We start from the raw sequence: 66,731 nt of genomic DNA on the forward strand, positions 1-66,731 counted from the left end.
GGGGGGGGGGGGGGGGGGGGGGGGGGGGGGGGGGGGGGGGGGTGGGGGGGGGGGGAGGACTGGGAGGAGGAGGATTGGGATATCCCGGGGGTGGGTTCGTGGGGAGTCGGTTTCATCGGCCGGGCGTTGGGTATGCGAGGGCACCGGGGAGGGGGTATGGAGGGGGATTGGGGATGCCGTTGATGATGCCGTTGATGGGGGGGGTTATGTTGGGGGGGATGATGGGGTCTGCTGCTTTTTAGGTAGCAGGTCAGGGTATGGTTGGAGTAAGAATTTGTTTATTAAGTTTATGCTGAATATTAAACAGCCAATTATGTGAGTATTCTATCATTACTCTACGCATTCGGCACCCAGCCGGGGTCTGCCAGCTCGAACCCGCCGTTCGGATCAAAACCAGGGGCAACTGCTCGTGTTAGCATCGCTTGCTCAGATCGTGAAAAGAACAACTTAAGAAAGAGACAAACGTACCAGTCGTCCCAACCAAAGTCCACGCCCCCCAACTCCTCGCCCGCTGCCACTCTCCCTTCGCGACCACCGCCTGCGGCCTCTGGGTCGTCCCATCCCCCGCAAACAAATCCGGCCCGAGCACGACCTCCCTCACAGGACTGCCATCATCCAACGCCAGCTCCAGCGTCAGCGGCGCACCCGCATAGTAATGCCACACCTCGGCGGCATCCGTCACGCGGTGCCAGTTGGAGTGGCCGTCGCGGCCTTCGAGGAGGTAGTAGATGGCTGTGCTGGCTGCGCGCGGGGTGATGGGGGTGGGCGTGTTGGTGGTGGTTACGTTGGTGGTGAGGTCGCGGAAGGATTCGACGTAGTAGCCTTTTTCGGCGTTGGGGATGAGGTTGAGGTGGGTGATGATTTCTTGGGCGGTGCGTTGGTTGATGGGTTTGTTGTTGTGGTTGTTGTTGATGTTGATGTTGACGTTGTCTGGAGAGGGAGAAGGGACTGCGAGGGCGGTTGAGAGACCCAGGCAGAGGGTTAGAAGTGTCTGAAGGGGGGCCATTTTGACGATGTTTTCACCAAAGAATTACAATGGAAGGAATGTGATTTAGGCCATTGTACAAGAGACGTCGGCGTCAAGCTCGTATTTATCATAATTTCGGCAGCGGTGAACACGTCCACGGTCCGCGTCGATCCGTCAGCTTACTGCGGGCTGTGCAATGAAATTACCAATCGAGCCGGAGTTAAGACAATTCGGGCAATCGTGGGATTCGCTGTCTTGGATTAAATTTAGAATCGGGTGGGGGCAAACCATTTAGAGTTAATTCTTGACATGACTTCAGGTGTGTTGAGTTTTGGACTTATTTATTTCCATGACGGTGATTCAGGTTTTCAGTTGCAGGAAGGCTCGATGTGAGTAATTAGGTACCTAGGCAAGGTTGAGTTGGGCAATTCATGTTTAGATTACCTTTCTCATTTATCAACGAAAAAGTAGCATCGCCTTGGACTTGGTTCAGTATCAAATGAATTTCAGTAAATTCAGTTGATGAGGGAACTGCCATGGCCACTTGGTTTGCAAAGCTCAAGAAAGTGTGCAGCAGAATTGCCGGACGGTCCGGTCCGCAATTTTCCCCATCTGCTGAATTGCATGCCCATTTCCTCTTTGGGACCATCATACGTCCCTCTGAGTGTATTGATCTAATGGAAATGGGTTTCTCGGATTCTATGACTAGAGTATGTATGTCCCTGACACTGATGCCTATGACGGCAAAATGTTCTCAGTACGGATGCAATTTATCCTGTCAATGACTGCCGTTCATAGTGTTTCATGACGTTCCAAAAATTAATTAGGTAATTACTGTCCATTAACCACATCAAGTCATTAAGACTTGACTGTGGTACCTACTCATTCGTTCTCAAAATTCCGGGTTGGGCAACATCCATACTGATTTGCATTCCCCAAATATCGAGCATCCGAACCGGCATTGAGTCACGCCGATGCACTCCTTTCCACTTCTCCAATAACATTTCGTAGCCAATAAAATCATTTGTGAATAGCCACTCTCCACAACTCAATCCAACTCTCAACTATTGTTAAGTTTCTAATGTATTCGGCCTACATCCCAACAACTCAAATCTAGAGATCCAACATCACCCACCAAACCATCGAGTTTCCCTAATCAACCTACCCGGAAACAACAAAATGTCCACCCACCACGACCCCGCCCTGTTCGCCCTCTGCGTCCGCGCCCTCACCCACATCCCCCTCACTGACGACAACCACACCGTCGCAGCCGCCGTCCGCAGCCGCCGCGACCCATCCCAGACCTTTGTCGCCCTCAACGTCTACCACTTCACTGGCGGGCCCTGCGCCGAGCTCTCCGTCCTCGGCGCTGCGGCTGCGGGGGGGCTGCTGGCTGATGATATTGAGACTATCATGGCTGTTTGTCGGCGGGTGAAGCCCGGTGCGTCGCCAGGGGTGGATGGAACGGCGGTGTTTAGGGTGATTAATCCGTGTGGACGGTGTTGTCAGACGATGTTGGATTATAGTCCGAGGATGAATGTTGTGGTGCTGGATCGGGAGGGGAAGGAGGTGAGAGTTGGAGTGAGGGAGTTGTTGGTGTATGATTCGGTGTGGGAGGATGGGAATACGGGGAGGGAGGAGAAGAGGTTACGGGATGAGACGGCTTAGGGGTTTTTGTAATCAGGTGGAGAGAGATGCCACCTCGTTATTGTCCCCCAGGTTATTCGATGCTGTTCTTGTTCTCTGTTTCGGCCCACTGTCCCTGGATGTAGCTTTGTCCCGTTAATTTTGATTAATGAAATGTAGCATTTGCAAAAGTCCCCAGACTAGGAGCGCCATTGCAGTCAATTTGTAATCGGAAAAGCTGCATTGGAATCGCTATTTCCGCCGTGATTGACTAGATGCGGACTATGAAAAAGGCCGTCACTCTGCATATTCCATCTGCAAGGTTGACACTGAAGCCATCACCAATGTCGATAAATGGGAAAGAGAGCTCCCTCGCCTTGCGCTATGCAGAAAAGCGCTTTGTCGGTGCCGCCTCCACAACTCAAGGCCTGCTTAGCATAGTGGCTAATGCGTTGCACTTGTATCCTCGACGACATGCAAAGATCACAGGTTCGATTCCTGTAGTAGGCATTTCTTTTTCGCTCCACTTCCTGTTTTCCATGTGTCAATCTCAGTTTATTGCACCGAGTGGTGCAGGTAGAAGCCTGTTATAGCTGGCTAGCTCGTACAAGGGTCCTCCTGATCGAGGCAAGCTAACGTGGGGACAACGACTTCGATGCTCGACACATATTTTCTGTCAACGACCACTTCAGGGGGCCTAACTATCCGGCTATCTTTAAGTATTTTCGAGGGGGCTGGCTGTATGGATGCTTAGTATGGGACAATTGTTTTCGCTATGTCTTTTTCGATAATTATTAACATCTTCCTACACCCTATAACTTGTTTGCCGATGACGTTCTCGAGTTCGGCTCGTTGAATCTTCGAGAACTTGGGTCCTATCACAGTAGAGGTTGGAGAGGTCGAGATGCATATTAACTAGCCGACTTGGATCAAGTCAAACTCCTTCGACATCTTCGGCGCTTCGCGATAGGACCAAGATGCAGCCTGGACCAAGCTGGACGGGATCGGGTTCAGCCGTTCCGACGAGGATCGTCCCGGATGGAACCTCGCTGCAGCCCACCCCCAGCCACAGGATGCCAACAATCCGTCGGCTGCTGCTCGCGAATGACACGGCCGTCTAACGGAAAGCGATACGTTTGATGCCATACAGCGACGACAGCAATCGGCATGACTTCATCGAAATTCTCGCGCTTGGTGGATCGAACGAACCGTTTGGTGGATCAAACGAAGCGGACACTCTCCCGAGAGCCCCGCACGCTGACTCAGACTGTGGAGCACCCGCAAGGCCTGGACGTTGTCTCTGAGGGCCACGATCCGATCATTGAGTACGGATATGTGCCATCTCTGTATATTCCTGTTCCTTTCTGGCTCACAACGGCAGCATAGTTACCATTCATGGCCTCAATGGCCACCGAGAGAAAACATGGATGGCGGAAAACGGCGTCCACTGGCTCCGAGACCTCCTCCCCGAAGACCTCCCACAAGCGCGCATTCTCTGCTGGGGCTACGACGCGAATACCCATACTAGTAGTGACCGAGCGAGCTCACAGTATCTCCATGACTACGCGATAACCCTGGTGTCGGACCTGTGCAGGAAGCGAAAATTGACGAATGTAGGTGTGCACCGGTTGTCATCTTGCGCTGATACTAAAGCGCCGTTTAGTCTACTGACCGGCCGATCATTTTTGTGGCTTACAGCTTGGGCGGGCTCTTCCTCAACTAAGAGTGTAGGTCAATCCGCTCGATTGCACACACAAGCGTTCATTGACCGATCCCGTAAGGCTCTTATCCATTCTGACGCCGCTCGGCGGGGCGCCTTGCCCGAACACCGATCCATCAAGTTGTCGACACATGGAATTCTGTTCATGGGGACTCCCCATCGGGCGGGCAACTTCTCGCCAATTTAACGTCTCTCTTTGTGGCAACCGATGACCGGCTTCTGAAGCATCTCGAGTGGGATTCAGAATGGTTGCAACAACAGCAGCAGCAATACGCACCGATCAGCAACGACTTTGTGACAAAATATGCCTACGAGGAGTATAAGACTCCAACGGCTCTAGGACGTAGCATCATGGTTCGTGATTTCTACCGCCACCATCACCACTGGTACTGATAACATTACGTGGTTCCAAGGGCATCAGCGGTGGTGCCAGCACACGCAGACGCCGAGCCGATCGTCATGCACGCAAATCATACATCCATGGTTCGGTATTTATCAAAATAAAACGGTGGGTATATAACGATATCACAACACCTCCAGATCATGGCCAGGGGGGCCACAGGCAATATCCGAAAGCGATGGGAGGCGGAAGCAAGAGTTGATCACGGTAGGGGCACCTAACCATGGGAGTACCCAATCTTACACTGACGTTGTCTATAACTAGCACGCGGCAACGTCAACCGTTTCACCATTTCTCGAAACCTGCTAGGAACGACCGAAACGAGCCATTTTGTTCCCAGAGAAGACGAGGCTCGCATGGATGCACCAAAAGCTCTGCCGCCAGTCAGGGCGTTGCACTCTAGTCGAACATGGTCTGCGGGGCATGGGCAAGACACAGCTCGCCATCGCATACATGAAGTGGCACAGGAATGATTATTATGCAATGATGTTGACTGAACGCGAGAGACGAAACATCGTTGAACCACAGCTTCCGGAACGGGGTTATAAGGATCTTCCGGGAGCACCCTAATTTAGAATACATACAGGTCGCAGTGTCGGACAAGGCCGCCGATGCATCGATGGCTGTCAGGAGGTGACTAGACGAATCTAATGAACGACCGATGGCTGTTGATTTACGACGATTATCACTCCAAGATGTATGGCGACACCAACGAAGCTCCGGTTGGAAACGGCGGTAATTCAGGGTGGCATGATGAGGCGGGTCAGTTAGCGCTAGAGGGCTATGATATTCGCCGGTACATACCTCCCGGAGACAGATCATGGAATGGTTACTGTGACGACGCGATCATCAATAGTTCAGATTCTGCCGACCATATCTGGTCCGAGTCAAGTCCAACGCATGCCGTCCTTGTGCCTCGAAAGCACCTGAGGGAGCGTGGCTACGAGGCGGATAGAAGAATAATTAGGTATTGTGTCGCCGGCTTTGGCCCCGGACAGCGGCCAGTCATGCCTGTGGTCTTTGTGCGCCTATCGAAGACAGGGTCGAGGCGAATGGTATCCCGCACCGAGCGATGCATGGAATTAATTACTTCCAATTAGCCCCGTGAGATGTCTGCTTCCATGCTGATTGGCCAACACATTGGCGTTTGTGATGTCGCAGCAGGTAATATCAACAGTGCTGACTGCCAGGCTGCCCCGCATCACGCCTCAAGCATGCAGCATGCTGCATACCTGGTAACATCGTAACGCCGTCGTTCGTAACATACGCCAAAAGGCGCCCAGTGATTTGGAAATCGAGGCACGCCCCGGCCTTCAAACATTCAGTAACTGATAACCGCGATGTCAACCTGCGAGCCTCTCCAGGGCAACTCCGATTTCTACGGCCTTGGGATCCGGTTGGGTATCTACCTTCAATGGGCTTCGGCTTGGGTCAGCCTGCTGCTGAATCCGGAGTCCGCGCAAGGCGTACTGGACGCGAACTCGGTGTCGTTGTTCGCCGTGGTCATCGCCACCATCGTCGCCGCCCGCCAGAATGCACCCGCCATTGAGTTGTACATCATGTTGCAAATTCTCGTGGGCTTTCCCGTCACAACCCTGAGCACGTTTGGCATCCGCATCTGGTTGACGAACCCCGCAAGGCTGGAAGAGCTGTTACGAAAAATAGTCCAGGCGAAGCAGGCAATCCGCCAGAGCGCAGGGGAGGAGGTGAGGCAGACACACGATGAGCTTGGACCGGACGCTGGTGAACACTCGCCTGCCGCTGCCGACGGTGTTATTCCCGGCCAGGTTTCAATTTTCCGCACCTTGCCGGTTTTTCCCTTCCACACGGTTCGGTTCTTGTCCCCGCTCAAGTTTCCGGGGCTCTCGTGGTCGGGCGTGACCTGGAGGGTGATAACAGTGGCTATGGTCGTGGGATACAGCGTCGCCTACTGGTTTGACCCGAACGGCCACGGCGCGCACGAGCCGCCCAGTCCAGGTTGTGAGCAGGCCCTTGTTTTCATGTTCTCGAGACAACTACTGGAAGGGCCCATAGTCACTCTCGGGCGCATGGCGGCGGTCTTAATGGCTGCTATTATCGTCATTCCGACTGTGATTCTGATAGTGCTTACCATCCGCCTCACTGAGGACACCGTGTTGCGTCTCTACCGCGACCTTTTGTTTTCCCTCACCTCATCGGCGCCTCAGACTTTCAACGACAGCTTGCGTCGGATCAACCGTGTTCTCGAGAACAAGTCGCTGTCGCTGGGGATTCCACGAGAGACCATGGCTGCGCCCTTGATGACCGCGAAATCACTTTTAGATTTGATGGAGTTTATGTCGGCGCCTAACGGTGATAAGATCCGATTCTCGGACGTTCTCAAGGTTGCGGTGTCGCTGGGTATGGGCAGACCCCCCAAGCGTGACAGGCAGCAAGACGGCAGCGAGCACCACCCGGATCTAAGCAGGGCGAGGAGGATGCTGACGGGATGGAACTGCGAAACGTAGATGCTCCCTCCTACCAAAATACAATTCCTTGTTGGTGAGTGGCTTTGTCGCCGGATTAATTGATACTAATCATTCCTCCATTGATAGGCCGAAACAGCGGCGTCTGGGCCGAATCTGCATCGTATGGAATGTCTTGAACGTGCTCAGCATCGTGTGGTTTATCACGAGCATAGAGACGACCATCCTCTGGAACAACATCCAGGGGGTGCACACCATCGATTCCACCGGCCAGCTGATCCCCTTTATCATTGGTGTCGTGAGTGCCTCTCAGGTCCTCAAGAGAATTGCCCTTCTGGCCTTGGCAAGGGTGAGTTCGTCTGTCCTCCATATTCATCCCCGCCATCCGTGATCTCTATGCCGGACTACATTTCATGCACAGTACTTACGAGACTACAGAAATATCCGGATTGGGCCGAGACACAACTGGAGATCCACGAGGACGGGAACACCTTTGCCTTCTTTCGGCTTGTGAAGCCCCCCGAGGCAGTACAGACTCGGGAAACCCAGGAGGGGCCCATCGGAGAGGAGACTAAGAGGAGTACCACCACCGTGTAAAGCGAAGTAAGCAAAGGCGTAATGAACTCTCTTTTTGAACATTGGACGAGACGGGAGTCTGGATACACAGGTTGGAGCAAAATGTCCCCCAAGACACTCCAGAGGCCTTACAACTAACTGTATGGTGGGCCCGCGGGGCTTGGGCAGGCTCACCTCTAGTAATAGCATAATTACCAGGTTGTTCCGCGGGCTACAACTTCAGAGGTCTCGAATAGTAGGTAATTACCAGGTACACGGTGTCCAAGTAACAGTCCAAGGCTACAAGCGACAAGCAATGAGACGTCACTCCCAAATGTTTATGTGGGTCAGAGCCGGTTCATGCTTGGCACGAACAAACCGCACTGCCACAGCAGGACGACATCGACAATCGACTCGAAAAAGTAAAGCGGTGCCGGGAGTCGGGCCGCTAACCTGGTACCCAGCGGTATGCCAAGCGCTCGGTGGGATTCATCGGACCTTTAGCGTTCAATTGGCAGCGAGAGAAGCAGAAGGGGGACGCTGTTTTAGGTGAAAATATTCCTGAATCTTTCACGACCGCGGACGGGGCAGCTCCTTTGGGTAGGTGGGTGGGCTGTCACTTACACCGGGCGGCCTATTCTCCGCCAACCAGCCATGGGGCTAAATGTTACCCCTGACATTCGATGTCGACATGGAAGGCGATTGCTAGGATGGAGCTAAAGCAGCAGTGCAGTTTTGAAAGCTTGATAAAGACTTGTCTCGCCGTTCTCATTCAGCGCCGCTGATCGTGCTTCACTTGGTACCCCTAATTCATAAATCAGTCACCACTGCAAGGCCATCTACAACCGGACAAATCACCAAAATGGCCCCCTTGTCCACCACCCTACTCCTAGGCTCCCTTGCCAGCCTGGTTGCAGGCCATGGCTACCTCAAGAGCATCACCGTCAACGGCGAGAACTACCTTGCGTGGCAGGTCGGCCAGGACGACTATGTGACGCCGCCTCCGGTACGATACGCCCGCAAGCTGGCTGACAACGGACCGGTCCCTGACTTTACTACCGCGAACATCACGTATATCCCCTCCTCCTGCTAGAAGAGTACTTTGGGGCTGGAGGATTGTCACTAACGAGAATCATAGATGCGGTGCAGGGGGTAATATCCCCGCTGAAGGGGTTATTGAGCTTGCGGCTGGCGATACAGTGTATGTATTCCCATCTGCCGGTCTTGTTCTATATTCGCTAATCGGTTCTTTCAAAGAACGCTCAACTGGGACCAATGGGGTAGCAGTCATTCCGGGCCAGTCATGAAGTAAGATCTCTTTTCTTTTCAATACCCCATGTCGTGTGTTTCTCTTCTTTCTCTCCTTCTCTTCTTTCTCTCCTTCTCTTCTTTCCTGTTTTTCTTTTCTTTCTTTCTTTCTTTTTTCCCCTTTTCCTTTCTTTCTTATTTTCCCTTTTCCTTTCTTTTCCTTTTTAGACTAACATATCAAGCTACCTCGCCCACTGCACCAACGACGACTGCAAGTCCTTCGCAGGCGACACCGGCGCAGTTTGGGTCAAGATCGAACAGCTCGCCTACAACCCCGCGGGCAGCCCTCCTTGGGCGTCCGACCTGCTCCGCGAACAAGGCGCCAAGTGGAAGGTGATCATCCCGCCCACGCTTGCGCCGGGCGAGTACCTGCTGCGGCACGAGATTTTGGGCCTGCACGTTGCGGGCACCAGGATGGGCGCCCAGTTCTACCCGAGTTGTACCCAGATCCGGGTTACGCAGGGTGGTAGTGCGGAATTGCCGGAGGGGATTGCGCTGCCGGGGGCTTATGATCCTGATGATGCGGGTGTGAGTACCTATTGTCTGACTTTGGAGTGCAAAATTTGGGCTGAAGATTGCTGACGGGTTCATCACTAGATCCTGACCGAGTTGTGGAGGATTAATCAAGGACAGATCAACTATACGGCTCCTGGGGGACCGGTCTGGAGCGAGGCCGCGCCGGACGCGAACAGAGAGGGACCATGAGGCAGAACAAGTGGCTTTCGGTTTCGAGGTAAGGGCAGCCATACAAGCGATATCAGGAACCAAATAGGTCAAATAGTACACAGTAAATACGCCATCCTGGGATATCTCTAAAGTCGAGGTCTACAGAGCTGCAGGTTAAGAATGCTGTTACAATACGTCACTGTTCTGGCTTCAACACCCGAATCGGCAATCCCTCCTTTTTTTCCGTCTGCCTTTTCCGCTCCTTCTCCCCATCCCGCAACCGAACCGGCAACGGCTCTTCGGTAAGTCTTTGCACACGATGTACTGTGGCCCTACCGACATGTACTTCGGGCAAATCCGTGTCTTGGTAATCCTCAAAGTCAAGCAAATCATCCGGAGTCTCCTCCTCCCGCCTGGCCTTCTTGTTACCATGTTCCACGTCCTTCTTCTTCTCCTCCACCCGCTTCCTCTTCTTGTGGCCCGTATCATCATCATCCGACCCTGTCGCCGGGTTCCATTCCCCCCTCATTGCTCGTTCCAGTTTCCGGCCAAAGATGTGCGCCTGCTGAATCTGCACGCATTCCGTGTTCAGGTTATAATGCTGACTGAAATATTTTTCAATCATCTTCTCCAGGTCAGCCTGGACATCCTCCTGATGCTGCCTTTTCAGTGGATTCCACTCCGCCTTGCTCTTGACCGGCATGCACGCCGTCGATGGCTGTGTCCACCGAACAGACCTCGCCTTTTCATCCACCGGCTCACCATCACCACCGCTCGTTACCCCATCACCCCGCCGGTAGGCATCCACATACCTATCTGCCAGCGCGATCATCGTCCCAAACACAAAATCATTCGGCGGCCAATCCACCCAATCCTCCCCCGTCCTCCGTGGACTCCGCATCAGCATCTCATCCCACGTCGCCGCAATGGCTGTCGGTACCAACCTCTGCATCTCCATCCAGCACCTCACCAAATCGTCACTGTACCCGCGCTGGTAGATATCATTCGTAGGCGCCACCCGGAACCGCTCCGTCCCCTCCACGCCGTCCTGCCTTTCGAGATTCTCTTCGCTTGCATTAAACGACGGCACCATCATGCACAACAACGCCCTGCCCAGTTCACCCTTATCCTTCCATGTCGACGGTTCCGGCAGGCCGGGGTTAACGGCCACGCGGAGCTCGCCGTAGCGGTCGTTGTGCTCTTGGAAGGACATGCCAAAGTCGCCGAGGATGATTTGCGGGAGGGTGTCGGTGAAGCGTTCGAGGGAGGGGTCGGCGCGTTTTTCGGCATCGGTCGGGTAGTGCAGCCAGATGTTGAAGACGTGCATGTCTTGGTGGCAGATGGGTCGCCAAGGCTGGGGAGGTGGCGGGTTTCCCTGGCGGGCGTCGTTGACGGGTTGGTTGGGTTGCCAGATATGGTTTTGGTGTTGGAGGTTGTAGGCCCGCGACGGGGTGTACCCTGTGTGCAGCCAGCAGAGGGCGCGGCCGACTTCGGCTAGGACGTGCCAAATGAAGACTTCGGGGATATTTCCCCCAGTCCAGTCGCGGTAGTGCTGGATTAGGTGGCCGAGGGTGCCGCCGTTGTAGTACTTGTAGAATAGCGTGATGTCGTCTTTTTGTCTGGGCTCGTCAGGCCCTGGCACGATGGCTTTGCCACGGGCATCACGGGGCTGGAGCTCGTGGATCTGGAAGGCGTATAGCTGCGGGAACGCTGTCGAACCCTCGTTGACGTGGTCGTACAGCGGCAGCTGGCGTTGGACGTAGGGGTGGGTGGTGGTTGACAGCGTCGACTGCTCGATCTCGGCCGGCATGGGGTGGCGGTTATCGGCCGCTTGTAAGTACCGGTCGATTTTGCATAGCTTCTTGATCACGACCAGCTCCTGGGGCCGGTCGAGGCTGGCGTAGAGCGCCACTACTGGCCTGTCGCTTTCGGACGTGTCAATACTCTGTAGCCAGCGGGTGAACACAAACCCGCGCTGCCTGGCTTTGAGGTACTGTGTTGATTCGTTGTCCTCTGAGGTCTCTGAGGTGTTGAGATGTTCCTGGGGTGCAATCTCAGGCACTTCCAGGGGGTAAAACACCAGCGTCTGGTGAGAGTATTGGACTGGTGCCATGACGTTGGCCAGCGGGAAGGAAACAAGAAGAAAACACAGCAATCAGAGACCGTCGGTAGTGAGAGTTGTGAGAAAAGAGACTAGTTTGAGTGAGAGGGAGAGTGTTTGTTATGTCGGAACCTCATAGTTGGAAGTTGACTCGAATGCGACCGAGACTTTCAGTCTTCAGAGCGTTTGTTTGTCTGGCCGCCCATTGTAGGCTGTCTCCAGACGTCCATTGTTGACTGACTTGACTCAAAATAAAGGAGGAGCCGAAAGCATCAGCCCAGCACACGGATTATCCGGACAAAGCACAAAGGGATACCGCTCAAGATGTAGGATCAACTAGACAATGGCATGCTAAAAGACTTGCCGTCGCCACCTAATATGCATTTGTCGAATGTGTTGTCGAACCCGATGGTAATGATAATTTATTTAAACCCAAATTTTAAGCAGGGGAGCTCCTGTTGTCTTACCTGTCACTCAGACTCTTTGACCTCATTTGTTCGGACCACAGGCCAAGGGAGCATCGCCACTACCCAGGCCATTTCAAGGCAGACTCTCTTGAGGAAGTTGCTGCTGGGCGCTGGCCGGCCGTGAGTGTGCACTGTGCAGTGATTTGCATGGATAGGTCGCAATGATGAATCTTGTTGTTCTTGAAAAATGATACTGGACCTTGTAGTAGGACTGTCCGATCGATCAGCGTGCAGCGAGAGTATGTAGTTTGGTTAGTTAATACATCTAATTGTTGGGACCGCCGTCGTATTTCATTGTGGGTATTTGTGGTGGTAATAACCCTAACCCTGTGGACTCTGCATTAATCACGTGCCGGGTCCGCACTTTAATGGGCGCGCGTCCGTCGCGTCTCCTTCCGTCCCCACGCTCACCACCACCAACGCGTCTTTTTCGCGACTGGAGCTCCCTTCACGCCTTTGTGATCCATTGGACCTTATTGGCTGTGGGCCGAGCTCTCCGACTTCAGCCTTGCCTGCAGCCCCATCCGGTCCTGCGCAACCTCCTTCTTTCCATTCTCAATTCCAACGCCCCGGAAAATCCCCAACCACACAACTCCGCAACGCCGCTTCCTGCTTCGCAATTGTGCAACTGCGCAAGCTCCGCACCCGCCCCGGCCGACCGAGCTTAGTGCGAGTACCGACCGAAACCAAGATACCAATCGCTCTCCGAGATTCCTCATCCTCGAAATATTCGGTCAATCACATCGCGACCATGGCCGCTGACCACCCCAAAGCGGGGATATACAGCGCCACCTACAGCGGCGTACGTTTATCTCGTCGTCGCACTTGCCCCGCCCTGCTAACCCGCATGCGATACTCTAGATTCCTGTGTACGAGTACCAATTCGGCCCGGACCTCAAGGAACATGTTATGCGTCGTCGAGAGGACAATTGGATCAATGCGACCCACATCTTGAAGGCTGCTGGCTTCGACAAGCCCGCCAGAACCCGCATTCTCGAGCGTGACGTGCAAAAAGATGTTCACGAGAAGATTCAGGGCGGTTATGGAAAATACCAGGGTGCGCTTTCACCCTGACTTTTGTTCGCTGTCGCTAGCAACCCGCTGACTTGTTTTCCTTTCTTCTCCGCAGGGACGTGGATTCCTCTTGATCACGGCGAGGCCCTTGCCCAGCGTAACAATGTGTACGACCGTCTTCGACCCATCTTCGAGTTCCAGCCGGGCAACGAGAGCCCCCCTCCCGCACCGAGACATGCCAGTAAGCCAAAGGCTCCCAAGGCCAGGCCTGCTGTTCCAAAATGGGGCAGTAAGGCACAAGAGAAAAAAGCCAGCCTCTCCCAAGCCGCCGTCCTCGCACATGCCCATCACCAAGGTGCTGCCGTCCAAGAAGAGTACGACAATGCGAGCCAGATGAATGAAGATGACACGCCGGACAACCTGACCGTCGCCTCGGCTTCGTACATGGCCGAGGACGACCGTTATGACATGTCGCATTTTTCTACCGGTCATCGCAAGCGCAAGCGGGAGGAGATGCTGCAGGATGTGACGGAGCAACAACACTCAGTCTACGGAGATGAACTGTTGGACTACTTTCTCCTTTCTAGGAATGAGCAGCCTGCCATTCGGCCAGACCCTCCCACGAATTTCCAGCCCGACTGGCCGATTGACACGGAGCGACACACCGCGCTGCACTGGGCGTCGGCTATGGGCGATGTCGAAGTGATCAAGCAGCTAAAGCGTTTCGGTGCCAACCTGGCCTCGCAAAACGTCCGCGCCGAGACACCCTTCATGCGTTCCGTCAGCTTTACCAACTGCTATGAGAAGCAAACCTTCCCGACCATCCTGAAGGAGCTGTTCAGCACCGTCGACGTGCGCGATAACACCGGCTGCACGGTCATCCACCATGCCGCCATCATGAAGAGCGGCCGTATCACCAGTCAATCATGCGCTCGGTACTACCTCGACCACATCCTCAACAGGCTCCACGAGACTCGGTCTGCTGAAGACATGCAGCACCTGATCGATGCTCAAGATGACGACGGTAACACCGCCTTGCACCTAGCTGCCATGCGCGACGCTCGCAAGTGCATTCGCGCGCTGCTCGGCCGTGGTGCAAACACTGACATCCCCAACAACCAAGGCGTGCGCGCGGACGAATTGATCACGAAGCTCAATGCCGCCAAGGCGAAACCCTCGCGTGGACCGCCCCAGCGTTCCTCGAGCCCGTTTGCGCCCGATTCGCAACGCCACAACAGTTTCCGCGATGCCATGACCGAGTCGGATAGCAAGCTCCAGGCCAGCTTTCGCAGCGAGGCCGCCAACACTGTCCAGTCGCGTATTACTCCACTTGTCCTCCAGAAGTTCCAGGACCTTGCCCAGAGCTACGAGGCCGAACTCGATGAGAAAGGCGAGGCGGAAAAGGAAGCCAGGCGGATTCTGCTCAATACCCAAGCTGAGTTGGCCAACCTGCGCACCTCGGTCGCCGAGCTCGAGTCCCGCCTTGAGGCCGACGATGTTGCCGCCAAGACGGAAGCCGAAGCGACCGAGACTGCCAAACAAGTCATGGCCTACCTCACACACCAAAACCGTCTCGCGATCCAGGGTGCCATCACCAAACAGCTCGCCTCTGTCAACGGCGACAAAACCAACAAACCCTCCGAACAACCCAACGGCCAGCCGCCCACCTCCGATCCCACCTCCAACCCCACCACCATGGATAAGACACCCGCGGAAGCAGACGACAACAGCTCTCCTGAGGAACGTTTCCAACTCGCCACCGAGCTGCGCGCCCTGCTCCAGGACCAACGCCGTGCCGAGGCCGATTACGTCGAAGCCCGTGGCCAGACAGGCACCAGCGAGAAGATCGACAAGTACATGCACCTGCTGCGGTCGTGTCTCCCGCCTGAGGACCAGGAGATGCTGGACGAGAATCTCGATGATATGATCAAGATGATGGAGGACGACGTGGATGTTATGGACGGTGAGGGTGCAGCTGGTCCTGGTCCTGGTGTTGGTGCTGGTGCGAGTGCTGGTGTTGCTGCGTTGGCGGCTGCTGCGGCTGCCGCCGGTGCGGTGCCCATGGATGAAGACCCGGCGTCGTTATCGTTGCCTATTGCTCCTGGTGTTGGTGCCGTGCCTGCGTCGTCGATGGGTGCGCCAATGGGTGTGCCGGTCGGGTTGGGTGTCGAGGTGTCGTCTTTGTGAGGAGTGTTAATTGTCGAACCAGTGGACCAGTGTTGCTTGACCTCGGAGGGTCTGGGCTTTTAGCTGATGGTCAGTTGGCTGGAGTGTGAAGAGATGGTTTGTGGTTATTTCTTTGGCACACATGGCTTGGGCTGGGCGACTATATGGACGTGAGGACGGCAACGCATTGGTGGTTGTTTCTGAGCATGACGTCCCACTCCGGTTACTCTCCGCGCCTTGCCCCCTCGGTCCGCCATACGATTTGGACGGACAGAGAGACAGGCAGACTTGGAGAGACCGCCGAGTCTGGATGAGAATCGGGCTCATGTCAGGGCGTTGTTGGTTTTTTTTTCTCTTTTTTCTACTGCTGTTTTTACTTCCTGTTTCATCATCATTTGTCTTGCTTCTATCTATGTTGGCCTTTTTGCTTTACTCAAAAACCCTTTCATTCTGTCTGTCTCTACCAACTTCACAAAAGAGGGAGAGAGAACCTGGAGGATGGATGCTGTGCTGGGGAAAGTAACGGATCACGTTAACATATTGATCGGTAGGCGGGCGTTGTATGGCTTGTTTTATATTGATATTTATGCCGGTTTCATGTTCGTTCCTTTTCTTTTCCCTTTCTGTTAGTGGTCCTTGTTGTTGTATCTTGACCAGTTGCATTTATTGCACGCCTTTTGGGGCACTCGTGCTGGGCGGGCAGGCGGAGTAAGGATGAGGTGGTAAAGACGGCGTACCCTATAGTATCGTCCTGTGCTTCTAGGATGATGTTAGGTTGTGCTATGCTGCTCGTTGGCTGGATGCTTCCCTTGATGTTTTTATCGGGGTATTAAGTCATTTCTTCTTTGAGTTACTGTCTTTTTCCTTCGTTTCCTTTCTCTCTCCATTTCCTCTCCCCGGATGATGGGTGATCTGGGTATGAAGGGTCGGGGAGAAGGGGGAAAATGAAGGAAACACGGAGATGCTGCGCGGAGCGGCTTATTTGAGTTCAGGGAACGGATGTAGATACAATGCATTACATACACGCGCTATGCGGATGGGCTAGAGAATAAAACGGAGTCGTACTCGATGCGGAGGTGCGGGTGTGACTGTTGTGAGTGATGACAATGAGACATAGTCACGGTGGGAGAATAATGCGAGTGGGAAGAGATCGGAGCAGAGGGCTAGAACGACGATGTTTCTTGTTTGCTTTGTGAAAGTTGGATATACTACTGGAACATGACCAACAAAGTGACTTATTTGCTCGGCTACTCTTGCCGAAAGCTTCTTACGTTGAAAGGCACGGGACGACGTTGACCCTTTACAGCTCCAACTATGCCTTGATAACCTACTTGCTTACCCGATTTGAGTGGTGCGACCAGTGAGCCTGGCCAGCGAAAAAGCCTAACAGAACACCGCCTCCCACTAGAGGGGTTTGTTCTCGGGGGATCACATATCACCCGTCACTCCTTGTGACAGTCCAGATGCTCATCCAGCCCACCACAACACCGGGGTCAGCTCTGTAACCAACTCAACACAGTCGTTCGCTGAGTCGTCGCTGCCTAGTTACTCGTATCCCACACCCTCTAACAGCCAGTGTCTGGATTCTCTCCCAGGGTTCGTGTCCCACATTCTGTTCCGGCCACGGCTTGCTTCATAAAAACGGTCGAGAACACCAGCCCAAGATACGTTTTGTAGATCTGACAGACTTGTGACAGTCCGGCTAGCAAGGCGGCCTGGTGACGGGTGATGAGTAAACACCCCGTTTCCCGTCTGGCGCAGATATACCCGTTTTTGGAAATGGTTGGAGGACAAGCTTTGTTTCAGGAGGTTTGTGAGATGGATATGTAAGCCGATCTGCCGTAAACACGGCAGGGAAGGCTAAGCTGACGCGGCTGTGTTAGTGAACTCAATAACTTGACGATTCTGGAGTCAGCTGGCTTGTTTGTGTAGGTAGGTATATCAAACCCGACTGATATGGCGTTTGCGTTGTGAGACAGCGGATTGTGATGAAGGAAGGGGTCCAGAACGTCTGCGTCTCATGCACTGGGACTCGTAGTCATGGATCATGGGGCGTGCCTCGGCTGGCTGGCGTGGGCTGACGCTATTAGGGCCTCGGCGGGAACTTCCGCCTTCCAACGATCACCGGCAGCCTTCTCGATCGTGATGAGACCTTCCCCAAGCCCTCATGGCCCAGGCGGAGAAACCTGCATCGCTCCCAGCTTCCTTTTACTGGATCTTTCCCAGAGGTCGTTGGACCAATGGTCCGCTCCAAACAGGGTGATCCACTGGCGAGCCGCCACCGCGGAGCCTCTCGGTAGTTTCGCCTGCCTTCACGGTCGGGATGGCCAAGTTGGTTGGTCCCAGGGACAGCTGGAGGTTCAGGCGGTCTGCTGAGAAACCTAGCTCTGGCATCCTATTCGTGATCTATCCGGAGACGGGACGAAAATTTATCACTTTTGTCGTCGCCTCGTTAAGTTGCGGCCGATCTATCTTGCTTGACCTTGGCAACTTGGCTCGGGCGCTGGGGGCCAACTTGCGCGTCACGAAGGCAGTGAGGTCGGCCCACGAGAAGGCAAAAAGACGTGACGCAAGCTATTGTTTTGCTCAGCCTCAATCATCAACACGAAAGCGGAGCAGGCGCTTTAAACTGGAGAATACTCAGCCGTTTTGTGGGTGTCCCGCCGAGTCAGAATGGAAATACCCCCCTTCTCTGGCCCCTCTGCCCTCGGTCTGGCCAACACCGAGACCTCCGGTCAACCGCAGGCACCAAGGCTGGCAGGGCCGAATCGTGACCCGGCAGTCTCGGAAACGAAGTGCCCGGATAACGTATTCCGGCCACTTAAGGTCGGGATTGCGGTTATGTGAGTTGCGACGAGGCGTGCGACTGGATTGTTGTTTTTGCTCGGTGCAATTGAGGTGTTGGCTCGGTGATGTGCGCTGATTGGATGTTAAGTTCCCGTGGCCTCGAGTCGGGTCCTGTTGCGCCCCGGCGCGCGCCGTGATGCGACCGAAGCGACTACGGTCGCGCAGATGGGCCGCAGAGTCGCGGTTTCCAATAAACACGATCCTCAACACAAGCCGGGCGGCGGGTGGATGAGAAGGAAGGTTGGCGTTGGGTGGTGGCAAGAAGCGTGTTGGGTCGGGGGCCGCGACCTTGTAGGACACGAGCGAAGGGAGCTGAGTTCTGTGTGTGGCCAACCAACCGATGGCCAGAGACCAGGAATGGCGGTCTCCATCCCCGGCTGAAGGCGAGAACAGAGAGCCAGCATTCGGTTGTTTTCTGAAGTGCCGAGTCCTTCGACGAGGAAACTGGGAAACGCATGGGGCCAGGAAATGAATGCTACCGGTTTCAGTTACCGAAGCGGGAATGAGAAACGGCGGTCAAGGACATCTCGCTTTCATAGCTTCTGAGTTTGGTGGCTGTCTTTTTCTTTGCGTGCAGAGACAGACAATCATCCCACACCTCACAGTGCGACGACATGGATGCGCCGTCCCATTTTGCCCATTTTTGCTTTGTGGGGGCTTGACATGAGAGGAGGTGGGGCCGACAGGGTTCCGGTCCGTAGGGCTGAGGAAGGAAGGAGGGGACCGACGATCATTCCCTGTTTGTGCAACATCCGCGAGCGGGCCTCGAAAAAGGTCGTGACCACAAGAAGTACGACGAAAACGACATGCCGTTCGGTGCCTTCGGGAAAATGAATAACTCGTGTAATGGTTCTTCGAGTAAGCCGCCTTATCAGTCCCCGAAATGGGATTGCCCTCTTTTTTTCGCCTGGCCGCGGGAATCTGCGACGAACGAAATCACGAAGGTATTGCTGATCGGCCATAGCCATTCGACGAAATCGTGTTCCGGATAAGGAAGTTACTACACGACAGAGTACCCTTAACTCTTCCAGGTTTCTCTCAAAAATACTTCGGATTGGCATTCAGAAAGCGAAGAAACCTGAACGGAACCTACCGATCTTGTTGAATCGCGCCCCTAACCGAGCCAGAGCTAACGTTACTGCGACCTGAACCGCCTGTTCTCGCTGGGAATCGGCAGGAGCATAACACGCCCATGGCGCCTTCCTTCCGAAGCATCTTGGTAAACTGTAATGAGGTTTCTTGGAATTCTCGGTCGTGGCTTCCTCGTTCTTTAAGCAGGCCAGGTATCAAGTAGAAAAACTCTCCATTCCAGGGCATCTCCCCAGGTTTTCTTTCCTCCTCCAACACACAATCGCACGCACAGAATAGCCGGAGAAAACGTACCTCCAAGGCACCACCATCTGAAGTAAAAGACCCTTGCTCCGGACGTTAGCGGGAAGAATCAGAACAAGGTCATCTGTTTCATACCCCGAACCAAATCCTCTTGCAGGGCTGGAATGACTTCTGACATCAGATCCATGGATTCGCCAAAATGCCCCCCGCTTTAAACCCTCGCTCCAGCCCCCTGCGAAAAGATGCATGCACGCATCACCCACCGCTGCAGGCGCGGTGTGCCGACATCTGCATCAGCAATCCATGTACGCAACGTCGCCCTGCAGCTCAAAGATCATTCCTCGCCTTTTCTTTTCGGGTGAGATTCCTTGCGAGGGCTAAAGGTTCTTCATCACGGGTTCCGGTAAGATTGAAATCGCGGCAGGAAATGCACCCATCGGCCCCCACCTTCTAAACGCTGAACAGCGACAGGGAGAAAGACGCACAGGCGCCTCTGCAGCCACCATTGGCGCCGTGCCCAGAGCATCCTGGCGCTCACTATTCCGAAGCGCCTGTCCTTGTTATTCCAAATATTGTACATCCTGCTGTGAAGGAGCTTGAGAATCCCTCCGCTCACACGCCGCCAACCTCCCGCATGGAGGTTTGGAGGTTCCAGCCCAGGTTAAGCTTGGACTATCCCAGATTTGGCTTCCAGGTTGCTCCAGGAATGCCCCGCGCACCCCAGACCCAGGGTTACACCCTGCTGGCCTTCGTGAGACTTTCACCAGTCACCTCAAGTTGTCGTACTTGCTCAATCTGACAGGTCCGCCGATCCGCCTGCCGTTGGCTGTTCAGCAACAATCAGCATTGCGCTTGTGAGAAGTCCAGCTTTCGCCAGCGCGCCAAAATGCGCTATTTCTGGGTTGTACACTTTAGAAACGCGCTGAAAACGGCGATCCTTCCACGGTCGGTCGGTCAGTAATCGCGGAAACCAAGGAGCCTGGGGCTCGCGGACAACAGCGGGACTAGGGCTTTGTCCTCTCCGTCCCCTTTCGGCCAGGAATTTCTCGGTCGAGAAGAGTAAGTGGTCGCCGGTCTCGCGATCCAAGGCCGGACTCCCCCAGCCTCCCCCCCTTGCTTGCAGACAAGGCTCGTAGGGCAGGAACAAGCTTAACGCGCACCGGAAACCCACCCCATCCTTGGAGGATGCCGAACGCGGTAATCCCGCCATTAAAGACATGATCCTCGTGCTGACGGAACAGCGGGGAGGTCGCATTGGAAGAACACCCTGCTCCGGTGCTTTCCGCCAACTTTGCCCGCATTCGGTCTCCGACTCTCCATGCACGGGAGACGACACATAGATGACCGGCGTGTCCATCGGGAGTAACCAAGGCGTGAGGGTGTGCGCCTAGTCCTCGGCCCACCAGCGTCGCACAGCAGCCCTAACTAGATTGGTCGCTCAGCTCGAGGCTCGCGTCCAGACGAGAGCTGACCTCCAGACTGAACAGAGGGAACAACCCGAACTAGTGCCATTGGGCGTTAGTCCCAACTGTCTCAGCAGGTCTTCGATCTGATCTCGCCTTTTCCTTCGCTTGTTAGCCCGTGACTTTTCTGGATCCAACTGGGATGGCGGTCAGCGATGAGAAGGCGCATAGTGGGTTCGCCTGGCCAAGGGTTGTTCGAGCTGTATAAGTCTCACGACTTCCCCCTTGGACCAGTGCGAGAAACCCGAGCGAGGCAACCGTAACTTGGACACATCGGCACGGAAGTACTCGTACGTTGCGGAGCATATTGCGGAGCTAGGATTCTCTCGTCATCTCCCGTTGCCGGCCTCTGTTTTGACTTTGACGAATCTCACGCTTTCGAGTATTTGTCAACACGCATTACGCTGGCGCCTGTCGCGCTTGTGAGACCTCACCTCGCGTGTAAGTGACCCTTCCCTTCCGAGCTCAGGCGTCCGATTGGGCGATGCTGGCCATGTTCCTCGCGACCAGGTCATGAGGGTTAACGCAACAAGACAGCCCGTCGCCGACCCCAACATTGCTCAGCTTCTCAATTGGAGGGGACGATCATTCCATCCCTCTTCCCTACCTTTTCCTCTCGGTCTTGCGGTCTTTTGGCCTTGGAACTCGGCCGGGTTTCACGTGGTTCTCCAGCGTCAGCCATCGAATGGTGGTCGATTCAGCCCTGGGTGGAACCCTCAGAAGAAGGCCTCCAGCGGGTACCCCGGCCCTGAAGCCATCCAATTTCCGTGCCACCACCCGGCCGCCAGGGCCAACTGCCTGAACCCCCCTGATCCAGGAGCGTATCCGCCCCTCAAGCCGGACGAGACCCCCATCGAGGGACCCCCAAAGGAACAGCCATTTATTATTCCCTTCTTTTTTGTCGACCTTGTCACCTTCTCCTTCTTTCTCCTTTAAAGGTAGCACTGCCCCGATGCCAACCCTCACGCCTGCCCACGGTCATGCCCTGGCAGGAACACTTCCGCACCGATATCACCACAAACCGGCCAGCACGCATATATGCCTCGTCGTTGGCGTTTTAGCGATCCTAGTTGCCACCCACTGGGTTTTTGCACGAAGACGTGCCTCTCGAGCGGCTATTATTGATTACCAGCCATATGACGAAAAGAGGCAACCCGGCAGCAACTGTGGTCCCAAGCTGAGAAAAGAGGACGGTGTGTGGCTGTGCTCCGGCCCAAGAGCGGGAACCGGACAGGGTGCTCAAGCTTCACCCAAAGGGGGTTTGCTGGGGTACGTTCCCCTCACAGCTCTGCGCAACCAACCGGGGACTTTGCTCGCACTGCCGAGGATGGATGGGAACAGGGACGAGGCAGAAAGAGGCCATTCCACACGCTTCGCACGCCCAAAATCACGTGGTGTCAGCACGACCACCCCCCAACCAGCCCACGATGCGCTGTCAATAACCGCGGGGTCGAGCTCCGTCACCATCACTACCCGGCCAGCCGGCAGTTACTCGCCGCGGGATGCTCCGCGGTGCTTATCGCAAAGACACCAGAGCGGCCCCTCGGATGAGCCAGCCCCGGGAGAGGAGCCAAAGGGCCCCATTCCCATGGCTGGGGGGAGCAATCCAAGCCAGGGAAGCCCGGGCGCCGCGCAGCAAGACGGTGATTCTGTAACGGCGCACCAGCACCATGGAGAGGAGCATTCGGCCCCGTTTCCGGGAACAGAGTTCGGCATCTCCAGGCACTTTTCTCGGCCGCCACCACCACCGCCATTGACACCCCCAACACTCGACAGCACTTTCTTCCCCTTTGAACACCGCCGTCCGAGCGATGCGGTCTCCATCCCTCCATCGTTCGACTCCAGTTTCATCCACCAGCCAAATCCCGAGTATGGGGCAGCCTCCAACCCCCTGGATAGCCCGAATCTGAGCTCCAGCCCACCGACGGCCGCCGGCACGCTCCCTCGGCTAACATCGTACACCAGGAGCGTCCCCGTCGGCATGCCAGGGCTCACCACAACTGCCTCTGCCGCCTCTTCGTCTAACGAGACGATGACATCAGGGAGCACGACAGCCTCCTCTTTCTCCCCTTCCAGCTACCCACAAGCATCCCCACTACTCCCCCCACCACCGCCAGGTCAATTCGAACCACCAATGCCACGAACGACGTCATCTGGACCGTCTGCGCCACCCAAGTACCAATTCGTGGGGGGCCCGGGCGGGCCCGGTGTGTTGCTGTCACAGCATGAAATTGACCTGCAGGGCGAGGTTATATCGGTGGTGGATGATGCTGGGCACGGGTGGAAGCGCCATACGCGGGTGTATGGCGGCGGTGTGTGTTTGGCGTGTGTCGCGGCACAGAGGAGGGGGGAAGGCCGAGGGGGGTTTTATGGGGACAAAGTTCCGTTGGAAGATCGGAGGTAGGGCATACAACACGGTGCTTTTCTCTGGCAAGTTCCCCTGGGTTAAAGGGCAAGTGCTCGGGTTTTTTTTTTTTTTTTGAGGTCAACGTTGGGAAACAGATCTGGATTGGATCGTGTTTGTATGGGCCGTTGCACGCTGTCGCTGTGGGTCTGTCATGCACGACAGCGCCAAAAGCACCGAGTCGCCCCGCCGACGTTCGCTGGGTGGGAAGTGGCACTGCATGGGCTCGCAAGGGGTCCTGCATGTTCTATAGGGCCTCCACTGTCTTGTCTCCCGTGGTTCGAACCGCTGCATGGGCTACTGCGGGCAGGGGGTGTGATGAGGCAGGCTTGTCGTTGAGCTGGGCAAGCCAAGCGAGGTGGGAGATGCTGGGGACGGAACCGCCCAGATACGACCTTGGGTGGAATCCGACTCGCTCCCGGGGATTGCTGCTTGATGATACCAGTGGGCCTAGGTAAGGTACCTAGGTACACTACATACTTATGACTGTTACGAATCTTACGAATCTAATGCTACTTGACATTGTTGGATCTTATACGACGCGCGTACCGTACTGTGTTTGCAGAAGGTCGGCGGCACAGTAGAATCTGCCGCGAATAGCCTTCTAGTCGCAGGAGCTGGGGGTTCCTCGTTTAGTGCCTAAGTCATTGTTACACGCCCAAATATTTGTAGTCGGTTTCATATGTTCGGTAAACTCGGCGCTTTGGAAGTCTGAACCTGACGACATTATATGTACGCAACTGACACGCAGTTAATGCGCAGCGTGGATCTCGCCCGAGTCGACCTACCGCTGGTGTTTGAAAATATATTCAGCAGCCAAGTCGGATTTCCAGCTTTAGGCACATGGTAACGGAAACAGGGTGTCGACATGTTGGCCGCCGCTACATCCAAAACATCTCCATATCAATTAACACTCAACAATATTCCCAATCATACCCAGCGTACATGGGTAATTGGTGACTGAACACGGTACCCTATAACCCAACCGACTTTGGATGGTAGGCTATTAATAAAGCTCTACCCCTTGGAAAATCAAAAGCATGATATCCTAAACTGTGACCGAGGGACAACGCCATGCTTCAGTTGGCAACTATTCATCACCGAGGAAGCGGGTTTGTTACCCTTCTCATCATGCAAGTATCAACCTTACACTTCGCTTCCCAGGATTATCGGTTTGGGCCCGACAAACCACTGAAGGCTTCACAAATTCATATCCTAATTACTGAAATGACAGGATTTGGGGATCACAAATTCACACCTCTCACAACATGTTTGTTGCCTAGCCAGGATTACCATTCAAGTCCATCCACGTCGTCGAAAACCTAATTAACCTTGAGTCCCAGTGATGGAGTGGGCTCCACTGGATCTTGATGATTATTGAAAAATCGTCTGATAGATGATATCACACCCTATGAACCCAAGAGCGAGCCATCTGGCTCGCACAAGAAGGCTGTAGACGGGACCACGTAGTTCGAGTTAAAGTAATTAAATAAAAGGCACAACCTGGGCACATTCCGCCAGAACCACTGCGGTCAGCACTTAACTAATGGAAGTGGCTTGTTGCAGATAATTAACAGGCCCGAGGCTGCTCAATTGGTTCCAGAACTTGTGTTGTTTGCGAGTTTTCCGCATTCAGTGTTTGTTTGTGCCTCTGGATGAGATCATTCTTCCTTGGGGAGTAAGTGATGGAGTTCCAAAGGCTAAGAATCGGATGTCTCGAACAGGCTAGTGACTGAAGATTTAGATTGTTCGTGATAGGGGCCGTTGTATATGAAGAGGGAGTGGATTGGAATGTAGATGAGGCATGAGATGAACTGTATCCTGCGTGTTTTATTCACCATCAGTGAGCTTTCGCTTTGCAAGTGCCTCACGCATTGGGTTTGTCTTCTTTTCAGTGGGTCTGGTGCGGACTCCCGACCTATGGCCTACCCTCTACAACAGTGTCAAGCAAACAAGAAAACGGGATGTAGTCCCTCGCCGCTTGTCGGCCTGAGAACGAATTGGCTAATGATCAAGGGAGGAAAGGATTTTGTTCAAAGCTTTTGTCCCCACGCCCGAACAAGCTCAAATCCTCATCCATGCACACTACAACCCTTCTTTTCACCAAGTTGTCTATTTTCCAACCTTTATAACCCTACTTCACACTTGACACCCTCCACCTTTTTCACCCATCAATCAAGCATCACAGTAATCCCAATCATAGCTCACACCCTGCTGAACACCGTAGTGCTCCTCCTGGCCCTGCCACGTCACCTTATCCGACGTGACGGTACCCTTAGCGCCCTCCTTGGTCGCCTTGACGGACAGCTCGGTGCGGTACTTGATGACACCTGTGCCGCACTCGGGCAGAGCCCACTGCACCAACTTGTCGGCGGGCGGGGTGATGTCGTAGAAGGCCTGGTCAGACGAGCGCGGGCCGGCGACGGTGAGGGTGTCGACGATCTAAAATGGGGGTTAGTTAATTATTTCTTTAGTAGTTGTCGGAGAGGAAGAGAGAAACAGAAACAGGCTAACTCACCTTGTCGTCACCGTCGGTGTCATACGTAAACGTCCAAGTCGCCTCAACACCCTCCTCGAGGTCATAGTTCGCAATGATCTCGGTGCCATTCTTGTGCAACTTGAGGCGGTACCCAGCCGGGTCGGCGGGATCGGTGCTGGTCTCGGAAAGCTCGGTGTACTTGAGCGTAGTCTCGCACCAGATCGACGCCTCCGGGTTCTCGGTGTCCACGTTCAGGCTGATGGCCGGGTAGGCGAAGTGCCAGTAGTAGATCTCGGAGCCGTCGACGGTGTTAGAGCCGTATGTGGGGCGCGTGCCGTAGCCCTCCGGGCCGACGTCCGGGCAGCCGGGGCCTTCGAGGGCGGTGATCTCGAAGAGCCAGTTCCACGGCAGGATGCGGACGGGGTCGCCGTCTGCGGGCGCCGGGCTGGGCCGGGCTAGCGCTGTGGCTAGGAGGGCGGTGAGGACCTTGAAGCTGGACGGCATTGTGATGGCTGAATTGATGACTTTCAAGAGGAAGAGAGGTGAATAGGGTGAAGGTTGATAGAGTGGTAAAGAGATGTTGTCAGAGAACGTGGAGCAGCAACCCCTGGGGATCTTTATATAGACAACTAACTTTAAGCTTATAATTAGTGATCGCCAATATCAGATCGGGGACTCGGTATTTGCGTACGGTTCCTGACTATCCACTCCATCTCGATCTCCTGTCAACGGTCTGTCAATCTACGGAGAATGCCTGTCACCATGTCTTGGCTGGGTTGACAGGTCAAGACTGCGCTGCGTAGCGTTCGCTTAGATATTACCCCGCGTCATGGTGGAACGACCGGGACTCGTTTTTGACAGAAAAACCGGAGGTTAATGGCCCGAATGCTCCCAAGAATGACACAATACGAGTTATTTTGCTCATCGGAGCGCCGGCGACAACGTAGGCGATTCAAAAAGGCGAAGGAGAACCACCTCCGCCGCCTGTATCAATCCACGGTGAAGGCCTGCAGTGGCTCACTGGCTAGTTAATATCTGTCGGGAGGTCCCGTTGAATACGACCGCTACGCGCAGCGTTACATTTGCTGGCGTCTGAGCAACACTCGGAACAGACGAAAGCGTCAAGTTACTATAATAAAAAGTCCGAGAGCTCGGATTTGGTTCTGACCTGAGCAAGATCTGCACCGTTGAGCCAACCCGACAGGACGGGCGCCGGCTAAAAAGAAAAGTCCCAACAGCAAAGTTCCAATCAACCCCGACTCTTCCGATAGTTCTCGCGGTTGAGGCAAAAGTTGTTAGTTGACTCGGCCGAGAAGTCGGATGTGTCTGAATGTCGCCACAAGTTCAAGTAACAATTGCTACTACGATTGGTACGGTTGACACTATCTTAATTGAGACTATTCCCCTCGACTGCAGTGCAACCGGAGACCGGGACCGTGATGTCCGAGTACTCTCATCTCAGTGAGCGGTTGTGGGATAGAAGGGCCGGGGAAAGAAATGATTTGTTTTTGGAACTGTCCATTAGGTATGCTTGAATATGCCTACCACAGTATGCCTAGTCATACATTACATGCTTAGCCGCCCGGGCCAGATCGTGAGAGATGGTTTCGGTCCCGAGATGCTTCAGCCAAGACTTGGAGCGAAAGCGGTGCTTGCGCAGTTGGAACAACTAGGCATCGGTCTTGCCTAGTCCTCGCTTCGAAACCGGGCCGGCGGCCAGAATAATCGCCACTGTCAGAATCTTCATGGTTTGTGTATGTACATGTACATGGGTAGTCAGTGAGCCGCCCCTTTCATAGATTCAAGATGGCCCGAGTTCCGCCCCAGAAGTGACACCGGAACTACACCGTTAACTCCTTAGTTAAAAGATTCCAAATATTTAGTTTCCCAAATAGGGAATGCCTTTCCCGAGACCTTTTCCAGCCTCCCAATCCATGCACCCTGCCGGCCATGCGCCCTGCTTGGTCCCGTAACTGGCATTTTTCTAAGCTTCTTGGATGTCCTACTCGGAATAGGTGGCTTCAAGCATACGGGCACAGAAGAGAAACGATCAAGTGTTATGGTAGGTCAAGGAATACCACCCAGCAGGCAGAGACTACACACGGTGTTGACATATCCAGGTGTTATTCCGTACTTTGAAGAGCACCTAAGTTGCATGTAATACCTAATTAGGTAGCTGCACACCGGTGAGGTATCAGGTAATTAATGCAGGTAAAATCTTGATTTCCGAGACAAAGCGACCAACCCACCTAGCAAATCCTAAGTGATCGAGTAAATAACCATCAACAACCCCCTCTACGAGTTGCATCAACCACACGCTCCACCGCTATGCAAATAACTGGGCCGCAAAAACATTTTTATTACCGCTACCCCTTCCCATGACCCTCACGTCATGGCCTACAACTCCCCACACCCCATGCACAGTTAAGTACTAGATACTAAAGCCGGGGCCACAACACCACCTCAGACCCGAGTGATTTACATCACCGTGGAGCATGCAACCGCTCCACAAGCGAACCATGTAATGTATCATCATGAACACAATCTCGTGATGATGCTGCGATATGACCTCGGTTGACACGCTCCTTGAAACTCATAATCAAGCTTGAACATTGTTATCGATCCTCGAATCTTGGGGCGGAATTGAGTGAGTTTGGGAGGTTGGCCCTTTAATTGCGAGTTCAGTGGGTCTTGTCGTTTTTAGTGACCGCAGGTTTGGGTGTTCTGACTGCTAACGTATCAAAATTGGTGTCAGTGGAAGGGGTGGCCATGGTTCATCCTCGGGCAGGTCCTCGTGCATTCCCAGTCGAGACTGAGATATTGTGGTTCTTGCCCGTTACACCGACAACCCCCCTTTTATTCCTAGAGCTACTTGGAAATTCTAGGGCAGTTCTGAGGTCAAAATATGATGTTAACAGAAGACATCTACCTGCCGCAAGGGGGTGTCGTCAAAAGTTATATACCTTCTGTTGATTACTGACTTTCTCACGACAGACGACACATAACTTTCTTCTTACTAACTCAACCAGTGCCATCCCTGAACTGCCTCTGAGTTCGTCCCTTTCAGGACAGTTCGTCTTCCAACAGTTCGGACGGATGTGGGGTCGTGAGGTCAATGCATGAACATGACTCGGGTGTTCGTCTGAGAATTTCCTGGAAACCACGTGTCATGACATCTACCGGTGGTAAGTGTAAATAGCAGGTAAAGGGGAGGGTCCGAGAGTCTGGAATTTGAGGTGGTCCCGAGTATCTATGTCTACATGGAGTGGCTTTGTTCCTCAGCGTATACCGCAGAGGGCTATTCTTTAGCTTCACCCGTGCTAGGGTAGTGCAGGTTTTAAATACAAACCAAGCTTTTACTAAATAATGAACCAAGGGCTTGAACTTCTCGTACCGCCATTGGCCTTGCTAGCCAATAAGCCATAACAGACTGGAGTTGATGCGGCTTTGCCTTGGTTGTTACTGCAGACTTGTTCTTATAAGACTTGTAAACATCCTAAATTGTCGGCTGGTAGTGGTGGTTCAATTCTTGACTTGAGGGAGGCGTTTTGGCTGCTGGCCTGGAAGGACATCACGGCCGTCGCAGAAGGACAGAGATTCTTGGAACAACATGGGGTTTGGGTTGCGTCTGAAGGCGGATGCGGACATGAAGTTTGACGCGTATGTGGGAGGAGAAAATGGCCTGGTGGCAAACGATTCAAACGAATGTTTCGGTTGTTGAGAAGGTTTTGGACAAATGGGGACAGGATGGGCCAAGCCTTTGATCATACTCGCCCACACGAGCCCGTAATTTGTGGTGAGGCAGGGTCACACCCGTCTCTTTCAGCCTCCTTTCGAGGGAAGAACCATCGGCGGTACATACAGAGCAATACCATCGACTAACAATTGCCAAGACCATCCAACACGATGTTTGGGACTGCCCCACAAACTGGTTTGCGAATGTTTGGCGTGGTTGAACAAGCGTCCGCTAGGATAAGCCTGCCTCGCCACATGGCGGCCGATGTCGAAACATTCGATGATGAAAAGGGATGGATAGGCAAGCATGGTCCCTGTTTTGTGCGATCGACACCAGTTGGACTTGGTTGGGCCGTCTCGCCGGCTGGCCAACTGGTCGCGGTCACAGAGTCTGCGGCACAGCAGTCGCGGCATTTGGGGAACTTGTAGCGACCGCTATCTTTGGAAAGCCTTTCCCACCGGGGGAAAGGCCAGATTCCAACCGTGAGCCAGGTTACAATGCATTTCCGAGCATCTGGACGGCTGGCAAACGCAGAAAATAAATCATAGACCAACGGCTGGGAGGTCCCAGGTTTTTGCGAATCACATATTAAGCGCGCTGAATTCTACGGTTGACATGGCGGTGGGCGGGGCAGAGCGTGATTCATGCAAAGGCTATGCAGGGTCCGCAGATGGTGTTTCATCGAAGCCTGGGAGAAGGGCGGCTCGTCGCGGGGTTTGCCGGTTCTGGCGGCATCGGGCGAGACGGCCTGCGGAACGGGGCCGGGTTGGAATTTGTTGGAAGTTGGGTTGAGCACCGTTGGGCAGATGATATATGTTGGCCTGCGAAGACATCTAAGATGCGGAGAAGGGGCGTATACTTACATAGTACACGAAACGGCGTGGGCGTTTCTCCAGTCCTTTGACGAATAGTTAACGATGACGGTGGTTGGGCTGGGACACGGGAACCTTGGCTTCAAGCAATTGGAAAGCTTGAAAAGGGAGGAGTGCGAGAAACCCTAACCAAGTTCGGCTCTCAAAGCTGCAGCTTGTGCGACGCCCCAGAGGCGTTGCGGCTCCCGGCCCCAGATCTCGGGCCAAACTGATCGCGTGCAGGACACTGCATCGGGCCTGCTCGGGTAGCCATTCCTCTCTGATGTCCATGTTTCAAATGTTGTTGATGGCCACACAAGGACGGCGATCTGGGCCCCCTAAAAGAGCGTTTCGGGCCCGCCAAGATGGCCACCCCAGTGTCGTGCCTTGCCAACTGCCCAGTGTGCCCGAGTCCCTGGCGAGCCTGGCACTGGCAAGCTGGCTGCCATCGCTTCACCTAACAAGGCTGCGACCCGGAAGGGTTGCGCATCATTTGTGGATCGTACCGCGGGTTCCAGGATACCCCTTCGCGGCGCATGGACTGCAATCTGGAAGATCTCCAATTGTTTATGCTGGCTTCTTTTTTCTCACCTTCTTACGCCGTTGGCTGAAAACGGAGAGCACCGAAAGGGTGCAAAGGGAAAGCTTCGAATAAAGGACCGGAAGGAAAATACAGAAGGAGCAGAACGAGAGGGCGCTTCCGACGGGAAGGAGGCGATGGCATCGGATGAACTCAGAGTGGAGTTGCTTGGCAAAAATGGAACTCAACGCCAGGCACCCCCGACAGGCCGACAAAGGAGCCGGAAGGGCGGCGGCCGATTTCAGTCAAGAATCAGGAACTCGTGGAAAAAGGGGAGGGCTTTTTTTTTAAAAAAAAAAAGAAACCGGGAAGAGGAATCACGCCCTATCGGTCACAAAGAAGAAAAAAGGAACACGGCTCACAGTGGTTGATGATAAAACTGGATGCTGGAATGCTCGTGGCGAGAGGCAAGGAGGGGTGCAAAGAAACATCGAACTCGCGCCTGCTGCGGGCGACAACTTCCAGCTTGACTATTGCCAACGGCCAATGTCCATTGGCCTGCGCAAGCGGAGGAGAGCACAGTTGCTAGCTGGATTGGTGTTAGCGGCGGGTGGTGCTGGCGACCATCTTGAGGATAAAGTTACAGAGAATAGGAGCAATACCCGTGAAAGCCCTAACGGATGGAGGTTGCGCAGAGGCGGACCACTGTTAGCAGACTTCGCTTTCCTGCTGTGTCTTGAAGTACTCTCGGCCACCCCGCTTATGTCATTGGCGAAATTGGTGGCAATTCCGAGTCCGTGATTGGCCAGTATTCGCTTTGCCCCAGCGTGGCAGCCATGGGCGCACACGCCATCTCTGTTCTTCTGCAAGCCCGGCGGCGCTCCATTCAATCACGGTGGCCTGCTACCCGCTCGGCCCTTGCCTGCGACAGGTGCCCCTGCCGCGAGCCCCCTGTTTCCTAGCCAGTCATATCGTGAATGCAGCTCCCCTGCCCCACCCGCTCTGGCTCCTGGGTCTCCATCGATCCAGCCTTTCATCTCTCGTTTCCGAAGCCCTTCTCTCCTCTTTTGCTGCTCTGCTGCTGCTGCTGCTCCCTCTCCTCTCTTCCTTCGCATCACCAGCCTGCCACCCTTCCTTTTCGCGCTTTCCCTCTTCCTCTCTTCGTGGTGCGTCCTCGTGTCGTCGCCGTCGTTGCTCGTCATCATTTCTTTGGCTTGACAACCCGAATTTCTCATCTGTCACCTTCTCTCGACCCACTGCACAAATTGCGAACCAAAGGAAAAATAGGTTAAAAAAGGAGGCATCTGGGAAGCTCACCACAAACACTGTTTTTAATCCTTGTATTCTACTACTCGCACACTTGTCTTCCGATTGATTGCCATTGCCCGACAGCTTTGGCCGACTCAGTTCTTCGTTTTTATTTTCTCTCTCTTTCGGTCCCACGGCCAACAACAACTTCTTAATTTTCCGACCTACGAACACGGCCCAGTTTGCGCAACAAGGAAGAAGTATCGCGAGCGACCGACAGTCGACAATCGACAATCGACAATCGACACTGCTGAACGAACCCGAACAACTTCTTCCCTCTGTGTCTCAAGGTCCGACTAGGAACTGCGCAAACCTTGGCGGAATACCGCTTGCACCTGCCGGTTTTTCGTAAATATCGTCGATTCCTTTGTCAAGTCAACACAAGACAAAGCGTAGCCACACGGCCCAGCTTCTGCTACAGCACGATTCGGCTCGATCCGGTTTCTGCGCCACTGCAAACTCAACTTCGAGGGAACGACGACCCTGTAAAACCCCTACCTGCCCTGGGAATTGCAACAAAGCCGTCCGGCCGCCCACACGTCCTTCCTTCCCCTACAGCATTGCTTGGCCTTCTTCGACACTTGACACTCATTCGGCACGTCTGCCATTCTTCGCCAACATCGTTAATACCGCCCTCGCGTTTTCTGCCGATCGGTTTTGCGGGCATTCATCATTTTTGGTTTTGATAGTCGGAACAGGCATTTCTCCTGTCATCGCTTTTTTTTTCGGGACTCTCGAGGGTTACCAATAGACTCGGTCATCGCAGCGAGTTGAACGTTCGACCACGTTCTCCCTTTGCGGCAACCATTCTTACCTGTACTTTCTAATTTTCATACACACCCACGGATTCACGGATTTTCGCGACTCGCCTTTCGGCAAATTGCGGCACCACATCATTTTTGTCACATCTGTTTTCGATCACGTCACAATGGACGCTGGAAGTCTCGCTCAGATGTCGCAGGCCCACCTCAGCCAGGCCCACGGCCTCCCTATGAGCTCTGGCCTGGCATCACGCAGGGGCGGGCAGAACATCAAGCCCCTCTCGTTCGATGCCTTGAAGTCAACCGCCGATCGGGATGGCGGTGTGCCGACCCCGCGCACCAGCCGCTCGCACTTGTTGGCTGGTCTTCGCACCGCTCCCAAGTCGGCCACAGCCACGAGCTTCCCGAACCTGCCTTCCCCGACCACAGCAGGCATGCCGCAGGGTAGGAATCGCAACTCGGCAGTCCCCAACATGTACGACGCGGCGAGTTTGTATGGACCTAAGACGTCCATCCCGCGTTTTGCAACCCACCAGCAGGTTCAGACGCCTCAGCAGCAGCAATATCAGCAGCAACAACAACAGCAGCAGCAGCAGCAACAGCAGGCCTACCAGCAGATGGCTGCCCTCAACCAGCACTACACAGCCGAACAGGTTCTTGCTCCTCCGCTGCTCCAGCTGGAAGAGGCCCGGGAGCACATTGACCCGAACCTCCATGCGCAGCTGTTGTACACCAATGCCTATCTGTCAGACCAGCAGCAGCGTCTCCAGCAGCAATTGAAGGCGCTTCAAGCGGCCGCGCAGCAGTTCCAGGGTCTGAATCTTAACGGGCATGCCCAGATGGTGCAGCAGGGGTACCAGAACTTGTACCAGCAGCAATTGCAGAATGCCCAGGCCATGATGTCTCCCGCCGCGCAGCAGGCTGGCGTCTACGCCGTGTACGACCCGGTCACGGGACAACCGACCATGTACATGGATCAGAGCCAAGCTCAACTCCAACAGGCTCAGCTGAACGCTCAGCTGCAGGCCCAGCTCGCGAACCAGGCCCAGCTTGCCAATGGATACGGAAATGTCCAGCAACCCGCGGTTGGCACCCCCCGTCTCCAGGTCTCCCCGCCACCCTCCATGCCCGGTGCAACTGGTTTCCGCGTGCCCTCGCCGCCGCGCCGCTACGACTCTCCCCCGGAGACTCACGCTCCTCTGCCGCCCCCCAGCGCCAATGCTTTCCGGCGTGGGCATAAGAAGGCCCCGTCCGTTTCGAACAAGGGTCAGCTGTCCATCAGCACAAACGACGAGCCTCTGAAGTCAGTTGGTCCCAAGACTGCGTCCTTCCCATTGACGCCGATGACCGCCGGGTACGGGCCCGGGCAAGGCCGTGCCGGCGAGCATCCCGTTCGCCAGCCCCGAAATCCCCCGCCCCTTGACGAGCTGAAGGCGAAGCCGACGTCCAAGCACGAAGGCAGCAAGAACTTTGTTGCGCGCACCCGCCGCTCGGCCATCCACAACCTCGTCAAGGCCGGCTTGGAAAGGCGCAAGGAGACCCGAAGCCCTGGAAGCATCAGCCCGATTTCTGAGAGCACCGAGGAGCTCGTGGAGACGCCCCTGACGGACAACGACAGCGACTCTGGCCGTAGTGGGTCGGGTAGCCTGATTGACCGCGACGAGTGCAGCCTTCCTAGCTCCAGGACCAGCACCGGAAGTTGGGGCGCCATAGGCTCGGATCGTCCCAGCTCCCGCCAAAAGGGCCACCGCTCTAGCGTGGACAGCGTGCCCTCGGACCTGGAGAACGCGCCCGGCAGTTTCGCTAGTCTGCTCAAGAACAGCAATCAGAGTATCAAGGCCGGAGGCGAGGGCCAGCGCAAGGCACGACTTGTCCTCACTAGCGCCGAGAAGCGAAAGGTTGCTGTCTAGGCGGCGATGGCAGTTGGTGCGTGGTGAAACAGGGGCCTGGAACGCGGACTTTACGCTAATTCACGATTATGCCACATGTTCATTCCCTTGTTTATTTTATTATCTCACTTTTCTTCCTTCTCATCCGGTTGCGGACGGAAGCCTTCCCCGAGATGGGATGCAGCGCTTCTTAATCTCGGGACTTCACTTCCCGCACGGCTTTACGAATTTTTTCGCGCCCGTTTCGACACGACTCGGGCCTAACGTTTGACAATCGATCACGCTTGAAGGACGCCTTTTTACTTCGGTTTTTCTACTACGCAGTGGGATGGTGATTCTTTTACTTCTTTTTTTTCGGTTGCATTTTTTCGGAGCAGTTCTTCGCTTTGGTTTTCTTACGACGACTTCGATTCTTGCACGGCACCAAAACACCACGCCGACAGTTTTGTACCCTTCCGATACTCTGACATTCCAGAGGTCCGATGCGGTGCACCCGGGCCCGTCGATGCTTACGGTCCTTTACCGGCGCCTACAACGACAAATCAGGCTTGTCACGCCCTCACGGCGAACGCTTTTCTTTTACGTAGCTCTCGGGAACAGGTGGCCCAGGGCTGGGACCGACCGTAGGAGTCTGGGGGTATGGGGATATCACAGCCATATGAGCAATGGACGGGTAGCTGGGATCACGGTTTATTTTGGAGGTTTGAGGAAAGGAAAGGACAGGCGGGAAGGAGGAAAATAAAACATTGCAGACAGAGTCGCGCTTTTCGCCCCCCAGTACCAGGATAAAGGGACTGGCTGGGCGAGTAGCGCGGCTTCCGTCTTGTGATGCGGACATGGACAATTATCTCGAGGATTTTGGGGACACAACAAGCAGCCAGGTTTTTTTTTCCTTGGCTTGCGGGGGTCTTTCTTGGCTCCGAATTGCGGCCCCTGTTTCTGCAAGTTGGGGAAAGACGAGGCATGTTCTCAAGGTGTCGGAAGACAGCTTTATAGCTAGCTTACTCTCCTTAGTCTTCCATTCATCGGCAACCTGCCTAGTTTTGATAGCAATTTTGCGTCCCCTTATCGTCCCAGGTGATATATGCATGCGTCTTGGAGCTCAGTTACGCAGTGTGCGTATTGACAAGAGTACGGAATACGCCAATTCTTCTTCGCTTTCTCTTCTCGGACTTAATCAGGTCTGTTGCCGTTTACCACCGAACTCGGTCACATCGTTCCGGACCGCCGGTCAGTTGTCCCCGTTTCGACCCCACTTTCTGCGAGTTGTTGCTCCGCGCTGACCCGCATTTCGGGATAACGTTGTGGTATTGTGGTGTTGTTCTTTTGGTCAGTTGCTGAGTATAGTGTTGGCGGGATTATCCTTGAGAGGGGGGAGGTGTATTAACATTTTGCCGCTGGGACGTATTAGTAAAGAGAGGGGACGTCGTCATTGATAATTGCGACGTCAATGTTGGGGTTGTTTTTGTTTTTTGCGTTTGTTCTTGATCTGTCTTTTATTTAAGGAAGCTCGTTCTGGAGTTTTACCGTCTATTCCCCAACCCAACGTGTCGACTCAAAGTACAGTAAGTCCACACTTTTGAATCTCACTCTCCTGCCATTCTTAATGCCCCCACTAACACCCGTCTCAGTTCCCAACTCACCACAACACAACCATTTCACTCACAAAAATCTCAACAACCCCCCCGCCAAAATGTCCCCCAATTCCAAACCCCGTGTAATCCTCGGTCTCATGACCTTCGGCCCGGACCCCTCCGCCGGCGCCCGCGTAACCGACCCAGCCGAACTCATCCGTGCGGTGAACTTGTTACACACCCGCGGATATCAGCCTGTTGAAATCGACACTGCGAGGGTGTATGTGGGGGGGAAGCAGGAGGGGTTTACAAGAGTGGCTCTGGAGGATGCGAAGGGAGAGGTGAAGGTGGCGACTAAAGTGGTGTATCCGAAGACGGGGGGGATGAATGGGCATGAGGAGGTGGTGAAGAGTGTGGAGACGAGTTTGGGGGAGTTGGGGGTGGATAGGGTGGAGGTGCTTTATTTGCATGCTGCTGTTCGTCTTCTTTTTACTTTTCCCCTTTTCTCTTTTCTCTTCCTCACTTCTGGGCCGTCGAGTGAAGATATGAGAAAATGAGAGAAAAAGACTGACAGAGAGAAATATAGGACCGCAGCACCCCCTTCACCACCACCCTCCGCGCAATCAACACCCTCCACCTCACCCGCAAGTTCACCCACTTCGGCCTCTCCAACTTCACCGCCTTCGAAGTCGCCGAAATCGCCCTCACCTGCGCCCACAACAACTGGGTGCGTCCCACCATTTACCAAGCCATGTACAACGCCATCACGCGCAGCATCGAAGCCGAACTGATCCCTGCTTGCCGCCGGTATGGACTGGATATCGTGGTGTATAACCCCCTCGCGGGGGGCCTGTTTTCGGGGAAGATTAAGTCGAGGGAGATGGTGCCGGCCGAGGGGAGGTATAGTGATACGGCGGGGGTCACGGGGAGGTTGTATAGGGGGAGGTATTTTAGGGAGAGTACGTTTAAGGCGTTGGAGATTGTGGAGAGGGCGGTGGAGGAGGTGGGTGGGGGGTTGACGATGATTGAGACGGCTTTGAGGTGGGCGGTGCATCATTCGGCGTTGAGGGTGGGGGGTGTTTCTAGTACTGGGGTGGAGGAGAAAGGGAATGATGGGGTGATCGTGGGTGTGTCGAGCGTGGAACAGCTGGATGCAAACTTGACGGCGTTGGAGAAGGGTCCCCTTCCCGAAGCTGTGGTGAAGGCGCTGGATGAGGCGTGGGCGGTTAGTAAGGCGGATACGGCGCCGTATTGGCATTTGGATGTCAAGTATGGGTATGACACGCAAAAGGTGTTGTTTGGGGAGAAGGCGAAGGCGAATGTGTAGTACTGTATTTAGTAAACAGGAAGTGGAAATGGATTGCTCTGTCTGTGTAGTGTATCTATATCTATCCGTCGTCTATCGGTTGACCCGTCTATCCGTCTATGCCATGTTTAATTGTCGTTACCCATCCAAGCGTGAGTTCAAAGATCGCTGTGCCGTCCCAGATATCCACCACCATTAATTAGGTATTAATTGCCCATCAAAATGCCAGCCCAAATTCAGTGTTCTGTGTTCCGGTATCCAAACTCCAAGCATTCGTACATCTCGTTTTGTTGTCGACTGCCATTGCCTGATCGTACACTAGGCCAAGTCTACACGGTGTTAGTGAAAATGTTTAAACTAGGGAGGATCAGGGAGAGTCTTGGCTGCATACATCTAGTTCGCGCCAGGCCCTGGAGACGGACTGGTGGGCGGCTTTGGCGCGTCGGGCTTCTCGTACGCCCCTCGCTTCTGGAGACGGGCCGCAGATGGGAGCGTGGAAGTGTGGAGTGCCATTGTCGCTTAGCAGTTGATGTCTCTCGGCAGGGCTGAGATGGTGGGTGGGTTCAGGTGGAACGTGGAAGCGAGAGACTGCAAATGTCCCGATATGGAAGGACAAGAGAGTGTATGTCTGAATCAAGGCTGGTTTGTTGAGTTTGGTTTGTTGGATGTCAAACTGGTTGGTCGTGTGAGTCGTGTGAGTCGTGGTGCCAGTGTGGGTTGTGGTGATAAAATTTCCGATGCGACGGCAGTTGTTGATGATGAAACCCAAAAGTAAACACACCTCAAAGCTCGAAGGGGCATGGCCATTTATGTACACAGCGCAGCATCTTGCATTTCCGGATCCCAACCTTAAATCGGACGACCCATGTCCCCGGTTCCATCTCCCGAAAAGAAAAAAGACAACAGACCCAAAACTCCAATTGCTGAGCTGTTTTCTTCTTTCGGCCACGCCGATGAAACCATACCTGGGAAAAACTCTGAACGCCCTCACCGATTCACTGGTCCGGGCTTTTTTTTTCTCTTCCTTTGAGAGCCACAACCACTCATAAGCCCAGCCTTTCCACCGGAACACCGGGCTGCTTCACCGCCGGGGCTGCGTGGAGCATGGGGCCAGGTACCCGGCACCCCTGCACGCCATGTGGTGTCTGACCGTGTGTCGTTTGAGCCAGTTGTTTTCAGCTGGGTGGTGGGATTTCAGTTTTCCGGAGCTTGGGAAACTTTGGGGGCTTGTTGGGGGGTTGGGGTCTTTTTCTTTTCCAAAGAGGACAAGCGGGCGAGCATGGGGGCCAGGGGAAAACGTTCTTTGGGTCCGGGCGGGCTTCTTTGGGCTTCTGGAAATGAGAATGTCTCACATATCTGGGCCGTGGCTGATGGGGCTGGACAAAGAAAGTGAGACCGCTTCCAGAAGAGGGAAAAAATTGAAGCGCTGGCTGTCGTCACCTACCTGAGACAAAATGAACTCTGAGGCAGCAGTATTAACTTGGTGTGCTCTATGAGGGAGAAATTGACTTACAGGGAATTTGGAATTGCCTGCCAAGAGTGAATCGAGCCAACATCTTTCAGCCCAAGCATCCGAATTTTAATTCACCGAGAGAGAGCCTTTTGAAAACCAAGACAAAGCCTCTCTCATCGCCCATATTCGGTAACTGCGGTTTACATGTCTGATGACGCATGCTGCTTCCCGTCGACAACACCCAACACCCGAGACAAATCCAAGAAACCCCCAGAAAATCAAAATGAACATCCAAAGAAAATCAAAATTAAAAGAAAAAAAAAAACCACAGCTCACATCTCACATCCCACCGGCAGGCAACCCCTCCCTCCAGCCCTCCACCACCTTCCACACCCCTTGCGTGATCTCTTCCCTGCTCCATCCTTGACCACCTCTCTCCTCCTCGTCTTTCTCCCAAGTCTCAGCCTCCTCCATCAGCTCGACCAGGCCCAGCCCAATCTTTTCCCAGCAGACCAAGCTCTGTCCCAGGCTTTGCAGCGTTCTCAGGCGGCGGAGATGAGTCTCGTACTTCTCTCGTTCCTCCTTTCTTTCACTCTTCCGTTGCTTGCTCCCTGCGGTATTGTCTTGGATGGGGTTAGCATCCCCCCAAACCCAACCCAGAAACACAGCCTCTGCTCTGCGCCCGCCCACAGCACTGGCAAAGTCGTCCAGTTCGGCTGTGAGGTTGGTGTCGGTGAAGATGAGGTCTCCTCTGCGGTGGAGTGTTTGGACGAAGAGGGTGAGGGCGTCGTAGACCGTTTCGAGGCGGGTGCGGGTTATGTAGGTGAGGTGCTGGAGGATGGTAGTTAGGTCTGGGGGTGGGTAGAGGGGGAGTGTTGGGGGCATGTCAGTATGAGACTTTGGGGTTGGGTGTGAGTCTTTAAGGTGTGGGTGCTGATGCGAGTTGCAGGTAGGTAGGTAGATGTTGAGGAGGGGGATATCATAGGGAACTTGAGGTTATGTAAATAGATCACGCTAGTATCAAAGAGGAATTATTAGACAATGGTCAAAGTTATGCCTGGAATGAACGTCGGTGTTGTTAGACAAAGGTTGTAAACTCACTGGACATAACTAACCCTAAACTAATTAAACATCTAGTATATTCTCCTCTACTCAAAAAGCCAAAACCATCACCTCCCGCCCACCTGCCCCTTGGGAATAGGCGGCACCCAGCAAACCGCCAAGTTCAGCGCAATATGAATAACCCCCACGACCCAAAACCCCTTCGCATAATTCACCCCCCCATCCATAAACCGAAATATTATAGCAAACACCACGCCCCCCAAATTCCCCCCAGCCCCCGTCATCCCCGACAAAATCCCATTCGACTGCGGATACACATGCGGCACCAACGCAAAGTTCGCTCCATTCCCAGCCTCCAAGAAAAACGCCATCACCGTCACCAACCCAACCATCTCCCCCAGCTCTTTCGGATTCACCACCCCGATAACCACAAGCAACACCCCCGTGACCAACCCACAGAGATGCACCCACCCTTTTTTCCACCACAGATTTCCCCCTGACACGCGGTACAACACATCAGCCACGACCCCACCCAGCGGGCGCGCGATGAAGTTGAGAAACCCAAAGATAGCGGCGTAGTTGGCTGCTGCGGTCTGGCCGAGAGAAGGGAAATTGGCCAGGTAGTAGGCGGCCAGGACGGAGTTGATGGCGAGTTCGCCGCCGAAACTGCAGGAGTAGGTGGCGATGTGGAAGAGGGCGTGCGGGGTGAAGAGGAGGGCGAGGGTGCCCTTGAGAGAGGGAGCTTGGACGATTTCGGTGGTGATTTCGGGAGTAGTAGTAACATCGATGATGGTGGCTGGGGGGGAGGGTTTGCTGGAGGGGGTGTCGAGGGCGGCTTTCTCGGGGTCGGTGGGTTTCTTGGTGTCGCTCGGGGTGCTGGTGCCGGAGGTGGATGGGTTGCGGTCGGTGAGGGTGCCGGGGATGCCGACGATGATGTCGGTGTTGTCGGTGTTGGTGGCGTGGTTGAAGCGGTCGTTCCTGGGGGTGTTAGTGAAAAGAAAAGAAAAAGAAAAAAGAAAAGAAAGAGAAAAAAAAAACATACCACGACCCCGTCGGCGTATCCTCACACAACACCAACAATCCCAGCCCACAAGCCAACAAACAAATCAACGGCACCACAAACGTCACCCGCCACGCCTTATCATGCGACAACCCCTGCTTCGACACCAGCGAGTCAAACACAGCGGGCATAATAAAATACGTGATCCCCCCTCCCGCATTCCCCCAGCCCCCGGACAACGCATTCGCCGTGCCGACCACATTCCGGTCAAACCAACCCGTGCACCACACCTGGCACGGCACGAACGAACCGCCCAAAATACCGATGAACAGCCGGCTGATGTACAGGCCCGTGGCGTCCTTGACTAGCGGTGCGAGGCCGATGGGCAGGCTGCCGACCAGCAAAATCATGCCGAAGACGCGGCGGGGGCCGAATTGGTCGCAGAGGGGGCCGGCGAGAAACCGGACGGCTAGGGTGGCTACGAGGGAGACGATGTTGGAGTTGGCTACTTGGGCGGGGGTCAGGTGTAGGTCTTCTTTGATTGTGACCGAGAGCTGTTTATGTTAGACCATGATTTATCCAGACCATAATTGTCCCGAGAAACAAAGGGAGACGCACCAGCGGCGGAAAGGCATACCACGCCCAAAAGGCGAGCATGAAGCCGAGCCACGAAAAGAAAAACACCCGGCCATGTCGGTCGATGGGGTTGAGAATCGGCACGCTGCGGGCCTTGAGGTTGACCGGGTTGAGCGTTGGCGACCGCCAGAGGGTCGATACCTGATGAAACAGCATTTTGATTTCTCTCTTGGTCACAGAGAACACAAAGATGAGAAAAACAAACTCGACAAAAGGGTAATTGCCCTGGTCCAGATGTGCCGACCGGAAGCAATGTTGCAACCGACCGGGGAACTAGGGGAGATATATGTCCATGCTCAACCCATCATCATCCCGTTGCCCATTTCCCTTCCTCTTCACCCCCCCTTCTCCCGATTCCACGCTACACTTGATCGGGTGCTGGGCAAGGGGGGAACTGAGTCCCAGATCCTCGGGGCCGGCTGTCGATTGTCAAGGGACTAAGGTAACAGGTACAATTCCTCTTTGGGGACAGTCCGACAGATTCCGTGTGCGGGAGAGTGTATCTGTGAGTGTAGTGTAGTGAAGAATGCAAGATCTCCGTGGAAGCATAGACTTGGTTGTGGATCTACAATTTGGGGTGTGATGGTGTTAGAGTCAGTGGGACTGTGGGACAGAAAGAGTGTGAGAAAATCAGACCAGCAGCAGGAACTGAGCAAACAACCCATCCCGCGCAGGGGGGTAACCCAGCTAGTCTAGACCCCCCCACGGTCGGCCCGCTCAGCCCTGTCCAGCTATCTATCTCCCCTTATCTCCAGCAAGGCTGGACCCAAATGGGGACTAGAAAACATGGCTGCGGAAAAGTCTTGGCAAGATAAGTGAAAGTCAGACTCTACCAAACAAAACCGAGAGACCAACTATCTCGATCGCCCCGTTGGGTCCTGCGTCTATCGTCGCATCGATAAGGTCCCGTCGTATCAAAATCGTGAGAAACATCACCATTTCCGCGGAGAGAAGCATTAAAACGGGGTCTCTCCCGTCCAACAACTTCGATTGTCTGCAGACTCTGCACTCCCGAGGAGACTTGTTTTTCCTGGATTTTGTGCTTTGCCTTCCGGGTGCCGCACTCGGAGACGATTAATAGAAATTGGGGCCCGCGATATTCCCGTTAGTTTTCCGCCACTTGACGGGAGGCGCTGGGAGCTTGTTTGTGGCCTTGGTGTCGTTATCGTCCCTGGTGTCGATCCCATTGAGACAGCTTGTGACCAGATTTGGGGGCCAGATAGGGCACTGTGGAAGGTTTTACGGTGTGCGCCGGATGGAAGCTGATCCGACCAGGACAGGTGAGATCCTCCCAAGGGTTGGTCAGCTCCGGAAAGGGAGGAGGAGCGGGAACAGTCCCCAGCTATCCGGTTGTTGAACCACACCTCCCCGGACCAATACGCATTCGGGCCGGAGAAACCGACGACCGGCAGTTGCCGTACTACACTCTGTGAATTTCGAGTTGATTTGCGATCGCGTTATCAGATGTGGTGACAGAGAAAACGATTGATGCTCACCAAATCTCGATATTGGGCGACGCCGGGAATAACGTCACGGGCGCTCGGCTGGGGCAATCGATCCTCCGACAACGCTCCCGTTGTGATTCATCCCGCGGAACAACTTGCGATGCGAATTTGGTCCTCTAAATCCCCCAAACTTCATCCCGCTTCGAATTGAGAGCTGTGGTGTCGTCTCTGAATCGGTCCGTTGATTCTATCCACCAAATTGGGTAACGCTCGCATCCTGCGACCGGTAAGTTACCTCGAGCTCCAGTCCACAAGTTCAACATCGCAGCAACCGCCAGCACATAGATACCTAAGAAACACAAACACACAAGATCTCATGCGGTTCATTGCCCATCTAGCATGCCCAGAGCACCTCGACGCCTCATCCCTCCATTCCCATGGGATATGTACAGTCCTCGTTGATGCTGCTGCCCCCGTCTTCCACCAACCCCCACCAGAAACCATTTATTTTCTTTCCTTTTGCTGTCCCTAGTTGCTGCGCGCCCCGCCCTTGGCCGCCCGCAACTCGTTCATCTTGGCCACACGCTTCTTGAACTCGTCGTATTGGCACTTTTCGTAGCCGTGTCGCAGGTCCTGTGAGAGAGGAGAGTAAAAGGTCAGCCGGGAATACCCTCAACCCTTTTTTCCCTTCCCTTTCTTCCGCCTCCCGTTTCCCTTCCCTCCCCCGCTCCGAGTTCCCCTCCTCTTGACAGCCCGGCTTCTTCATCCCGCGGGGAAATCGTACCGTGCATTTCCACGGCATGTAATACGTCTCGAACCGACACCGATTGAGCGGGATCAGCAAGTGGGCACAGCTGTCGCGGTATTGTAGCGGCACTCTCGCCTCGCGCATCTCCTCGCGGGTCGCCCCTACAGTGTCCAAGTTCACCCTGTTAGCATCACATTGTGGACTTCGGAAGCGAGGGAGAGAAGAAATGGGTGGATGGGGAGGGGGAAAACGTACGCCGTGGTGTCTCTTCGGATCCGGTCGTCATGGTGGGCTTGCAATTGGGCTGCTGCGAGCGACAGACAAGAAGCCGAAGTTGGTTTGAGTTTGAGTTCGAGGTCGGTGGTGAGGCAGTTCCACTGGGAGCTTGCATTCCCACGCACGGGTGCTTGGTGGTGCAGCGGAGCTCTTGGCTATATGCACGTGAATATGCACGTGATTGTGCGAAGGGCTTGGCGGGGTGTTTGGCATGGACTTGGATTCTTATCCGTACAATTCTCTGGTTTGTCTTTGATCTTGTCGTTTATCGTTACATCTTTTTTCAACAGGCACTGGGCGTTCCCCTGCGTAGTTTCTCATTCTTCAGGACGGTTTCCATTCGGTTCAATGTTAACAGTACTCGATTCTTTTGTACACTTTTCACATGCAGTCCCGGACGTTCCCCAGATGCTTCCCAACAACTAGTGTACGGATACTGGTCTCACGAGTTTATACTGTGCAAACCCCCGCAGGGCGGACCAAAGAGATGAAGATAACATCCCAAACATCCTTCCCTTCTCATTTCCCAAGTTTGGCTCCAGCATCGTTCAAAGAGTCGAGGTGTTTTCTTGGAATTTCGTTGAGATGTGGTCCAACGCACATTTCCATAAATATAAGGGCCAGTGTAATCTCAGAATGCTATCCAACTACCTAGTTATTGCATCTCCTCAAAACCTTTGCAGCGATTCTACCCCTAAAATGCCATGAGATCTCCTGCACTTCGGCGTGACCGTTAGTTAGGGGCTCTTGGGACCCCTTGGACCCCACAGCCCGGCACTGCTGAGCACCCCACAGGCGCTGATTGGCAGAACCCCCCAACTGGAAACGGCAGCTGATGGCAAATGTCGCGGATTCCCGGTTTGATCCACCACGTGTTCCATTTGGGTGTTCCTGTTCCTGTTCCTGTCCCTGTTTTGTTCCTCAGGGTTCTTGCCAGGGAAACACTTTCGCTCCCAGCGACACCGCATCGTTGCTTGTAGCTTCGAGTGGTTTTCTGCAGTCCTCTGCGGTATAACTATCTTGGTCAACCACGTTATCCTCTCCGGTTCGGTCGATTGGATCGGCTTCATGGCGCTTGACGTCCCATTGCATCGCGATACCGGCCCCGACGACGACGGCGACCTCAGACCGACCGCCGAAGTCCCTTGAGAATCTCCGACGTACACGATTCCGATAACTTGCATACACAACACCACTTTTGAGAGCGCTGCTCTTTCGGGTTTATCGTCCATTCGCTTTGCGTGCGCCGAGTCCCGCAATTGACACATCAGACGAGACGAGACGGGCGGTCAAGGTCTCCCACATACCACGACGTCGAGTAATCCCGCGATGGTTCTGCCAGCCGACGCCCACTCCGCCGACCCGCTCCTAACCACCACCCCCGCCGACGACGACGAAGACCACACCCGCCGCGGGCGTCTGTCCTATCACAGCTCCAGCCAGACCACAAGCGCTTCGAACTCGACAACCCCCAGCCCAGGCGCCCTCCGTCCACACCTCGGAGCATCCTCGTCCACATTCACCCCCTCAACCTCCAACCCCAAACCCCGACCATCCTCCCCTCTTTCCCCCGGTCCAGCTAGCGCTACTCACCGCCCGCACCTCTCCCGTCGCGGCACAGCCACCAGTACCACCACCATCATGATGCGCTCACGCAGCCCGGCGCTCGCAGCCGCCGCCGCAGCCCGCGCCGAAGCCAGCCGCAAATACACCTACGCTGCCATCTTCCTGGTGATTTCCCTCGTCTCATTCACCGTGCAAACAATGCTGGCCTCGCAGATCCAGCACGATCTCGGCTGGGACAAGGCATACTGCATGATGTACTTGACACACGGGTCGTGGGTGTGCCTGTGGCCGTTGCAGTTGGCTGTGTTGCGGTATCAGCAGCGGTCGAGGGGTGGAAGTGGGAATGGGAGTGGGAATAGAAGCGGGGAGGCTGGGGGTAGTGGGAGTGATGGTGGGGGGAGTTGGAAGCGGTTTATGGATAATCATGTGCGGGTGTTGAGGGGGATTGCGTTGGTGGTGGAGACGAGGGATGTGCGCGCTGCGGCGAGGATGGGGGGGTATCAGCGGCATGGTCATGGGCATCATCATGGTTCGGCCGGGTTGTTGGAGTATGGTCACTCACCGTGGCCGTATCTGGCTAAGGCGACGGCGGTGATTACCAGTGCGTTGACGGTCGCTGGGTTGAGCTGGTACCTGGCTGTTAGCATGACTACGCCGAGTGACTTGACGGCTATTTACAACTGCAGCGCGTTCTTTGCGTATGCCTTCTCGGTGCCGCTGCTCAAGGAGCGCGTGCGGGCGGATAAGATGCTGGCTGTGGCTGTTGCGATTGTCGGGGTGTTAATCGTGGCGTATGGGGACAGCGGGGACAGCGGATCGACGTCTGGATCGGAGTCGGAGGCACAATTACAGGCTCCGTCGGATTCCGACCCGGGCAACAACACCCCCGCCCTGGACGCCGGCACGCGGTTCGCAGGCAACCTGATCATCGGCGTCGGCTCGGTCTTGTACGGCCTCTACGAGGTGCTGTACAAACGCTACGCTTGCCCGCCCGACGGTATGGATGCCACCAAGGGTGTGATTTTCGCCAATACGTTCGGCAGCCTAATGGGCGCCTTCACGCTGCTAGTGCTCTGGATCCCGCTGCCGATTCTGCACGTCCTCGGATGGGAGACGTTTGAGATACCCACGGGGTACACCGCGTGGCTGCTGTTTGTCAGCGTGCTGATGAACATGTCGTTTTCGGGGTCGTTTCTCGTGTTGATCTCGCTGACGAGTCCCGTATTGAGCTCGGTGGCGTCGCTGTTGACAATTTTCATGGTTGCGCTGGTGGATTGGTTTTTGACGGGTACGCCGGTCAGTGGGGCCGCGTTGTTTGGGGGGTTGTTAATTGTGACGGCGTTCGTGATGTTGAGTTGGAGTACGTGGAGGGAGATGAATGAGGAGGAGAGACGGAAGCAGGTGGATTTGGATTCTAGTGGGGAGGAGGATTAGGTGTTGGTCTTTGGACATGGCTATTTGTCTAAGCATGGAGTGGAGCGTGATAGAGGTGGGATCAGCCCGATAGAGTCCTAGGGATACAACCCTTGGGATAGAGCTTCAGGGGATGAGACGCTAGAGATGTAAGGCAGTTGTTATATTGTTTATATTGGGCTAAACTCGGCTAGTTGTGGCATTTTTGGTGTTTGTTACAGCATTCTTGGTAATATTGGTAATTATCTGTTGTGTCTTATGTTCTCACTAACGTACCTATCCTAGATTTGTTTACAGGCTCTCTCCATTATGTCTAGACATACCCTATGTCCTCGTGTACTCGCCCACCCCCGAGGGCGTCCACCCCTGCAGCGGCGGTCTCTGCCCAAACCCCATCGCATTAGCCGGCACACCGTCGTACCCCCACAACCTCGTCATCCCCTCCAACCGCACCCTTCTCACGTCCCACTGCACCGGCGTCACCGGCACACCACCAAACCCAAGAACAGGCGGAGCCCCCGCAGCAGCAGCAGCCGCCGCATCCCCCTCCTGCGCCACCCGCACCATAAACTCCTCAATATGCCTCATAAACCACCCATCATACCACCCATGCCACCGCGGCACATTCACGTGCTCCGTCGGCGCCATCCGCAACACCAAATTCCGGAACGGCCTCGCCGGGAACCGCGCCAACATCCCCTGGAACACGGCCAGCAGCGGGTACAGCACCGTGTAATGCAGCGTGTCCAGCGTCGCGGGCCATGTCCCCGGGCCCAGGGTCGGCCCCCCGGGGATGAGAGTTTGCGGTTCCGGGGGTGGGGCCGGGCAGAGGCCGAGGATGAGGGCGGGCATGATGGAGGGGTAGAGGTAGCGGCCTTGGCGATGGGCGACGCCGGCGGCGAGGGGCCGGTTTTCGTTGAGGAGGAGGGTGGTCCAGGGTTGGATGTGCAGGAGGGTTGTGTGGGCGTGCGTGGCTTGGTGGCCGCATTGGTCGCATTGGTAGTTGATTGTTGCTGGGACTATGGCGTTGTTGTTAGCGTTGTCAGCGTTTTCATCGTCAGCGTCAGCATCAACATCCATATCAGCGTCACCATCAACATCAGTAGGAGCCTTCTGCAGCGGTTTCGGCCGCGACAACGAAAAAACATGCAAAGCCTCCCCAGGCGCAACCAAATACGCGTCCTTGACATACACGCTCACCCCCAACAACAACCCCAGCGTCTGCGCCGACGCCACAAACGTCAACCGCGTCAAATTCATCCCCATCCTGCGGAACATGAAATCCCACAGCCAGTTATGGTCAATGTCATGGGCACGCGAGCGTTCCGGCCACCGGATCTTGCGGCCGTCCGCATGGCGCCTGCACCGGTGCACGCGGATGACATTGTTCGGTTTGCGGCATTGCGGTCTGCCGGGGGCTGGTTCGGGCGGGAAAATGACGGTTAAGGTCTGGACGTAGCGGGATAGGCGGTTGGTGTGGAGGAAGTTTAGGAGGGGGAGCACGAGGAAGGGGTTGTTGGGGGGCTGGCTGTAGGGGGCGATGGTCAGTTCGAGGAAGGAGTTGGCGGTCCAGAGGATGTGGCGGAATAGGGAGGGGGTGATGGCTTCGCGCCAGTGCCGGCAGACGAGGGAGATTTGCTTGAGGGGGTAGTCGCGGTAGATCTCTCGGTTCTTGAACATGGTTCGGCTGGGTTGGTTGTTGAGTCGGGTGGAGGAGGGTGGGGGTTTGTCGAGGAAGCTGAAGATGTGCAGGAGGAGCTCGGGCGGGAGGTTTTGGATGGGGGTGAACCCGCTGGAACCCATGTTAGTCTGTGAGTCTGGATGTTGCTCAGTTTTCTTGGAAAGTATTGGTACTTGGACTGCGATGCATCCAACAGTTGGGGCTGCAATGATGGGAAAAGAGTGAGGGAGGCATATATATAGTACTGGAAGAAGCGAAGACAAGGTGTTTTGAGATGAGCTGTTCATTATTCGGGAACTCGACAACAACTATGTTGTGTACAGACCTTGGTGAGGCTTTGTTCTGAGAATCGAGGACCTTATTTATGGATCCTCTCACAATGGCCTTGTCGAGATCAGAAATGCTTTTCTTAAAGGAATTTACAAAGTTACGGGGTGAGCTCTGAGCTGAACAACACTTGTAGTATGGCTCTCAAAAATTCTGCTCCGATTGCGTTACAACAGTTGCTAGATCCGCGGCTTGTATTAGTAGAACTAAACGTGGAAGTTTGTGTCTCTGCTTGCCGCTGTTAAGGCCCATCCCTGGACTCATCAATGGCTGGACTTAGGACCTAGATGCCATGTTTGTCATGTTACGAGTCCTACATCTCAGACTCTGGAAAACGCGCCTCGAAGTGTTTCCAAAACGGACCGTCAGTAACTTTTACTAACTGTTCGTCAATCAAACTTTGCTCGGCTGGGAAATAATTGAACAGCGTTCAAGTTGTTGAAAGGCTTTCTACCACTTTATTCCACGAAAAGCAAGCCCATGTGACCTCGAGCGGTGCTATCATTCACAAACAAAGGACAAATAATAGATCCCTCTTCACCTCGACACAAAGACAAGACAAGACGCTCAAGCAGCATTGTGTACCATCCATTACTAGGCACTACTCAATAAAGAAGCCAGGAACACAATACCACTCAACAAACCGAAAGACATACACATCCGTACCATACCACACGCATCAAGTCATGACATGTGCCTTACGCACCATCCAGGAACAAAGCACCTCAATGTCTTTCGAGCATGTTTTGTTTTCCCCACAGGTGTCCTGTCCAACCCCCGAACCATACCCACTGCCCTTACACGCGGTCGTGGGTCTCGACAATGTGGCCGGACTTTTCGTCGTGGTCCTCGAGCTGCAGCGCCTTGTTGTTGACACGCTCCTGGAGCTTGGCGAGTTCGTCGGCCTCGAAGACTGTTGGGTTTTCGGGTTAGTTTCATGAGTTGGCAAAGACACAGACTGGGAATTAAAGGAGGGAGGCGAAAGAACGTACGGAAAGTGAGCTCCTCGAGCGAGCGCCCCGAGGTCTCGGGCCAGAGGAAGTAGATGAGGATGGCCTCGACACAGATCCAGCAGCAGTAGACGAGCAGGAACTTCCAGCCAATGGTGCCCGTGCCGATGGGGTTGACGTTGGTGCCGAAGAACTGGGCAGCCTTGCCCCAGAATTGGAAGATGGAGATACCGCGGGCACGCTGGGCGTACGGGAAAATTTCGATGAGGTAGGCTGTTTTTCTTCTGTTAGCATTTTTCCAAAAGTCAAGGGAAAAAAAGGAGAGAAAAAAAGGGAGGCTCACTGTAAGTCAGGGCGTTGAAGCACAGGTTGTAAGTCGGGCTGTAAGCGTAGATCCAGAACAGCGACAGCTTCGCAGCCACATCCGACTGGTAGACAATAAACACAGCCGTGCAGGTGGTCCAGCCGACGTAGACAGCCAGAATCGACAGAATACCAGTCAGATACATAGTCCGGCGACGGAAGCGCATGACGACCAAGGCAGCCGACACACCGCACACCAACGACCAGCACTGGTTACCCAGGTTGTACTGGGCCTGGAAGGTCGGGTCGGTGTAGCCGATGAGCTTGAGGACATCACCAAGGAAGTACGAAATCACCACGTTGCCGGACAACTGCGTGAACAGACCGAGCAGCGAACCGATCAACAACCGACGACGGGCACCAGCGGTGCGGATCAGGTCCAACCACGACCGCTTCGAGTTCTCCAACTCCATCTCCAGCGTGGTCTTGATCTCGACAATCTCGGCCTTGACAAACTCCGAGTTGGCATCGCCTTCGGCGTGGTACTGGATCAGCACCTGCTCGGCCTCCTCGATCTTGTCCTTGCTGATCAGGAAACGGGGGGACTCCGGCAGGAAAAAGACGAAGGTGACCTGCAGCAGCGAAGGGGCCATCTGCAGGAAACTGGGGATACGCCACGACCAGTCATTGCTGATGCGCTGCGTGCCGAAGGTGGTACCCGCGGCCACGATGGCGCCGATGAAGTAGCAGGCGTTGAAGAGCGAGGTCAGAATGGGACGTTCCTTGGGGTAGCCCAGTTCACCGATCAGGCAGGAACCCGCGACGATGGCGTAGGGGAGACCGAAACCGATGATACCACGGGCCATGATGTACATGGGACCGTTGATGGCGAGACCTTGGATGATGGTGCCGATGATCATGACCCAGGAACCGAACATGATGCACCACCGGCGACCGAAGTTGTCGTTGACGAGCGGGATGAAGGGGAGACCGATGACAGAGCCGAGAGAGAGAGCCGAAGCGAGGATACCATTGTACCCGCCGGTGGGATGACCGAAGTCTAGTTTTGTCAGTCTCGTCAGTCATTGTTTTTGGTGTTTTTTTTTTCCAAGTGGAAAAAAAGGAAAAAAAGAAAAAGAAAAGCCTACAGTCCTTCCACGCGGGGAGCAGCTGAGCCGAGTTGATAATCTGCGAGTCGAACCCGGAGGTCATCTCAATACCGATGACACACGGGAACAGTAGGAGATACATGCGCCGCAGATTCGGCTTCTTGTACCACGGAACCGGGTCCTCCATCGCCAAGCGATGGATGTGGTTCAGGTCATCACCGCCGCCGCCACCCATGATGCCGGTGTTTTGCGGGTGTTTGTGAGGGTGTTGGTGTTGGTGTCGGCGTTGATGCCGAGGTCGACGTCGATGGCGATGTCGATGGCGATGTCGAGGTTGAGGTCAAGTAGACCCACAACAACGGTCGGTGGGAACGGTGGGCTGAAGGGACTCGGACGAAGGACCCTCAAACCTTAAACCTTCGAACGCAAGAAAGTGGGCGCGATTCTGGGGAAGGGAAGGGAAGGGGGGAAGACATATAAAGATGTCCCACTACCATCTCACACCCCTCTTCCCTCGCTTCCAGCCCGCACCCACACACACACACACCCTGAAGCAGCAAGCAGGCATGCATAGTACAAACTCACTCGCTCCCACCACCACCCATCGCCCATCGACGCATCAAAACAGTAACACGGAGGACAGACGGACAAACAGGGCCCCCCATCCGTTGGCTCGTTGGTCACCCCCCGGTCTCTTGGCACTGGACACGCCGAGCCGAAGGAAGGAATCGAAGAACGAGCGAACCCCCGAATAAACACCCATGCCGTGCCATGACCCATAAGAACCACGCATGGATGATGGAGTGGGCAAGTGGGCAAGTTCAAAAATAAAATAAAATAATCGACAAATGATAAAACAACGAAAAAAGAACAGGCGAGATGAGCAAAACGCTGAGGAGAGATCCCAAGCGGAGCCTCACCCCATTGGGGATCTTCTCCAGTATCTCCTTCGATCCCATCCAGTTAGATCGATACTCTGGAGCTCACTGCCCAGTGCTCACATCACTCACCCTTTCCCCGTCCGTCCGTCTCCATCTCCCCCACCTTCGCCTCCCCATATTATCGCCCCCCCAATGCCAATCATCCTTCCGCGTTCCCCATGGGCAGGCGAGCTGAGATTCCGCGTGGTCCATCCGGGGAGTCGGGGGCGAGACAGGGGCGTGGACAAACAGAACGACAGGAAACATGCAAGGCATGCAAAGCAACAAAATGTCCACGCCACCGGGTCGAGAGGGGATCGGACCGAGACTGACCTGACATGGCTGTTGGAAGAGATGCGGGAGACGGATAGATGGGAAGAATGGACTTGTGATTCGGTCAAGTCCGGCGGAACAAGGTCCGTACAGATTCCTCTTGTGGTTTTCTCTCTCTTTGCTTTGAACACCCATTCTCTCGGTGATTCCCTCTCGTGAAGCTTCATCGGTCTCCTTTGGCACTGCAAGATGTCTCACTCAGTGTGCGTTATCCGTAGTGGTGCGAGCTTCTGGCGGACGATGGGAGCCATCCAATTTTCCCGAGCGCTGCTGCCGTCCAGAATGCATGGCCGGGCTCAGGTTGGAAGGAACATCCCAAATGCGCGTGTTCTGCATGGGGGAACGGATGGACGGGAGTTTTAGCCGGGATCGGCATAGCATGGGCACCGTTGGGGATGTTGCACCACCAAGGCCGAGGCCAGGGGTGAGGGGGGGTTGCTCTTTCCCTCTCTTCCCCATTGGGGTTGGATTGCTGGTTGATGGGCGGGTTGTTGGGTGAACTTAGATGGGTGAGATCTCTTGGACGCGCTGGGCGGACGACAAGAGATCGGGTAGTGTGTCTTGGTTTTTTTTTCTGGTTTGTTCACGTTCGTGAGGTGGTTGCGGCTTGCAGTTCCAAGACTGCCGAGGCTTTGCCTAGCCGGGCACTGCCGCTGCTGGGCTTCGGGGATTTACGTTTCGATCTTATCAGGTCCTTCAGAACGCCTCTTGACCCGAACATTCGGAAGCGTGATGAAAAGACAAAACAGCAATCTCTTCCCCAGACTTCCCCCCATTCCTTCGCAACGGAAACGAATCCGTCCTCCACACTCCTCCGCAACTCCGCACTCCAGTCCATCCGCCCCTCCCCAGAAAAAAAACTCGTCAAAAAAACACCGCGTGTCAAAAAGCTCCCGAGGCTCCCCCCAGAGTGGTCAGCCCGATGTTGCATGGATCCGCCTGCCGTGTTGTGGAACCCCACTCTTGTCCCGTGTGCCGGCAAGAATTAACCGCCCAGCCCAGATTGAGGTTAGCCTGGCACCTGTCATTTGCATGGCTTGGCATGTTCACAAACTCGCACTTGCCGCTGCGTTGATGCGGGATGCGGGCTCGACTTTTCCCGGTCGTTCCTGACTTCTATGTTCCTCTTGTCCACCACTTTTTTTGTTGGTTGTTGGTGTGGTGGTCCGTCCGTCCTCCCCCTCTCCTCCTTGGCAAACACAGGTTGGCGCTGTTGGCCGCCACTCCCGACGGGAGAAGGTTCGTTGGTGGCTTGGGGCGATCGGGAGCTGCGCCTGGAGGTGGCTGCTAAGCTTTGCCGAGAAGACGCCCCGAGCAGTGCCAAGGGCTTGGTTTGTTCTTTGTCTTCTTTTCTGTCTTGGTTTGCTTTCAAATGCCGAGAACAGTGTGAATGATATAAAAATGCCGGACGACGACAATCTCAAAAAAATGGTGGACTTCAACAGCCACAAAACTCCAAACTTGCCTGCAGCGGGATGAGGTGTCTGCCCCACGAACTCAACCAGACAAGCCACAACCCACCCTCCCAAAACGGAAATCCAATCCTTTGGAAAATAAACGCAAAGCCATGCGGGCGCGCGAGAAAAATAACGCCGGAGACGGACCGGCCATCGCGGGTTCGCGGCATCCACGGCATCCACGGCATCGCGGCACTGCGGCAAAGTGCCCTCTCCAGGCCCCACCTACCGTCGCTCTCCTCTGCCTCGCTTTGCGCCTTTGCGCCCCTCGTTTTGGTCTGCCGTGAGCTTTTCCCGCTCGGGGTCTGGTCCAGTGGGCCTGCGTATCGCACTCTGCTGACGAATCCCTGCCCCCCTTTCCGAATCCCACTGCACCCTTTCGACCGAAAAGAGACACGAAATCGTCCAAAATGCTGCTTGTTGGTGTTGTTCGCTTCGCATTTGCTTGGTCTTCTCAAAAGCGGAGGAAGCGCAATATTGGTTCTTCGCTTGGCGGATTCCATCATCTCTCCGGCAAGCAGTGAGGTCTGACCCTTTCGCGTCTCTATTTTTTGTTTTCACTTTCGGTCTCTTCGCCCAAAGGAAACGAGGTGGGTTTGCCCCCTGTGAATCCGGCTAATCTTGGTTGGACGGGTAATTGTCGCGATGGAGTTGCAGTGTGGGTTTCTCAGCACCGGCAGGGGACAAAGTTCCTCGGATTGGGAACACTTCCTTGGCAATGGGATAAGTGCGCGCAAGCAAACCGAAAATATCGTGGGGAGCCACGATGAAAATTTGGTGTTGACTGGTGGCGTTATTTGAGAGCTGTTGCCGGCCGGGTGCCAACTGCCAGGGGCATCGTTGCGGCTTGTAACTTGACCCCCACGCCTCAACGACCCCAACATCCCAACTCCAAAACTCCGCCCAGAACCCCACCACGATCTGACGATTTCCCCAACTCCTCTAGGTCTAGCCAGGCGGACTCTAGATTATGTCTTCTGCCGTCAGCAACGGTTAGCAACCCTCGATAGACAATGTTTCCTGAAACGGAAATACGAATTCCCAAGTTTAGCTGGCACTACGAACACAATCACTTGACACGAGACCACGTAATTTTTATCAATTACATACCATGACTAAGGCCCTGATTGGTCATGGTTATCTAGGTCCGATCGACATGTTTTTCAGTGCAAAAAAATAGGCAAGTTGGGGTAGAGCCGGGGGGCGAAGAGCTAGTTAGTTCTTAGGCCCTGTCTGTGAGGAACTGGCCCTAACTATGGCGGGGGTGCAAATAGGCGTTCTATTGTGTTATCGAGAAAGCTTGTAGAAAGAGAACTACACAAGGGCAGACCTCGGCTAGGCCTCCTTATATCCTGATGTCCCCTCCCTCTTGATGTGCGCCTTTAGGTGCGTGCACGTCGAGCTCTACACTACACTACAGTCTACTCCCGGATCGGCCCTGGAGCGGAACCGGATCGCAAGCGCCCCCCGGCCACCGAGGCGGGCGAAGATCCCTCCCGCGGGGCCTGTCTCAGAAGAGGGCCAACTCGGTCACGCTCCCTCGAGGCCATCGGGCATGATCCATTCCCAATACTCATGGCTAGAGCGTTGGAGCACACTAAGTACGGCCCTAGGCCTGGGCCCTTGACACTGTCTGCTCCGTGGAAGTACCAACAATGGAGGGCATCAGCCTTCACTAAGTAGCCGTACCTAGCTAAAAGTTTACCAGAGGTCAATTGAAGAGAGCGAGTTGTGAGATTAAAGATCGGCAGAGAAGTTGGGCTTGGATAACGGCCACACTGCGTTCAGTTTCTAGGCCAAGGCCATCATCGACCCTGAACCGCTATCTTCAGTATCCTGTAGATTCAGGAGCTACCTACCTTCGTTACTCGGAGCGTTCCAGGCTCACGAATGTGACTCAGGTTCTGTTTCTGCCTCTCAGTCCTTCCACAGAAGGGGTTCTGGTTAGCCCCGAGCGCAGTGTCTCAGTTTTAGGTTGTTGTCTTATCGCCCGGAGAATTACCACTGGAACTCCAGACAACGAACGAACAGCGTACAGGCGATGGGCCGTTGCTGATGTGCCGACTTAAACTTCCCCGATCCGGGGGTGACTCTGGTCCTGGGGAGCGGGCGCTGCCTGGGCAGGAATGTTTATATAAAAGTGTAACAACACTCGACGCCGCGAGACATGCCCATCGACCTTGGGATCCACGACATCAACAACAACATCATCAACGATCTCAACACGCACCTTCAACCAAATCTCAAACATCTATACAGCTTCCGAGCTTCCCAACCTACAACCCTCCCGCTCTTCCTCTGCAAACCCCGAAGAAAAAAAATGTAGCCATGCAGCTCACCGCCTTAGTCCTCCTTGTGGGCGCGGTTGCTTCCATGCCCGTCGAGGGTCCGGCTCCCACGGGTACCCCCGAGAGATTCACCTCACGGCACTACAACCGAACACACCAATTCACGAGAAGCTCGTCTTTGCAAGCGATTGCAAGCTATGGATATCGCCGCCTAGTGACGAGTACGACGCGCAGTGCGACGGGCCTAAGGTGGATCGCCAGCCGGCTACAATGTTTATCGAGAAGGGGAAGATGTACTTGTATGGTGGCGAGGAAGAGATTGACAATGTCTGGCAGGTTGTGGCTAGACTCGGGTTACAATGTTCTACCCCCCCTCTTTTTCTCCGCTCTCTTCCTCCCCCCTGCCCTTGTTTATAATAAAAAGGAGGATATACTAGTACAAAAAATAAGCCCTATATTATCGGGAGAAGTTTAACTCTAGAGGTACCTATGATCCCGAAGAGACCGATCGCTGGAGTATTAACTCCAGCCGGTTCCTATCCTTCAGAGGCTTCCCCAACTTCGTGGCCTGTCCTCGGGGCGATGGGTTGTACTATATACGTCCGTACACTGTCGGGTTTGAGAGAGCTTTGAAGTGTATCCGGTGCCGTCTCGAGGCCAACCCCCAGCTGGAGCCGGTACCTTGCAGGTACACCTAGAAATAGGTTGAGGAAGATGGCCTGTTGAGTGTTGACCGAGCCGGAGAGGTGTGGTTGACGTGGTTGAGACAACGGCTTGAGGGGGGGTCAGTTGAGTTGGTGGAGGGTTAGGGTTGGTTAAGTGGCTGGGAAAGAGCCAAGTTAAGTGCAATGCACGGTGACTCCGATAACAAACGGGCATCAAACAACGGGTGGTTGGTTCCCAGTTCATGACCGCAACCAGCAGGCCACCCGAGACACGGGACACCTTTTCCTACATAGTACCACCTTCGGCCCGTTCTCCAAAAGTGTACCACAGTACGTTGCGTTGCGTTGCGTTGCGTTGCGTGCTCGCTTCGAGGAAGCGTGTTCTAGCGGATGGGACGGTATCTTTGCAGGTGAGAAGCGAGTTCGCAATGATGGGGCAAACGGGAGAAAGGGGGATGGGAGAGAGGGTTTGAAAGGATGTCGGTTAATTACGGGTTTGGGGGCTATTGGTGTGTTTAATTCCACTCTCAGGTATTGAAGGAAAGGCATGTCAAGCCGACTTCTGGGTCATGACCATACCGTGGCGTCCTGGCGCAATGATGGTGTATAATCTGTCTTTATGCAGTTGGTTCCAAGTGGGTGGTAGAGAGGTGCCCGTGCCCAGTGAAGATACGATCTGGCCTGCGGTTTGTCTCTCGCTAATGGTGACCGGCCTGGTCGGGCCACGTAATGTGGAATCGGGCCGTGGATGCTTAAGGTCCGCCGGTCGGGGCAAACAAGACAGCGTCCACTTGTCTGATACAATCCATCTCTGTTGACGGACTCGCTGCATACATGGATTTTCAAGTTGGGGCGTTTGGGAGTTTTGTGAGGTTGACTTATGAAGTCACGCAAGGCCATTAGAGTTTGGGATGTGAAACAGCTCACGGTGTTCTTATTTCTATGGGTTAATTACTCAATTTCGAGGCAAGTTTAACGTTTGTGCGTTAATAAAGTTAAGCTTCATAGATTCCAAGTTGACCTTGACGTTCGTCGCTCGGACTATTGAGCTGCACGTCATGGCGAGCCTCGCCATATTATTAATTGAACCAGCAAACGCATCATACTTTACCAGCAAGATAGAAGACATCAAAAAAGTGAACATCCGTCCGTTAAACTCACCACAATTAGACTCCCAAATCCACACATCTCAAACCTCGCCACCAAAACTTTATATCTTTTTCTAAAAAAACATTAATCAACCCTCAAAAACATCAAAAAGCTCACCCCCCGCTCGGCGGGGGACTACAAAAATCCACGGGAGGATTTTGCTCGGTGGTGTTCACGGGGTTCGAACCCCGGAGGTCGGCATTCGTGGTGTACCAGATGGACGCCCACGGCACCCCCACTGCGCCATTCGGTCGGTGTCGGTTATGGGGAGGCGGTTGGAATGTGTTGCGCGGGCACTGGTTTATAAGGGGTGGGTGGTGGTGTGGTCTGAGGTTGGGAGGGAAGGAAGGTCGTGGTGATGGCTGGTCTGGGCGTTTGTAGAGACAAAGTCGAGGAGAAACACTTTTAGGCAAGAGAAGAACGCCGACATCTTGAAATTCGGCGATTCCATAACAGAACTAGTCATGAGAGGAATAATTTATATTTAATTATTGCCAAAACAGACAAAAGCTAGAGCTGGGTAATTATTTCCGACAATATCCTACACTCAACACATACAGGTACAACTTCCCTTACTCTTTCTTCTCGCCATCCAACTCCAACCACCTCTTATCCACCTTCTTAAACAACGCCGGAAACAGCTCTGACCACGGCTGCTCATGCCCCTCAACCACCGCACCCCTCTTTGCCACAGCCACATCTAGCACCTTCTTGCACGCCGCGTGGGCCTCGGCCAGCTGTTCCGCAAATTGCTTCTCCTTCTCTTCTTCTCGTTTAAGCCTCTTCTCCTCTTCCTTTTTCTCATCTCTCTCCTCCGCCTCGTCTTTGGCACTGTTTTCCGCTTCGTCTTCTCCGTCATCATTCTCCAGGGGGTCTTTGCTCTCTGGCAAATCCAACACCAGACTGATGCTTTTCAGGTTGGGCAGAAACTCGGCCGACTCAAACGCATTGGCCAAGGCATTCAGCTGAGGAATCATGGACACGGGCCCCTGAATCGACAGTTTCTCCAGCCCGGGTGGGAGCATCCAGTGTAAATAGTTGCCGTTTCCTGGTACCTCTAGTTCTCCGTCTTCCCCTTCCCCTTCGTTTTCCTCTTCTTTTTCCTCTTCCGAGGCCTTCTTCTCTTCTCTTTTCTCTTCTGACTTCTCCTGTACTACTTCCTCCACCTCCACCTCCTTCTTCGCCTGTTCCTGTCCCTCCTCCTCTGACTCTACTTCCCCTTCACTGGCCCCCCCTCCCGTAATCCCAACCAACCTCGCATGCATCGCACTCCCCAAGGTCAACTTCAACTCCTTCAGCCCGTCCAAGCTCTGTAGCGCCGCTGGAAAAATCACCGTCGGCACATGCAGCAAATCCCACTGACTAGCCGCGTAGAGCGTGAGAGACTGCAACCCGTGCAGCAGGTGGGGATGGGCCATGGCCATCGCCGTAAAGGTTTCGAGGCAGTCGTTGCCGAGGACAGAGAGGGAGGTCATTTGCGATGGGGGCGCGCCGGGGGGTGGGTCGCGCGGGAAGCTGATGGATTTGCCTTCGTATTTGGTGTTGAGGTATTTCGACCATTCGTGGGGGACCGAAGTGATTTTGATACCGCCGTCTTGTTCTTCCTCTTCTGAGGAGGAGGGCGTCTCAGCAGCGGCGTCACCTTCTTTGGTCTCGCTGTTTTGCGAACCGTCGTCCTTGTCCACATCATTCTCGTTCCCAGCCTTTGACGCCGCAGATGCGTCCGACCTCCTCCTCGGAATCGTCCCAATATTCTCCGCATCCTTCATCAACTCCTTCGTACTCGGCCCCTCAAACCTCAACCCACACGTATAACACAACACCAAATTCCTCACCCTCCCCTCCAAAATCGCCGGCGTCGCCACCCTCTCCGCCCCCGCATCACTAACCACCAACAACTCTAACGGCCAATTCAGCGGGAACTTCCCATCCGTCCACCGCTCCTCAAACCCAGCCGCCACGGAAAGGTACCGCACTGCTGGGAAATGTTGGCTTAGGATTTCCCATTCCTCGTTGCAGGGCATGTCCCCGCGGATTTCGAGGATGGAGGTGGTTTCGGGAGGGACGGTGTCGTTTGCCGCGGCGGTTTGGAGGATGTCGCGGAGGGTGGGGCCTGATTCGCGCCGGTGACCTACGTCTGAGGTGGATGCTTCGACTCGTAGGGCGGTCATGTCGAGGACGGGGATGGTTTCGGGGAGTGCTGGTGCAGAGTTGGCGGGACCGAGGGAGGCTGTTATCCATTTTGGCGCTTTGAAGGTGAAGGGGGAATCCTGTTCGGGTTCGGAGTGGTCGCTCATGTTGTTGGTGTTGTTGATGTCGCTGTTATCGTTGCTGCTGTTGCTGTCTTGGGCTGGGGTTGGCTGCCGGAGGTTGTAACTGCTACGGTGGGAACCGTTGTTGATTTGCGCTGTTTTGATCTCGCCGGACAAACGTCGAGAGGAAGAAGAGGAGGAGAAGAGGGCGGCGTGTTGGAGTCTAACAGGGAAAGCAAGACGAGGACGGACGTTATACCGTCCTTTTGTAGTAATAGCAGCTGAGAAGGTCTGGCTGTTTGCCATATGCGTCATTCCCCGCTTTCGAGCTGAGAGGATGAGGACGGCGTTTGAAAGGGGCCTAGCCAATGACCTTGTTTGCTGCAATTGAGGACGGCCACGCCCCAACATCATCCTCGTCACACGCATTGTGTGTTTTCTCCGTTGGGTCGATGGGTTTGGGGCAATGGAGGATTAGGGTATTGTTGAGGACGAAGAAAACGGCGGAAAAACACTAGATAAGTGGGGCTGAAGTGTGAAGGATTCAACATACATGGATGAACTTGAGCGCCTGATCAATTATCAAAGCACAACCACCCACCCCCAATTGCAGAATGTGGGAAGCCGATGATCCGATCTTAATCAGGATACAAATTTCGCCCACGCACAACCTCACACCAAAGCCGTCTGGAATCGCTTCCCATGTTGGACCCAGGAAGGAACCCTACCCCCTAGGACGATACAACCCAGTCGGGTAACCACCATCCGCGTGCTATTTCAAGGGCTTTCTTGCTGTGATTAGTGATCGCCTTCATGTATTGGTCGTTTCAGTCATCCGTCCTCTTCAGGATAACGTTGGGTGTCTAAATCCAGGGCAGGTTGTCGTCGGGTCACTCGGATGTAGGCCGTGGGTTGTGCCCGCCTAACCGGGCATGGTATTTCCGTTCAATGTCTCGTCAATCAAAACGCTGGGAATAATCTAGAATACGCAGTCAAGTGAGCATTACGAGGGTATACCCCCCGCTTTAGACCGAGATTCTGAAATCCCTTTGTCAAGTGGACTTGAACATCGAGATACAGACCTCGCAGGCGCTCCCCGTGTTTCCAACGGCCGAATCAACCACTACATCAAACTCCACCGATGGGAAGTATTCACTCCGAGTCCAGAAGCACAAAGTGTTCCGGGGGTTGATATCATCAGTCTCCAGTTGTCGGAGCTTCCCTCAATCGGAGTCCCTTTCCCGACGTTGACTTGAAACGACGCAAAGTCCCCACAACTCCTCCGGGTACTTCCTATGGACCTCTGTCCATTCCGCAAGACCGTTCTGCTGTTTGGGGAGCCAGCCTCCTGAGCCAAATGGCTCCGCCCCTTTGTATTCACGTTCTTCCTCGGCTTCCACCTCCGGGCTGTTGTACAGCATATCCCATCTGAATCCCACGCACCAATAGGGAAGCTCTATGCCGCGGCGCTGCATTTGCCGGCCCAGATACTTCCCAACCCTGGCTGACATGCATCGCTTTGCGATATCAATAGGCATCGCCCCGTTACTGTCATGACGGGCCAACTCAACGCCCGGAGCGGCCAGAACGAGTTCCATCACATCGACACAATCCAAGGTGGCTGCCCAGTGTACGAGATTCCTTCCCTGATGGTCTCGCTGGTTCGGGTCTACGCGACCGCTTCGGAGCAAGACCATGATCGTATCCCGGAATCCCGCGTCGGCCACGACTTGGGCCGCGGTTCGGCCGAGCCGGTCTTGGAGTTGTAAGTTGGCCCCGTGCTCTACGAGGACCCGGCAGCTCGCGGTGTTGCCTAGCCGCGCTGCTGCGTGTAGCGCGGTGCCGCCGGAGTGGTCGATGTGGTTGACGTTGAGGTTGGCATCGCCTTTCCTCAGACATTGGTGGAGGATGTCGCTCCAGTCATTCATGGCTGTGAGATGAAGGATGCCTTTCCCGGACGCGTCGACATGGAGATGCAGGTGTTCGTAGTGGCATTTCTCGAGAAGTCGGAGACATAAGTCACGGTCGCCGTGTTTTGCGGCAAAGCAGAGAGCGCTCAGCTGGCCCTCTTCGGGGATTGGAAATGCTTGGCTGTGTTCGAGGAAGCATAGTGCCGTGCTCTGCATGCCCCAGTAAGTAGTGATGCCGAGGGGGGTTCGGCCGTGACTATCCGTCAAGTCGAGCCTGATCCCAGGCACATTCAGGAGCGCCCGGACCATGGCTGTGTTCCCAGCCGAGGCAGCCAGGTGTATGGGAGTATCGCCAGCGCTGTCTTGAATGTTGGGATCGACCGAGACGTCCTCTAGGAGTCGCTCGAGTCTCTCAGAGGTGGCATGGCCGACTAGGTAGTGCACTAGACACCGGCCTCGGCCGTCCTGCTGGGCGGCATCGAACCTCGGGTGGCTGACCATGACATCAAAAACATCCCATCTCCCTGCTTCCACAACATACTCGAGGCCCGACTTGAACTTGCCCCTGGGGAGCCGGGGATCCGCCCCGAGTCTCAACAACAAGATGGCTATGTCACCAAATGCTGGCCAAGCACTGAGCGCCCAGCAACACCGATAGAGAGGGCCGCCCTCGTTACTTGGTCCCTGCCAGAACTCATTCATGTCATACCCATGGGCCGCAAAATTACGGATCAGTGTTTCCATGACGGGAAATTTAACCGAATTGATGTCAAGGACTGCTAGCAGAGGGGAACCGCTGGTCCGAGAGTATCTGTCAGTCATTATCCAGACAAGTTCATCCCCGAGCAGCCCGCAATAAAACGGGCCGGATTTTCCGGCAAGGTCAGCGAAGAGAAGCCAAAGCGAGTCGTCCGGGGGCATCTTGCGTAGGTGATGATACAAATACGCTCTCGAGTACGCCAAGAACGGGTATTTTATCTTCAGATCTGTAATCATGAGTTAGATGTTCGTGTTAGCTCATGTAGCATTCTAGGACGCTGAGAGCTGTCTCCTGCACATAACTGGGGATTACCTTTCATTTCCGTCGCCTCGTCGGCCGCGTCCTCGAGCAAATCCCGGAGTTTGACATACTGCAGACATGTTCTCGCTACCACCCGTTCTGCCTTGGTGAGTATTTCAGGGTGTTTCTGTTTCCAAGTAGTGCGGAGATATTCCTCGAACGAAAAATGGGAAAACGAGACAGTGTGATCATCGTGAAAGGTGGTGATGTCGGGGAGATTCTCCGCGATAACGTTCTCCAGACCCTGGATACGACTCAGGTCCGTCGATCTAACAACCCGGCCATCTGTCTGAGACAAGCCGAGCACGATTGCGAGTTCATCCATTCTCATTGGCCGCGCTGCGATGGAAAGGATGGAAAGTATGAGCCAGACTTCGTCCTGTACGGACGGGTCAATCTGGTCCATGAGCTTGTCGTACACGGAGGTGATGCTGGAAGATCCTTTGTTAATCTTCGCCAACCTCTGGCGGATGATGTCCTCGTTCCAAAGAAGTCCCCGGCGAAAGTCATCCCAGACAATCCTAGCCCATAGGAACATGCCACTAGCCCGATCAGAGATGGTATTCACAATCTCGAAGCGAGTGGCCTGGTCGGCGCTGGCGTTGAACCCTGTATTGGTGGCCGCCAGCCGGTCGACATTATCTTGGAGATAGATTTTGATGCCCTGCGAAACCTTTTGTAGAGGAACCCTCAACACGCTGAGAGAGGGAACGGTAGAGGCGTAGGTTGGGTTATGCCGGCTCGAAGCGAAGACGCGGACCCGGTGACGCGGTCGCTCTTTTGCCAGATATGTCATGATCTCCCATAACCCACCGAGGATAGAGACAGCTACGGTTGGTCCTAACTCTTCTAGGGCATCGATGGCAATAAAAGTGCGACCCATAGTGTCCATAGCAAGCACTTCTCGGAGGGCGCCCCAAAGACGCTCTTTGTCGAAAGAGTAGGACAAACCGTATGGGGTCCGCCTTTGAAGCCGGTTCTTGACTAGGGCTTCAGCGCGAGGGTTGACTTGAAGCAGTTGGTGAAGGAGCGACCGAAGGACTGTTTCCGCGCCAGTTTGGAGGACATCCAGGTATGAACAAAAGAAGCTAATGCCCTGGTAGCCCAAGGCAAACCCAGACTGGTCGCTGCCCGATAACACAGTCTCGACGAGGAATCGCGTCATGACGCTCTTTCCCGTGCCGGGACCCCCGGAGAATAAGAGAATTCGTGAGCCCATGGAGTTTACCCACGAGAGATAGGTGGGATCATGGAATATCCAGTCGCAGGTCCCCTCGTGGGCCTGAGCGGAACGCAACTGTGCATTTGTGTAGTCGACGCAGAAGAGTCGACCGAGAAGCTCACTGTTGCCATAATAACCCCAGTCCATGTCGGGACTTGGTTGAGGTTGTTCGGGAGCTTTAACTACGAGTGAGCAAAAAGCCACACAGAATTGGGGGGGGGGGAATATGTGCAAACCTTCAGCTAGCTCCTTTACCGCTGCCCAGACGGGAAGATACCGGTTTTCCTTTCGAGGGGAGACTCGAGCCATCTTCCGATGGTCGGCATTGATGGGCACGGAGCGTTCGTTGGGCAGGCCGAGAATTGCAGAAAAGGACTCGACTATCTGGCACACGCTTCAGTCCAGGCGGGGCAGAACGGTAATTGTGGCTGAACCTACCAGACTCGGTCCGAGGGGTTTCCTCTCATAGAAGGATACAATGGGAAACTTGCTCAAGAGCTGGACTGCATGCCTTGAGATGGTCTCTAGCTCTCCAGAGGATATCTCCAAGGTCCGGAGGAGTTCAGTGCGGACACCGCGGCCCAGACTCGCCATGTTGATGATGCGTGATATCAACTGGGCATGAGATGCTGATCTTGAGCCACGATGTGGAGTACCCAAGAATACGACGCCTTTGATATGCTGCGCAATGTTCCCATGCTCCTCGGAGTTAAGGGTGGCCTGGATGAGCATCTCTTTGAACACCACGCCGCCCAGGCTGTGGCAGATGGCGATGAAGGGCCGTGACTGTTCGTGGCGTTGCATACGAGCAAGACGAAGTCGATTCAGCAGGTCGGCGGCGAAGTCGCTAACCCCCATTTTCGACTTTGCAAAAACCACAGCGGAGTCGTATCCATATGTCATGATCCGGGCTTGGGGGATGTGCTGCGGCAGTGAGTCCCGCAGCCAGAGATGGCCGCCATGATCGGTCCATGTTTTGAAAGCGTCTCCGCCAAGACCGTGGATTGCCACAATACTACAGACGAGTCAATAGGTGCACCGAAGACATAGGCGAGGCAGCATACTCGACATAAATATCTTGCGCCCCGCGACCGTGACTCTTTGGACTATAGAGTGGGAAAAGACCGTGTTTTTCCTGTGTCCCTGGCGAAGATGCCATTCTTCCGTGTTCTGTTTTCCACTCTTGGAAAGCTGTTGTTTTCGTTAGAAGATTGCGGCTGAGTGTCGTAGTGAAGAAAGAGGGGTTGAGCGGCTGTGGCTCGTCGGACGTCAGCTGACATATCAGGACAGCAACCCAATCGGCTTACAAGGCAAGAATATGTTGCTTTTCAGATCACTGCAGTCGACTGCAACGAAATTCGTATCCTCATCCAGGGGTAGTAGAGGTAGGGGCATCCTGCCCGGTACAATGCTAGCCATTGCGGCGTTGTCATTTTCCACCGAGCTAATAAATTCATTGGGTGAAAAAGACGCCGAATGGACGAATTGTACATCCTAACTAACGGCGAACATACAATGTAAATGCGACCGATGAAAGATATAGCAATCGATTGTGTGAAGCAGGAAAAAGGCATGTGAATTTTGGTAGGGTGATGTGGAATT

At 54.5% G+C, this 66,731-nt stretch overlaps 19 protein-coding genes and 1 non-coding gene across 20 annotated transcripts; 10 read left to right on the forward strand and 10 right to left on the reverse strand.

The window, feature by feature from the left end:
- Window positions 1–335: 335 nt before the first annotated feature.
- Window positions 336–1,006, reverse strand: C8A04DRAFT_32286 (RmlC-like cupin domain-containing protein; the record flags this gene model as incomplete). Its single annotated transcript, XM_062782040.1, has 2 exons — window positions 336–403; window positions 469–1,006. 2 exons carry the CDS (start codon window positions 1,004–1,006, stop codon window positions 336–338), a joined length of 606 nt encoding a protein of 201 aa, XP_062633531.1.
- A 1,140-nt stretch (window positions 1,007–2,146) lies between these two features.
- Window positions 2,147–2,635, forward strand: C8A04DRAFT_32287 (uncharacterized protein; the record flags this gene model as incomplete). The annotated part of the gene is made up of 1 exon (XM_062782041.1): window positions 2,147–2,635. The coding sequence occupies one exon, from the start codon at window positions 2,147–2,149 to the stop codon at window positions 2,633–2,635; it is 489 nt and encodes a 162-aa protein (XP_062633532.1).
- Window positions 2,636–3,019: 384 nt separating this feature from the next.
- C8A04DRAFT_t134 lies at window positions 3,020–3,103 on the forward strand. The gene has a single exon. It is a non-coding gene; the product is annotated as a tRNA-Thr (tRNA).
- Window positions 3,104–3,760: 657 nt separating this feature from the next.
- C8A04DRAFT_32288 (uncharacterized protein) lies at window positions 3,761–4,316 on the forward strand (the record flags this gene model as incomplete). The annotated part of the gene is made up of 3 exons (XM_062782042.1): window positions 3,761–3,918; window positions 3,975–4,206; window positions 4,257–4,316. The coding sequence occupies 3 exons, from the start codon at window positions 3,761–3,763 to the stop codon at window positions 4,314–4,316; spliced, it is 450 nt and encodes a 149-aa protein (XP_062633533.1).
- Window positions 4,317–6,053: 1,737 nt separating this feature from the next.
- C8A04DRAFT_40107 (uncharacterized protein) lies at window positions 6,054–7,754 on the forward strand (the record flags this gene model as incomplete). The annotated part of the gene is made up of 3 exons (XM_062784827.1): window positions 6,054–7,195; window positions 7,287–7,506; window positions 7,596–7,754. The coding sequence occupies 3 exons, from the start codon at window positions 6,054–6,056 to the stop codon at window positions 7,752–7,754; spliced, it is 1,521 nt and encodes a 506-aa protein (XP_062633534.1).
- An 820-nt stretch (window positions 7,755–8,574) lies between these two features.
- Window positions 8,575–9,725, forward strand: C8A04DRAFT_40108 (family 61 putative glycoside hydrolase; the record flags this gene model as incomplete). The annotated part of the gene is made up of 5 exons (XM_062784828.1): window positions 8,575–8,783; window positions 8,851–8,913; window positions 8,970–9,020; window positions 9,203–9,548; window positions 9,618–9,725. 5 exons carry the CDS (start codon window positions 8,575–8,577, stop codon window positions 9,723–9,725), a joined length of 777 nt encoding a protein of 258 aa, XP_062633535.1.
- Window positions 9,726–9,882: 157 nt separating this feature from the next.
- On the reverse strand, window positions 9,883–11,799 carry C8A04DRAFT_15178 (uncharacterized protein; the record flags this gene model as incomplete). Its single annotated transcript, XM_062778383.1, has 2 exons — window positions 9,883–10,428; window positions 10,468–11,799. 2 exons carry the CDS (start codon window positions 11,797–11,799, stop codon window positions 9,883–9,885), a joined length of 1,878 nt encoding a protein of 625 aa, XP_062633536.1.
- A 1,206-nt stretch (window positions 11,800–13,005) lies between these two features.
- C8A04DRAFT_15177 (uncharacterized protein) lies at window positions 13,006–15,455 on the forward strand (the record flags this gene model as incomplete). The annotated part of the gene is made up of 4 exons (XM_062778382.1): window positions 13,006–13,056; window positions 13,116–13,311; window positions 13,384–15,246; window positions 15,340–15,455. The coding sequence occupies 4 exons, from the start codon at window positions 13,006–13,008 to the stop codon at window positions 15,453–15,455; spliced, it is 2,226 nt and encodes a 741-aa protein (XP_062633537.1).
- Window positions 15,456–22,403: 6,948 nt separating this feature from the next.
- Window positions 22,404–23,480, forward strand: C8A04DRAFT_32293 (uncharacterized protein; the record flags this gene model as incomplete). Its single annotated transcript, XM_062782043.1, has 1 exon — window positions 22,404–23,480. One exon carries the CDS (start codon window positions 22,404–22,406, stop codon window positions 23,478–23,480), a length of 1,077 nt encoding a protein of 358 aa, XP_062633538.1.
- Window positions 23,481–25,655: 2,175 nt separating this feature from the next.
- On the reverse strand, window positions 25,656–26,463 carry C8A04DRAFT_15193 (uncharacterized protein; the record flags this gene model as incomplete). Its single annotated transcript, XM_062778387.1, has 2 exons — window positions 25,656–25,922; window positions 25,999–26,463. The coding sequence occupies 2 exons, from the start codon at window positions 26,461–26,463 to the stop codon at window positions 25,656–25,658; spliced, it is 732 nt and encodes a 243-aa protein (XP_062633539.1).
- Window positions 26,464–33,302: 6,839 nt separating this feature from the next.
- Window positions 33,303–35,045, forward strand: C8A04DRAFT_32295 (uncharacterized protein; the record flags this gene model as incomplete). The annotated part of the gene is made up of 1 exon (XM_062782044.1): window positions 33,303–35,045. One exon carries the CDS (start codon window positions 33,303–33,305, stop codon window positions 35,043–35,045), a length of 1,743 nt encoding a protein of 580 aa, XP_062633540.1.
- Window positions 35,046–36,717: 1,672 nt separating this feature from the next.
- C8A04DRAFT_32296 (NADP-dependent oxidoreductase domain-containing protein) lies at window positions 36,718–37,925 on the forward strand (the record flags this gene model as incomplete). Its single annotated transcript, XM_062782045.1, has 2 exons — window positions 36,718–37,074; window positions 37,185–37,925. The coding sequence occupies 2 exons, from the start codon at window positions 36,718–36,720 to the stop codon at window positions 37,923–37,925; spliced, it is 1,098 nt and encodes a 365-aa protein (XP_062633541.1).
- Window positions 37,926–39,696: 1,771 nt separating this feature from the next.
- On the reverse strand, window positions 39,697–40,242 carry C8A04DRAFT_32298 (uncharacterized protein; the record flags this gene model as incomplete). The annotated part of the gene is made up of 1 exon (XM_062782046.1): window positions 39,697–40,242. One exon carries the CDS (start codon window positions 40,240–40,242, stop codon window positions 39,697–39,699), a length of 546 nt encoding a protein of 181 aa, XP_062633542.1.
- Window positions 40,243–40,526: 284 nt separating this feature from the next.
- Window positions 40,527–42,211, reverse strand: C8A04DRAFT_40114 (major facilitator superfamily domain-containing protein; the record flags this gene model as incomplete). Its single annotated transcript, XM_062784829.1, has 3 exons — window positions 40,527–41,397; window positions 41,462–41,973; window positions 42,038–42,211. 3 exons carry the CDS (start codon window positions 42,209–42,211, stop codon window positions 40,527–40,529), a joined length of 1,557 nt encoding a protein of 518 aa, XP_062633543.1.
- Window positions 42,212–44,028: 1,817 nt separating this feature from the next.
- Window positions 44,029–44,534, reverse strand: C8A04DRAFT_32300 (NADH-ubiquinone oxidoreductase B18 subunit-domain-containing protein; the record flags this gene model as incomplete). Its single annotated transcript, XM_062782047.1, has 3 exons — window positions 44,029–44,133; window positions 44,285–44,409; window positions 44,504–44,534. 3 exons carry the CDS (start codon window positions 44,532–44,534, stop codon window positions 44,029–44,031), a joined length of 261 nt encoding a protein of 86 aa, XP_062633544.1.
- Window positions 44,535–45,853: 1,319 nt separating this feature from the next.
- C8A04DRAFT_15198 (uncharacterized protein) lies at window positions 45,854–47,524 on the forward strand (the record flags this gene model as incomplete). The annotated part of the gene is made up of 2 exons (XM_062778389.1): window positions 45,854–46,413; window positions 46,477–47,524. 2 exons carry the CDS (start codon window positions 45,854–45,856, stop codon window positions 47,522–47,524), a joined length of 1,608 nt encoding a protein of 535 aa, XP_062633545.1.
- Window positions 47,525–47,827: 303 nt separating this feature from the next.
- Window positions 47,828–49,306, reverse strand: C8A04DRAFT_32302 (uncharacterized protein; the record flags this gene model as incomplete). The annotated part of the gene is made up of 1 exon (XM_062782048.1): window positions 47,828–49,306. The coding sequence occupies one exon, from the start codon at window positions 49,304–49,306 to the stop codon at window positions 47,828–47,830; it is 1,479 nt and encodes a 492-aa protein (XP_062633546.1).
- Window positions 49,307–50,308: 1,002 nt separating this feature from the next.
- On the reverse strand, window positions 50,309–52,108 carry C8A04DRAFT_15180 (putative lactose permease; the record flags this gene model as incomplete). The annotated part of the gene is made up of 4 exons (XM_062778384.1): window positions 50,309–50,424; window positions 50,504–50,734; window positions 50,805–51,824; window positions 51,913–52,108. The coding sequence occupies 4 exons, from the start codon at window positions 52,106–52,108 to the stop codon at window positions 50,309–50,311; spliced, it is 1,563 nt and encodes a 520-aa protein (XP_062633547.1).
- Window positions 52,109–59,257: 7,149 nt separating this feature from the next.
- On the reverse strand, window positions 59,258–60,856 carry C8A04DRAFT_15167 (uncharacterized protein; the record flags this gene model as incomplete). The annotated part of the gene is made up of 3 exons (XM_062778381.1): window positions 59,258–59,448; window positions 59,518–59,740; window positions 59,936–60,856. The coding sequence occupies 3 exons, from the start codon at window positions 60,854–60,856 to the stop codon at window positions 59,258–59,260; spliced, it is 1,335 nt and encodes a 444-aa protein (XP_062633548.1).
- Window positions 60,857–62,160: 1,304 nt separating this feature from the next.
- Window positions 62,161–66,288, reverse strand: C8A04DRAFT_40117 (uncharacterized protein; the record flags this gene model as incomplete). The annotated part of the gene is made up of 5 exons (XM_062784830.1): window positions 62,161–63,825; window positions 63,999–65,311; window positions 65,366–65,513; window positions 65,568–66,144; window positions 66,194–66,288. 5 exons carry the CDS (start codon window positions 66,286–66,288, stop codon window positions 62,161–62,163), a joined length of 3,798 nt encoding a protein of 1,265 aa, XP_062633549.1.
- Window positions 66,289–66,731: the final 443 nt, after the last annotated feature.

This window comes from Dichotomopilus funicola, assembly GCF_033296635.1.
Source record: "Dichotomopilus funicola strain CBS 141.50 unplaced genomic scaffold C8A04scaffold_85, whole genome shotgun sequence".
In the NCBI taxonomy this organism is placed as follows: domain Eukaryota; kingdom Fungi; phylum Ascomycota; class Sordariomycetes; order Sordariales; family Chaetomiaceae; genus Dichotomopilus; species Dichotomopilus funicola.